The sequence below is a fragment of the Lynx rufus genome, unplaced genomic scaffold (genome assembly GCF_022079265.1).
Source record: "Lynx rufus isolate CCGP_SWC_20201006 ecotype Redwood Valley unplaced genomic scaffold, mLynRuf1.p SCAF_2, whole genome shotgun sequence".
Lineage (NCBI taxonomy): Eukaryota > Metazoa > Chordata > Mammalia > Carnivora > Felidae > Lynx > Lynx rufus.
The window spans coordinates 18843832-18914530 of record NW_025814834.1 but is presented as its reverse complement, the minus strand read 5'-3'; the positions used below and the strand labels follow the sequence as shown (position 1 = coordinate 18914530).

At 46.4% G+C, this 70699-nt stretch overlaps 2 protein-coding genes across 3 annotated transcripts; one reads left to right on the top strand and one right to left on the bottom strand.

Annotated features, from left to right (window-relative positions):
• The first annotated feature begins 13568 nt into the window (after window positions 1-13568).
• On the top strand, window positions 13569-47189 carry LOC124516601 (sterol 26-hydroxylase, mitochondrial). The gene is made up of 9 exons (XM_047086028.1): window positions 13569-13832; window positions 41312-41502; window positions 44551-44750; window positions 44877-45074; window positions 45241-45413; window positions 46215-46381; window positions 46540-46621; window positions 46702-46914; window positions 47070-47189. The coding sequence occupies exons 1-9, from the start codon at window positions 13569-13571 to the stop codon at window positions 47187-47189; spliced, it is 1608 nt and encodes a 535-aa protein (XP_046941984.1).
• Window positions 47190-53211: 6022 nt separating this feature from the next.
• Window positions 53212-60310, bottom strand: PRKAG3 (protein kinase AMP-activated non-catalytic subunit gamma 3). Of its 2 annotated transcripts, XM_047084843.1 has the most exons (13): window positions 60290-60310; window positions 59873-59912; window positions 59247-59402; window positions 58493-58896; window positions 57415-57496; window positions 56866-56924; window positions 56701-56746; window positions 56432-56486; window positions 56121-56247; window positions 55822-55987; window positions 54020-54057; window positions 53700-53846; window positions 53212-53328 (listed from the first exon to the last, which is right to left on the bottom strand). In XM_047084843.1, the coding sequence occupies exons 1-13, from the start codon at window positions 60308-60310 to the stop codon at window positions 53212-53214; spliced, it is 1458 nt and encodes a 485-aa protein (XP_046940799.1). The 2 variants fall into 2 exon arrangements, with proteins under 2 accessions (XP_046940799.1, XP_046940798.1); XM_047084842.1 differs by lacking the exon at window positions 60290-60310 and having other exon boundaries at window positions 59873-60119.
• Window positions 60311-70699: the final 10389 nt, after the last annotated feature.

Below are 70699 nucleotides of genomic sequence, written 5' to 3'. Positions count from 1 at the left end.
AAGGGACTGGAGGTTGGATCAATCACCAACAGCTAATGATCTAATCAACATGCCTCTGTAATGAAGCCTCCAATAAAAAACCCAAAGGGTAGGGTTTGGAAAGCTTCCAGTCTGGGGAGCCAGAACGCTTCCACATGTCACGGTGCTGGGCCCAAACTCCATGGGGACAGAAGTGCTTTTGTTCTGGGTATTGCCCTATGTTTCTCTTCATCTGGCTGTTGATTTATCTTCTTTTAAATTATTATTTTTTCTTTTTTTATTACGGTATATTATTGTAATTGTTTTTTTTCTTTTTTCTTTCTTTTTAAAAAATTTTTTTAAATGTTTCTATTTATTTTTGAGACAAAGAGAGACAGAGCATGAGCAGGGGATGGGCAAAGAGAGGGGGAGACACAGAATCCGAAGCGGGCTCCAGGCTCTGAGCTGTCAGCACAGAGCCCGACGCAGGGCTTGAACCCACAAACTGTGAGATCATGACCTGAGCCGAAGTCGGACGCTCAACCGACAGCCACCCAGGCGCCTCTCTTTTAAGTTATTTTTAATAAACTAATAATTCAGTGAGTAATTGGGTTTCCTGAGTTTTGTGAACTGCTCTAGCAAATTAAAGCCCAAAACCTAGGACCGTCTGCATTATAGCTAATCGGTCAGAAGTACAGATAACAACCTGCACTTGTTGTGACTGGCATCTGAAGACCAGTCATGGGAACCTCCAATCTGTAGCTGGGTGGTCAGAAGCACAGGTAACAACCTGGGCTTGCAATTGGCATCTGTAGGGGTGGGGGGCACTCTTGTGGGACTGGGCACATAACCTGTGGAATCTGATGTGGATGTGAACAGTGTCAGAACTGAGTTGAATTGTAGGACAGCCAGCTGGTGTCCAAGCATCACTTGGTGGTGTGGCCTCTCCACCCCAACAGACACGTTGGAATTGCATGAGCAGAACCCTTCACTTAAAGTTACACTTTAATTCTACTATATATTGCAAGACTCCTGAAAGCAACACTTGGCTTTCTGGAGGCTTTCCTTCTTAGATTTTCAGTCTCTCACTTTGCAGCCCTAGGCTTTGACAAATGTCCTGAGAGAGTAATGCTGTGTGCTGGAAATCCCCCATGAGTTCTGCCAACATTTTTTTTTCTAGTTTCTCTCCCCCGTGAGTGGTTCTTCTTGAAATGAAAGCCTGGACTTTCAACGTCCTGCCTGTTTCCAGAATTTCCAAATGCTCCCAGTATAAAAATACCTGTAGTGATCAGCTACACATTCTTCTTCCTCAATGTCTTCATCCCTCTCGACCTGCTACTCAAAATGTGGTCTATGGGCCAGGAGCTTGTTAGAAATGGAGAATTCAAGCCCTATCCCAGGCCTCCTGAATCAATACTTTCTCTCCATTTGTTAAAAGAAGTAAACGAAGCTTTGGTTAGAGATTAAACAGGACACTCTGGTATATTATAATAATGATAATTAATTGAGTGATGAACTTGACTTATATTATCTTCCATTCTTACAACAGCCCTGTAAATTAGGTATGTTTTATTCTTTTTATTAAAGAATTTTAGAAAATTTTATTTATTTATTTATTTATTTATTTATTTGTTTGTTTGTTTGTTTATTTTGAGAGAGAGAGAGAGTGCGAGCAGGGGAAGGGCAGAGAGAGAGAGTGAGAGAGAGAGAGAATCCCAAGCAGGCTCTGCATCATCAGCGAGGAGCATGATGCCAGGGCTGAACTCGCGAACTGTGGGATCATGACCTGAGCTGGACTCAAGAGTTGGACACCTAACCGACCGAACCACCCCGGCACCCCAGGTAGGTTTTATTCTTATTTAATTGTGGAGAACTGAGGCTTACTCAAGGGGTTATATATAATTTGCTCAAAGTCTCATAGCTAGTAAGTAACATAATTGTAAAGAAATTATAAAGAAATTAATTTCTGGAGTTGTATTATATTATATTTATTATATTATAATTATGTTTATAATTATCAAGAAATTGATTTAAAAAGTTAAGACAACATACAGAAAAAGTATAAAGAATGAAAGTCACATGTAATTCACCACCGTTATTAATTTTGGTATGCATCTTTCCAATTGTGTGTGTTTGTGAGAGAGAGAGAGAGACAGACAGACAGACAGATGAATTGTTGAAATGGTTTTGTGACTTGTTGTTTCTTAACGAAACATCGTGAGCATTTTAATACCACCTTGCTCTTTTCACTATATCTGGCTGCCTCTTCTTTCAATAAGTTCTTTTGTGTCAGGATAGGGAGCCGGATTCATGTGTCGGAAAACAGCAGCACTCCTGGTCACTCCCTTTTCATCGAGGGGCCCTCTCCCATCAAGGAAGCAGTGGCTGGCGTGTTTTATCTCATTCTTTTTAGGGAAAGACCCACACAGCAGAGAAGAAAATAGTCATTTATTTGTTTGCGAAATTTCGAGGTCAGACATATGATGAAATATTTACGAAAAACGTATTTGCTTACTGACCGCCAGCCAGAATTTCCTGCTCTGAAGAGCCTAAGATGTGCCTTAGGTGGCAGATGGGGAGACAATGACGAGGAGGTTTAGCAAAAGGAAGTCAGTCGAGAGCATTGCAGAGAGCAAGATGGAGTCACTCATGTCAAACAGTGGCCTGTGTCAAGCAATGACGCAAGCAGCTAAGAGCGTCACAGCAAAGACCAGCACCGGGGGGATGCCACTCAGAACTGACAACCAGCAGGAACAGAGGAGGTCTGCAAAGGCCGAGACAGATGAAATCCCTTTAGGAAGGGAGGATGTTTGAAGCAAACTATCAGAATCTGGACACTGACCCCTCTGGGTGTGACCACTTCAAAAAGGCAGCTGCTGGGGCGCCTGGGTGGCGCAGTCGGTTAAGCGTCCGACTTCAGCCAGGTCACGATCTCGCGGTCTGCGAGTTCGAGCCCCGCGTCGGGCTCTGGGCTGATGGCTCGGAGCCTGGAGCCTGTTTCCGATTCTGTGTCTCCCTCTCTCTCTGCCCCTCCCCCGTTCATGCTCTGTCTCTCTCTGTCCCAAAAATAAATAAACGTTGGAAAAAAAAAAAAAAAAGGCAGCTGCCACTGAAGGCTTTGGCCGGTGGATCCCCAAACAGAACAGAGACCCTTCACTGCTTGAACAGCATAAGCACTTACTAGTGCCAGGAGCTGACCAGGAGCGGATTGAGGCCTTATCCCAGCCGAGGATCAGACTGCCTTCACTTTTGGTTCGCTAACTTCCTACCCCTGTTCGATCTTGTTTGTTGTGTGACTTGTAGGAGGTGCCCTGCTCTGTGTGACTTCTAGGAAGCCACGTTAAACATGTGAAATGTCATTGTGTTTGGAATCCCGAAGCTGCTTTATAGTGACACTAACCCTGCTTTATGACTGAGTGAAATGGGCCTGTGGAAAGACACAACTTCACAGTGTGCTCACGACAAGCATTCACAATCACCGTGGCTCCCAGCTTTGGAATTCTGGACTCTGATTTTTACTAGCTGTGTGACTTGGGCAAATTATTATTTTTTTTAATTTTTTTAATGTTTATTTGTTTTTGAGACAGAGAGAGACAGAGCATGAACGGGGGAGGGGCAGAGAGAGAGGGAGACACAGAATCGGAAGCAGGCTCCAGGCTCCGAGCCATCAGTCCAGAGCCTGACGCGGGGCTCGAACTCACGAACCGTGAGATCGTGACCTGAGCCGAAGTCGGACGCTCAGCCAACTGAGCCACCCAGGCGCCCCTTGGGCAAATTATTTTTAATCTCACCCCTCTGCTTTCTCAAATACTAGGAGAATAATATAAACCTCAGTGTTGATGCAGGAATCAAGTGAATTAATATTAGGAAAGTCTCAGAAGAGTGCTTGGCACAGAATAAGCCCTCAAATGTTAATTCTCCCTCCTTCTCCCTTTCTCTTCTTCCTCTCTTCTTCCTCCTTCTTCTAGGCTAATGTGTGTCTCTGTGTCCTGTACTTCTCCTCTGCCAATGATTTTGAGAATCAGAGATCAGAAAAGACTTGTACCAGCTTCCAGAAGGGAAGTCCCAGAGATTCCCTCATGCCCAATATGAGGACATCTGAGATATGTAGGCAGATGGGCCTGAGATGACCTCAAAGTTCATGCCCTGAGTTCAGGAAGAGTCAGATGCTTCCAGGAGCCCATGAAGGATGCAGAGGCAGGAGAGAGTTGTGTGTGTGCGGTGATGGGTGGGGGGCGGGGGGAGGGTGAGACCCTTTGGTCACGAATAGGGTTGGAGTGTGCAGTCAGGCAGAAATGAGGGCATTTCAGTATGAGCCAATAGCAACTGAAGACCAGGTTGGAATCTTCACATGTGTTGGGCACAATGTAATTCCCTAAAATTAGACCCAACCACAGTATTGCACCTGCAATTCTGACACAAACTAGCGGGAGTTAGTGTTGCCTTTACAGGTTAAGGGAACAGTCCCCAACAAGACTGCCCTCACTTCAGATGCCACCTGCAAGTTGGGGGGTCCCCAAACCCCCTATGCTTTTGACCAACTGGCTGCAGTTTCAGGGATTCCCACACCCTTATGAGGCTTGATAATTCACAAGGATGACTTACAGAACTTGGGAAAGTTCTATCCTTAAAATTACAGTTTTATTAAAAAGCATCTGAAAGAGGACCAGACAAAAGAAGAGACCAATAGGAGGATCTTGAGCAACGGAGCTTCCATGTCCTCTCTTCTTGGAATCAGGAGGTGTCACCGTTCTAGAATATTCCTGCATTTGACAACCAGGAAACTCAACTGGGCTTTGGCATCTGGGGTTTTTATTGGCATTTTGTTACATAGGCAGGATCTAACATATGGGCAAGCTCTCTGGCATGACTACCCCCCATCCTGAAACTATCTAGGGATCTGCTGCCACACTCCTATCCCTCATGTAATTCCAACAGCTTGGAGGCTCCAGCTCGGGACCCGGGGACAAAGACCAGACAAATTCTGTATTACACAGCAGCAAGCATCCCTAAATTTGCGCAAGATAACTTTCTGATACAAAATGGAATTCCAAATAAGCGCATGTCAGCCTCAGAAGGTCAGCATATATCCTTGGGGCAATTTCTAGAGACCTCAGGAGGCAGCGCCAGTTGGGATAATGGTGAGCTGCTCCCCCCACAAAGGCTCGAGTCACAAGGACTGGAGGACACTGTTTGCTCCAGGCAGATAATTATGTGGGGCCAGGCAAGGGGTCCTACCTTCCTATGGGCCATCACCCAGCCTCTGGTTATCAGGATAATAGTGAGCTCCTCTCCACCTCCCATTTCTGCAGTAGAAATGTTCATACAACTTCGTCCTTCCTCTCTCCCCTCACATCTAGTGGAAAGAGCATTGAACTCAGTGCCCAATTCCTGGGTTCAAAGTCCAGTTCTGCCACTGACCTTTCTTTACCTCTCTGAACTTTAGTTTTCCTTTTTTTTTATTTTTTAAATGTTTACTTATTTATTTTGAGAGAGAGAGGAAGAGTGTGAGCAGGGGAGGGGCAGAGAAAGAGGGAGACACAGGATCAGAAGCAGGCTCCAGGTTCTGAGCTGTCAGCACAGAGCCAGACATGGGGCTCGAATTCACAAACCATGAGATCATGACCTAAGCTGAAGCCTGACTTTCAATGGACTGAGCCACCCAGGTGCCCCTGAACTTTAGTTTTTCTTCCCTGGAGAAGGAGAATAATGACCTTTAACTATTCAAGGAGACTGTGGTATTCAAATAAACAGCTGTGAGTAGGCAGGTTTTTTTTCTTTTTTAAGTTTATTTATTTATTTTGAGAGAGAGAAAGAGAGAGAGAGAGAGAATCCCAAGTAGGCCTCTCAGTGTCAGCACAGAGCCCAATGTGAGGCTTGAACTCTCAAATGGTGAGATCCTGACCTGGGTCAAAACCAAGAGTCAGACACTTAACTAACTGAGCCACCCAGGTGTCCCATGTCAGTAGTCTTTTTAAAAAGAGGCAGTATATGGGAATGCAAGATGGTTCAGCCACTCTGGAAAACACTAGGGAGGTTCCTCAGAAAACTAAAAATAGAACTACCCTACGACCCAGCAATTGCACTACTAGGCATTTATCCAAGGGATACAGGTTTGTTTCAAAAGGACACATGCACCCCCATGTTTATAGCAGCACTGTCGACAATAGCCAAAGTATGGAAAGAGCTGAAATATCCATCGATGGATGAATGGATAAAGAAGATGTGGTATATATATACAATGGAGTATTACTCGGCAATCAAAAAGAATGCAATCTTGCCATTTGCAATGACGTGGATGGAACTGGAGGGTATTATGCTAAGTGAAATTAGTCAGTCAGATAAAGACAAAAATCATATGACTTCACTCATATGACTTCACTCATAATATAAAAACAGGGAGGGGGACAAAACATAAGAGACTCATAAATATGGAGAACAAACTGAGGGTTACTGGAAGGGTTGTGGGAGGGGGGATGGGCTAAATAGATAAGGGGCTTTAAGGAATCTATTCCTGAAATCAGTGTTGCACCATATGCTAACTAATTTGGATGTAAATTTAAAAAAATAAAAAAATTAAAAAAATAAAATAAAAAGAAGCAGTCTAGGAGTGCCTGGGTCGCTGAGTCGGTTAAGCGTCTGACTTCAGCTCAGGTCATGGTCTCACAGTTGGCAAGTTCAAGTCCAGCGTTAGGCTGACAGCTCAGAGTCTGGAGCCTGCTTCAGATTCTGTGTCTCCCTCTCTCTCTGCCTGTCCCCCGCTCATTCTACCTCTCTCCCTTTCTCTCTCTCTCTCTCAAAAATAAATACTTTTAAAAAAGAGGCAGTATATCAGTTGTCTCAGGCTGCTATTATAAAGTACCACAGACAGGGTGGCTTGACCAGCAGACATTTATTTTCTCACAGTTCTGGAGGCCAGAAGTCTGAGATCAAGGTGTCTGCGGGGTTGGTGTTTTCCTAAGATCTCTCTCTTTTTGGCTCGTAGACATCCTCCTCAGGTGTCTTCACTTGGTTTCCTCTGTGTGTGTGTCTGTGTCCAAATCTCCCCATAAGGTCCTGTGAGTTTAGGGGCCATTCAACCTCATCTCACCTCAATCACCTCTTCAAAGGCCCTATCTCCAAATATAGTCACGTTCTGAGGTGCTGGGGGTTAAGACTTCAGCACGTGGATTTGGGGGGTCGACGATTCAGTCCATCACAAGCAGTATTTCAAATGGGACTGCATTAGCTCAGGAACAGGCAGAGAGAAGAGTGGGGCATAAAGCAGGGGGTGAAAACCAGCACACACACAGATTTTGTTTGCACTGATTAATTTGTTTATTAAAGCTGTAGGAGGTTTTCATATAAAAATTCAGATTTTGGGGGTTGCTCTTCTAAAATCTAAGAGTTCCAGGGGCGCTTGGGTGGCTCAGTTGGTTAAGCGTCTGACTAGGCTCAGGTCATGAGCTCACAGTTCATGAGTTCCAGCCCCGTGTCGAGCTCTGTGCTGAGAGCTGGGAGCCCGGAGCCTGCTTCAGATTCTGTGTCTTCCTCTCTCTGTGCCCCTCCCCTGCTCACACTCTGTCTCTCTGTCTCTCTCTCTCTCAAAAATAAACATTAAAAAAAATAAAAAATAAAATAAAATCTAAGAGTTCTAGCCACACCAGGCCTGTATTCCCACATGGAAACACTTGGCTGAAGCTGGGTGGTAGCTGCCCTGGGGCTGAATCCTGTAGTTGCCCCAATTCCCAGCACACCCCCCACCCCCTCATTGCCTATTCTGATCCCCAGCCTGGTCTGTTTCACCTAAAGTTGTTATGGCTTTTGGCCTCTGGGATGAAGAACAGAGAAATAGAAATAGATTCAAATGCATACTAGAAATGAAGAAAAAATGTATGTGGTATTTCAAACCTATGGGGATACATTGTGTGGAAGAATTGACCATGCCATCCCATCCCCAATCGGAGGACAATTTTTTAATGTTTATTTATTTTGAGAGAGAGAGAGAGAGAGAGAGAGAGAGAGAGAGATACAGAGCATGAGTGGGGGAGGGACAGAGAGAGAGGGAACCACAGAATCCGAAGAGAGTTCCAGGCTCTGAGCTGTCAGCACAGAGCCTGATGTGGGGCTTGAACCCACAGACCATGAGATCATGACCTGAGCTGAAGCTGGATGGATGCTCAACCGACTGAGACACCCAGGCGCCCCATTTGGAGGACAATTGTTGACTTGAGTTTAAGGCAAGTGCTTTTCGCCAGGTGTCAGAGAGTGCAGTCATTAAGTGCTAGTGTAGAGCTTGTGTGATGCCAGTAGTTCTACCAGACCCCAAGAAAGGCAGGAGAGAAACCAGTTGCTTTGTTCTTCAGCAAAATAATTGATGCTCACTCATTCTATTTAATTTAAAAGGAAATATTTTTGCTTCAATATGGTTTAGGCTGCACAAATTACAAAAGTAATTTGTCTAGAGTGAGATGCTTACTTTTACAGGTCAGCTGGTAGAGGAACCATGTCAGCAATCCTGGCGCCATGTTCGCTGGTGGGAATATTGTGAATAAAATAGGAACTGGAGGTTCTTCCTTCATCATCGGCCAAGAGCTGGGTGCCCACCCACCCTGTGCCTCTGGGACCATTGGTTGAAACTCAGGGTTGGATGAAACTACCAAACTAAGGCTCAGAACCTTTTCTGAAGAAAAGAATCCAGGCTCCTTGGGGAAGAGGTGGGGTTTTCCCAAGGAAGGGAAAGTAGAGTTTCTCCACTTCAAGACTTGAAGAAGAGAATGCAAGAGGGACAATGAACAAACCCAGAGCTGCAGAACCCAGTTATAAAGCTGTGGAAGAAGCATCTGAAGCACAGGGTCATGAAGGTCTAGGGCACCAGCTGCCTAGCTTCGGGCAACTTGAAGGAGAACGTCGGGTTCTCCTATGTAGGGATTCCCCTCTGAAAATGTGCTGTATGGTGTTGGGAACACTAAAGAGGCAGAGTGGCATGATATGAATGGGTATGTCCCTTCCCATATCCTCCTGGCCTCCAGTGAGGATGGAGGGTAACCTTGGGTAAACTGTAGCTCTGAGCTGCAGGTGGTAATTGTAATATCAGAGGATGATCCAGAGACAGCTCCTGAAAGCTACATGGCACCAAAGGAATGTTCTGGAGTCAAATGGAAGATCAAATCTGCTAAGTCTTATAATTTAAAGGATGCTGCTCCCCCCAGATAGGAGATGGGGGCACCCCCAGCAAATTCCTGAGCCATTATTTAATAAATGATGTTGGAATAATTAGATGTTATTTAATTTAATAACAGTGGGATAATTAGATATGTTAACACCCCAGGTCAAACCGGAAACAAAAATTAATTTCAGATGGATTGACTTGCTAATTGTGAAAAAAAAAAAACCAGCATGTAAAAAACAAAGCTATTAAATATAAGGTAAAGTATATGAAAGTTTTTCCCCCTAATAATCTTGGGATAGTCCCAAGCAAGATTTGACACCAAAAAGTCATTAAAGGAAAAATTGCCAGACTGGACCACACAGAAATGAACAAAAGATATCTTAAATACAGCCAAGTTATAGGGAACAGATGACCAGGAGAAAATACTTGTAGTATATATAACAGAGAAAGGTTAGTCTCCCGAAATAGGAAAAGACCAACAAACTAATAAGAAAGAAAAAACAACAACAACAACAGGAAAAAGATGAAAGGATATAATTAAGGGCTTCATAGAAGAAATAGAACGGGTCCATAAGAATATGCATTTTTATGTCAATACTGCCCAAAGCAATCTATATATTCAATGCAATACCTATCAAAATAACACCAGCATTCTTCACAGAGCTAGAACAAACAATCCTAAAATTTGTATGGAACCATAAAAGACCCCAAATATCTGACGCAACCTTGAAAAAGAAAACCAAAGCTGGAGGCATCACAATCCCGGACTTCAAGCTGTATTACAAAGCTGTAATCATCAAGACAGTATGGTACTGGCACAAGAACAGACACTCAGATCAATGGAACAGAATAGAAAACCCAGAAATGGACCCATGAACATATGGCCAACTAATCTTTGACAAAGCAGGAAAGAATATCCAATGGAATAAAGACAGTCTCTTCAGCAAGTGGTGCTGGGAAAACTGGACAGCGACATGCAGAAAAATGAACCTGGACCACTCTCTTACACCATACACAAAAATAAACTCAAAATGGATGAAAGACTTAAACGTAAGAGAGGAAGCCATCAAAATCCTCAAGTAGAAAGTGGGCAAAAACCTCTTTTACCTCGGCCGCAGCAACTTCTTACTTAACATGTCTCCAGAGGCAAGGGACACAAAAGCAAAAATGAACTATTGGGACTTCATCAAAATAAAAAGCTTCTGGGGTGCTTGGGTGGCTCAGTCGGTTGAGCGTCTGACTTCGGCTCAGGTCATGATCTCACAGCTCGTGAGTTCGAGCCCCATCTCGGGCTCTGTGCTGACAGCTTGGAGCCTGGAGCCTGATTTGGATTCTGTGTCTCCCTCTCTCTCTGCCCCTAACCCACTCGCATCCTGTCTCTGTCTCAAAAATAAATAAACATTAAAAAAAATAAAAATAAATAAAAATATTCTGCACAGTGAAGGAAACAATCAGCAAAACTAAAAGGCAACCGATGGAATGGGAGAAGATATTTGCAAACGACATACCAGACAAAGGGTTAGTATCCAAAATCTATAAAGAACTTAGGAAACTCAACACCCAAAAAACAAATAATCCAGTGAAGAAATGGACAAAAGACATGAATAGACACTTTTCCAAAGAAGACATCAAGATGGTCAGCTGACACATGAAAAAATGCTCAACATCACTCATCATCAGGGAAATACAAATCAAAACCACAATGAGATACCACCTCACACTTGTCAGAATGGCTAACATGAACAATTCAGGCAACAACAGATGTTGGCGAGGATGCGGAGAAAGAGGATCTCTTTTGTGTTGTTGGTGGGAATACAAACTGGTGCAGCCACTCTGGAAACCAGTATGGAGGGTCCTCAAAAAATCAAAAATAGAACTACCCTATGACCCAGCAATTGCATTATTAGGTATTTATCCAAGGGATACAGGTGTGCTGTTTCAAAGGGGCACATGCACCCCAGTGTTTATAGCAGCCCTATCAACAGTATCCAAAGTATGGAAAGAGCCCGAATGCCCATCAACAAATGAATGGATAAAGATGTGGTATATATATATATACAATGGATAATTACTTGGCAGTCAAAAAGAGTGAAATCTTATCATTTGCAACTATGTGGATGGAACTAGAAGGTATTATGCTAAGAGAAATTAGTCAGAGAAAGACAAATATCTTATGACTTCACTCATATGAGTACTTTAAGATACAAAACAGATGAACATAAGGAAAGGGAAGCAAAAATAATATAAAAACAGGGAGGGGGACAAAACATAAGAGACTCTTAAATATGGAGAACAAACAGAGGGTTGCTGGAGGGGTTGTGGGAGGGAGAGATGGGTTAAATGGGTAAAGGGCATTAAGGAATCTACTCCTAAAATCATTGTTGCACTATATGCTAACTTGGATGAAATTTAAAAATAAATAAATAAATTATAAAAAATGAAATGAAATGAAATAAAATGAAATAAAGTAAAAAAAAAATTAAGGGGTGCCTGGTGGCTCAGTCCATTAAGATACCCCACCACCGATTCTTGATTTTGGCTCAGGTCATGATCTCACAGTTCATGGGATCAAGCCCCAAGTCAGGCTCTGTGCTGACATCTCTTCTACTTGTTCTCTTGCTCTCTCTCAAAATAAAACACTAGAATGAATAAATAAATAAATAAATAGAAAAATAAATAAATAAATAAATAAATAAATAAATAACATTTTTAAAAGTTTATTTATTTATTGAGGAGTGGAGGGACAGAAAGAGAGACACAGAGAGAGAATCCCAAGCAGGCTCTGCCCTCACCGTGGAGCCCTGCGTGGGGCTCAATCTCACATACCTTGAGATCACGACCTAAGCCAAAATCAAGAATCAGTGGTGAGGTGCCTGAGTCGGGCTCTGTGCTGACAGATCAGAGCCTGGAGCCTGCTTTGGATTCTGTGTCTCCCTTTCTCTGCCCTCCCCAGCTCGCGTTATGTCTCTCTCTCTCTCTCTCCCCGTCAAAAATAAATAAACATTAAAAAGAATTCAATGGGCATATTGAACGGTAGGTTAGACACAGCTGAATAGAGAATTAATGAGCTAGAAGAGAAAAAAGGATTTTAAAAATGTAGAAAAGTGGGTAAAAGACAAGAAGGATCAGTCAGAAGGTCTAACATATGTATAATCTGAAGTCCTAGGAGAGAAATGGAAAAACAGATTAGGGTAGAAGAAATGTTTGACCAGATAATGTCAGAAAAACTCCCAAACTGATGAAAGATTTTCAGTCGCAGATTGAAGAAACTTTATGTCCCCTAAAGGGATAAATAAAAATAAATCCACATGTAGCCACCTTAGCTGACCCTCTAATTGTTGCCCCTTTGAACCTAATGTGCCCTTTCTCCTTCTGGCTCTTTATAAAAAAGAAAAAAAAAAAAAAGACAATTCTTCCAGTGTTCTTAGAACAAGTCTTACCATCCTGCTGGTTCTCTCACTAATGGGTTGCATAATCTTTGATCTGTGTTTATTTTATATTTATACAAGCCATGTTTTTAACGTTTTGAAATAGAAGTAACTTTTCAATATACTTTGAATATATGTGAAAAAAAGGATTCATGAAACAATAATCTTTCTTATTGGCAGTATTTTCTATACTGCTTTATTCTTTTTTATCTTATTAAAAAAATAATTCTGGTTGCAGTCACTAAATCTGGGCTCAACCTGCACTTTGAAAAACGCTGCCTTGTCAGATTCAGGAGTGTGTGTGCGCGCGTTGGGGGTTGGGGGGTGGGTAGAATTGCATTAACAACCCCTTAATATTTAAATTTGTTTGCCAGTTTGGCTTTCACCCTCCAGGAATCAGATGACCTTGGATTTGGGACGGGTTTTCTTTTCTTTCTTTCTTTTCTTCTCTTTTCTCTTAGTGGCTGGGCGCTCGGACAACCAGCGGGCGCATAGGAAAAGCCAGTGGCCGGTTTAATCTCAGCAGCCTGTTCCAGCTCCCGGGGAAGGGAGGACAGCTGGGGCGATGGCGCCCTGGGGTGGCCAACCCGCAGGTCAGACGACGGCCAGTCTCACTCACTGGGTGGGGCTTCCGAGAACTTTGTTCCACTGCGAACCAAAGTACCGTCCAGAGAACTTCAAGTTCTCGCTGAGAGTCCGCGAGAGAGCAAGGTGGGGAGTCGTGGCATTGGCGGCCACGGTCGGGGCTCGGGCGGTCTCCGTATATCCCCCGGGACAGCCTCCGCGGCGGCGTGGGCCGGCCCCTCCCCCGGGCCTCAGGCTCACGGCTGGAGGAGGTGGCTTCTGTGAGTCGGTTAGGTCCTGTTGGAGAGACTCAGGACCGCGAGGGAAAGTGAGCGGTAAGGGGCCTGGCCAGCCTGCGCCCGGCCTACCCGGCGGCTGGCGCCTTGACCCCGCCCCCTTGGGATTGATCTCTGAGCGGGTTCCAGGCGCTCTTCACTCGCGGTCCAAAGACGCGGGCGGCGCGGGCTATGGATCGCGTGGCTGCGTTGAGGGGCGCGAGGCTGCGGTGGGCGCTGCTGGGGACGCGGGTGGCCCTCCCTGGCCTTTGCCCGCACGGGGCCAGAGCCAAGGCCGCGATCCCCGCCGCCGTCTCGGCCACCGCCGAGACTCCTGGAAACGGGCCTGGCGACCGGAGGCTGCGGACCCTGGAGGAGATTCCGGGGCCGGGGCAGCTGCGCAGTTTCTTCCAGCTGTTAGTGCAAGGCTACGTTCTGCACTTACACAAGCTCCAGGTAACCGAGCGGGGCGGGGGCGGGGCGGGGGAGAGGGTGGGGGCTCGCGACTGGGGGGTGGGGGTGAGCACAAGGATAAAGAAGCTGGAGATGGGGACACGTTGGACCAAAAGTGAAGGACACGAGAATTTAGCTCAGGACCGACTGGAGCTATGGTCATAGACTGGAAATCTGTAGGGATTATGTGCGAAGGGTAGACAGAACCCTGTGAACCGAAATGAATAGGTCCCGGAGTGGTATGAATCAGGAGGGCACCAGGGAAGAGGGGACTTGGGAGACCAGGTTTGGAATGAACAGGGGTAGGGGTGCCTGGGTGGCTCAGAGAGTTAAGCACCTGACTTCAGCTCAGGTCATGACCTCTGGGTTCGTGGGTGTGAATCTCTTGCTGGGCTCTGTACTGACAGCTGGGAGCCTGGAGACTGCTTTGGATTCAGGGTCTCCCTCTCTCTCTGCCCCTCCCCTGCTTGCACTCTGCCTCTCTCTCTCTCTTAAAAATAAACATTAAATTTTTTTTTTTAAATAAAATGAACAGGGGTTGAAAGAGGAGAGAACTGTCTTGGTAACATTACTTGGTAATGTAAGGGTACAAGCTGCCAGATGTGGCACAACGACTGTTTACTTGTGTGGTGATGTTGGCGACCACAGACTTCTTCCAAAGGAAATGGATTCTGGAGGATTATGGTCGTCAAGCAATTCGCAGGATAGATTTTCCCACAGAGAGAAAAATGTCACTTCTCGAGTGAAAGCAAAATCATAGACATTAAGGAAAAGGAACATTTGTTTAAATTAAGGAATCCAGTAAGAAGAGTTTATTCAGTGAAATGCACATGGAGGCAGATAACCCACTCTGGATGGACAGAGATGGGAAAACCCGATGTTGGCTAAGGTGGAAGAGTTTTAGGAAATGAACTGAACAGATTCACCTCAGATCTGTCTTCCTAATGACTATGAAAAAATATAAACACGTCCACTCTGCTCCAGGCATGTTTCCAAGTGCTGGGATTCATTGAGAGGTGACCAGTGCCCTCAGTGCTGAGCTGGAAGCTTATACCCTAGGGTTTATATGCTCCTTTGGGGGAAGAGGGAGAGAGGGAAGTGAACAGATCAATAAACAGCTAATTTGAGGCAGAGAACTTGAGTGCCCTGAGAGGAGAAGCCTGCCCAGGGTTGGGGATTGGGTGGCACCTTTGATTCATTTATTTGCTCTCCAGGCACATGTGTGGTCATCAGTGATTGGCAGGAAGAGTGGGCAGGCCTTTGGCCGGGCTGGTGAACAGGCTGGTTACCATGTCCCTGTGCTGGGCAGTAGTCAGAAACTCAGAAGAGCTCTGGGCACTGGGGATAGGACAGGTCTTTGAGGAGGGCCATGAAGGTCAGACAAAGGGCCCTGGTTCCTCCGAGGGGCCATGGTGGGCTCTTGAGCAGGCACGGGGTGAAGATGGCCTCTAGGGGGCACTGTCGAGGTTATGGTGTGTGCAGTAGGATGGATTAAACAGGATTGGTAGAGAGGGCCTCTGAGGACAAAGGATCGGGTGTGGCAGTATCTGAGGCACCCTCCAGACAAAGCTGGACAGGGAGTTGAGGATGAGGGTGAAAATGGCTATGAGGGCTTGAAGTGCTTGAAGTGCTTAGCTCTTGTTTCTTAGATTTGGTGGGCAGGTCACAAGACACATAGAGCTGGTTTAAAACATCATTCCTTCTGGGCTCAGCTTTAAGATACCAAGTAAGCTGAGAAACCAGAGTTCTGTAAACTTTTCCTGCTTGATTTAACCTCTAGAAATAGGAGAGGCCCAGTGAATGCCCCAAGGGTGGCGACTAAGGATTCCTCCTCATTTCATAGGGAGAGTTTACTGGAAGGTTTTGCTGAGGATTATCTCTAGAGCAGTAACTACCAAAGAAATTCTAGACCACCCTAGGAGGTGGAGGAGGAAGAGAAGAAAGCCAGGAATGTGTAGCCTTTTATTATTATTATTATTTTTTTTAGTGTTTATTTATTTTTGAGAGAGAGAGCGCGGGAGAGACACAGAATCCGAAGGGAGGATTCTCCCAGGGCTCTAACTCACAAACTGGGAGATCATGACCTGAGCCGGAAGTAGGATGCTTAACTGACTAAGCCATCCAGGCGCCCCAGGAATGTGTAGCCTTTTAAAGGAGCAGCCAGGGCTAGGATTTTGGAGAGTCCCCTGGCTCCTGCCCTGTATCCCAGAGATCTGGAGTCACATGAACCTTCCCAGGGCACTGGTGGAAATTATACTAGCCCTTCCCACTACATGTGACTGGTGTGAGTTAATAAAGAGTGAAAGCCTGCGCATCTATAAAACCCTGTTAATACCCCTATTGAGAAGGAGGATACATTTCAGTGACCCACTTTGTATCATTTCAGATTTGTTTGGTTGCCTCTCACAGTGGCTTAAACGATAAAGTAGCTTTATTGGTTCATATAACCAAAAAGTCTAATAGTTGAATGCCCTACAGCTATATAGCCTGGTCTAGAGATTGATGAGATCATCAAAGCTATAGTTTTGCTTTTCTGCAGTTCTCTTGGCTCTGCTGCCTTGCAAAAGTTAGTTGACTGGCCTGGGTTAATTGCCTGTCTCTGAACCCATCATAGTGGCCATTGACATACTCTAATTAGCTTAGACACATGTAGGCTCACCTCTAAAGCTGGGGTTGGGGTCCCTCCCACCTCAACCAGGTGAGTGCTGCACAAAGCAGAGCAGTTGAAGTTGATATAAAGGCAGCTGACCATAATATCCCCTCGGCACCCTCGACTGTCGGGTCGAAACTGCATATCACACACAAAAATAATAAAGTCAGCTCAGGAGAGCATTGTAGGACTTAAGGGAGTGGAGTAGGGACTGGGACATGTGAAAATCGTGCTAGTCCATAAATGCAGTTCCCTTCTCTTTCTTAAAGAAAATAATATCAAGAGTGCTAGAAAAATGAAATGTGAACGTATGTTAAATTTATATGTAAACTTATGTTAAGTTGATGTCTTTCAAAGATGGGGACCCAGAGACTGGTGAGATCAGTCATCTGTTCTGTAGCTCTTATTGCAGACTGCCTTCATGTGCCCCACTTTGCCTTGTGCCCATAATTGTCATTTCATGTGTCATGTTTCTCTCTCTCTCTCTCTCTCTCTCTCTCTATTTATTTATTTTTGAGATAGAGAGAGTGAGCGGAGTAGGGGCAGAGAGGAAAGGAGAGAGAGAATCGCAAGCAGGCTCCACACTATCAGCCCAGAACCTGACATGAGGTTCAAACTCATGAAGTGTGGGATCATGCCCTGAGCTGAAATCAAGAGTCAGATGCTTAACTGACTGAGCAACTCAAGTGCCCCTCTCTTTTTTTATAGTTACAATTTTTTTCTTTTCTTTTTTTAAAAAGTGTATTTATTTTAATTAATTAATTTAGAGAGCATGAGCGGCGGAGGGGCAGAGAGAGAGGGAGAGAGAGAATCCCAAGCAGACTCCACACTGTCAACTCGGAGTCCAGTGAGGGGCTCTAATCCATGAACTGTGAGATCATGACCTGAGCTGAGATCAGGAGTCAGACGCTTAACCGACTGAGCCACCCAGGTACCCCTCCTGTGGTAACTCTTAAGATCTCTCTTAGAGACTCTTAAATACAGAGGACAAACTGAGGGTTGCTGAAGGAGGGGGTGGGGGGTGGATTAAATGGGGGATGGGAATTAAGGTGAGTACTTTTCAGGATGAGCACTGGGTGTCATATGTAAGAGACGAATGACTGGATTCTACTCCTGAAGCCAAAACGACACTGTATGTTAACTAAATTGAAAATAAATTAATAATAAAAAAAAAAAGAAAGTGAAAAGACAGTCCATAGAATGGGAGGAAATATTTGCAAATCATGTATCTGATAAAGAACTTGGGTCCAGAATATATAAGAACTTATACAGTTCAATAATCAAATAACTAACTCAATTTTTTAAATGAAAGCAGTATTGGAATAGGCATTTCTCCAAAGAAGGTATATAAATGGCTTAAAAGCACATGGAAAAATGATCTATATCATTAGCCACTAGAGGGATGCAAATAATAACCGGAAGAGGGGTGCCTGGGTGGCTCAGTCGAGCATCCAACTTCAGCTCAGGTCATGATCTTGCTACTACCAGTGCAGAACCCACTTCGGATCCTCTCTCTCTCCCATTCTCTCTGCCCCTCCCCCACCCTCAAAAATAAATTTTAAAACATAAAAAAGGGATCTACTCTCTTAGGAACTTTTATTTTTTTTTTAAATTTTTTTTTCCAACGTTTATTTATTTTTGGGACAGAGAGAGACAGAGCATGAACGGGGGAGGGGCAGAGAGAGAGGGAGACACAGAATCGGAAACAGGCTCCAGGCTCTGAGCCATCAGCCCAGAGCCTGACGCGGGGCTCGAACTCACGGACCGCGAGATCGTGACCTGGCTGAAGTCGGACGCCCAACCGACTGCGCCACCCAGGCGCCCCTCTTAGGAACTTTTTTTTTTTTTTTTTAATTTTTTTTTTTTAATTTTTTTTTTCAACGTTTATTTATTTTTTGGGGGACAGAGAGAGACAGAGCATGAACGGGGTAGGGGCAGAGAGAGAGGGAGACACAGAATCGGAAACAGGCTCCAGGCTCCGAGCCATCAGCCCAGAGCCCGACGCGGGGCTCGAACTCACGGACCGCGAGATCGTGACCTGGCTGAAGTTGGACGCTTAACCGACTGCGCCACCCAGGCGCCCCAGGAACTTTTAAATATACAATAGTGTACTAATAATTATAGCCACCATGCTGAACATGACATCCCCGGGACTCACTTATTTTCTGTCTGCACTTTTTTGCCTTTTGACCCCCTTCACCCATTTTCCCTACTCCCACCCGCCTCCTCTGGCAACCACCGATCTGTTCTCTATATCTATGAGTTCGGTTTGGGTTTGTCTTGTTTTTAGATTTCACATGGAAGAGAAGGATCAGTCAAAATTTGTCTCTCTCTGATTTATTTCACTTAACATAATGCCCTCAGGGTCAATCCATGTTGTCCTAAGTGGCAAGATTTCCTTCTTTTGTGTGGCTGAATAATGTTCCACTGTATATATACCACAATTTCTTTTTTCTTAATTAAAAAATTTTTTAATGTTTATTTTTGAGAGAGAGACAGACAGACAGCCTGAGAGAGAGAGGGGCAGAGAGAGAGGGAGACACAAAATCCAAAGCAGGCTCCAGGCTCTGAGCTGTCAGTACAGAGCCCGATGTGGGGCTCGAACCCACGAACCCATGACCTGAGCCGCAGTCCGACACTTAACCCACTGAGCCACCCAGGCGCCCCTATAGTACAATTTATCAATTCATTCATCAGTGGACAGGTCTTGGCTATTGTAAATAATGCTGCAGCGCACTTGGGGGTGCTTATATCTTTTTGAGTTAGTGTTTTTGTTTTCTTTAAATAAATACCCACAGTAGAATTGCTGGATCATAGGGTAGTTTTGTTTTTGTTTGTTTGTTTGTTCTTTTGTTTTTTAAAAAATATTTTTATTTATTTTTGAGAGAGAGAGAGAGAGAGAGAGAGAGAGAGCAAGCAGGGGAGGGGCAGGGAGAGGAAGACACAGAATCGGAAGCAGGCTCCAGGCTCTGAGCTGTCAGCACAGAGCCCAACGTGGGGCTCGAACTCGTGAACCATGAGATCATGACCTGGGCCAAAGTCAGATGTTCAATCGACTGAGCCACCCAGCTGCCCCAAGAGTAGTTTTATTTGTAATTTTTTGAGGAACCTCCACACTGTTTCCCACAGTGGCTGCACCAGTTTGCATTCCCACTGAGAGTGCACAAAGGTTCCCTTTTCTCCACATCCTCACCAACACTTGTTGTTTCTTATTCTTTTGATGTCCATCTTAACAGGTATGAGGTGATATCTCATTGTGGTTTTGATTTGCATTTCCCTGATGATTTTTGATGTTGGGCATCTTTTCACGTACCTGTTGGCCACTTGTATGTTTTCTGTGGAAAAATATCTATATGGATTTTCTGCCCATTTTTTAGTCAGATTTTCATGGATATTTTCTATTGCCTTTTTAGTTTCTATTTATTTCCACCCTGATCTTTGTTATTTTCTCCTTTCTATTAACTTTGGGGTTAGTTTGTTATTCCTTTCCTAGTTTCTTGAGGTGTAAAGTTAGGTTGCTTATCTGAGATCTTTCTTGTTTCATAATGTAGGCATTTATCACTCCGAACTTCTCTCTTAGAATTACTTTTGCTGCACTCCATAAATTATGGCTTTTACCACTCTTCCCCCCCCCCCCACCCCGCCCTTTCCCTGAAGCCTGCAATCCCGCTCTCCACTGATATCAGCATCAAAGGCCAGATGACCTGGGACCTTCTGAACGTGGCAGGCTTTGTTCTGCCCAATGCAGAAGACATATCGTTTCCAGCTCTGGCAGCTCCGGCACCAGGTCAGCCTCCCTGCTTGGCTGTGGCTTGGCTGGCAGCATGAACAGCCCCATGGCGACTGTGGGAAGGGATGGGGTCTGGGCGCCCCCTCCTGCTTGGTGTGTTTTCAGCTCAGTCTTATGCATGTACCGCTGCTGCGTCAGTGTCCCTAAAGCATGTTTGGTTCCCCTGCTCAGGAATCTCCACAGGACCTGGGGAATCAGCATTGAACTCCTCACAGGGATGTTCAAGGCCCCAGCCTCCTTTTCCCAGGCACCCCTTCTCCCTTTCCGTTTTGATATGCTGTATTTTCCATTTTCATTTGTCTTTAGATATTTTTTTGATTTTCTCTTCTGATCTCTTCTTTGACCCCACGATTATTCAGTAGCATGTTGTTTAATCTCCACATATTTATGAATTTTCCAGGTGTTTCTTTTTTTGTAATTGATTTCTAGTTTCATACCACTGTGGTGAGAAAAGATCCTCCATACGATTTTACTCTTCTTAAATTTGTTAAGACTTGTTTTGTGGCCTATCATGTGATCTAGCCTGGAGAATGTTTCATGTTCACTTGAGAAGAATGTGTATCCTGCTGCATTTGGATGGAATGTTCTGTATATATCTCTTAAGTCCATCCGGTCTATTGTGTCACTTAAGGCCAATATTTCCTTATTGATTTTCTGTCTCGGTGGTCTGTCCACTGATGAAAGTGGGGTATCAGTTTCCACTACTGTTACTGTATTGCTCCCTGTTTCTCCCTTTAGATCTGTTAATATTTGCTTGATATGTTTATGTGGCACATGTTTCATGCCATCACCTGTTTATATGGCTTAGAGGCTGGGCTGGTAAGTTCTGAGGGCTGGGCCTGTGTCTTTCCCACCTCTGTGCCCTCCAGTGCCAGATACAGTCCTTGGTACAGGGAAGGTTCTTAGTAATGTTTGATAAAAAAATAAATAAATAAATGTCATGTACCAGCCAAAGAGCTGTTAGTGGTACCAAGCAGTGGTTCCATCAGGTGGTAAACTTTGTGAGACTCTCCTTAGCTCTTTGGTCTGGGTTTGACATAAGATCGAGTGAAAAGACAGTAAGGGCGGTGGGCCGACTAAGCCTCACCGTTCAGGTCTCAACTTTTCGAGTTCAGAAACTATATTTTATCAGCAAATTGAACATGGGCAGACTATTAGGGACTGACCAACATTGGCCAAACCCACAGAAACAAATTGTGGACTGGAGTGCCCCCGGTTTATTTACTGAAGAAGTCAGCCCTCTCGGGAATCATAATACTCCATCACATAGAAACCCCCTATTCTAATGATCTGTTGCTGCATCCCAAAATAGCATCCCAAGCTATCCCAAAATATAATGGCTTAAAACAACATTTTGGTACACTCATGATTTTGTGGGTCAGGAATTTGGGCAGTGCACATCAGAAGTGACTTATCTCAGCTTCCCAAGGGAGCAGGGCTTCGGTTTGAATGGCTGGATATGGCTGGGATGGCTCGAGTGGGGCCATGTTTCTGTTCAGAAACTAAATTTGTTTCCATGGCTTCCTCAGTGTTTCCCTATGTCACATCTCCTGGGACTGGAATTTCCAAGATGGCTTCTTCAGTTGCATGTTTGGTGCCTGGCCTGGTTTGACCAGATCAGCTAAGCATCTCTCTCTCTTTCCATGTGGCTAGTTTGGGCTTCCTTACACCATGGTGGTCTCTGGATGATCAGACTTCTTATGGGGTCCTGGCTTTCCCCAAAGTGAATGTTCCAAGGGAAAGAAAGTGGAAGTTGCCAGTTTCTTAAGGCCTGGGCCTGAAACCTGGCGCAGCGTCATTTCTACTGTATTCTACCCATCAGAGCAGGTACAGAGCCCACCTAGATTCTAGAGGAGAAGATGTAGACCTCACCTCTTAATGGGAAGGATGTCAAAGAATCTGTGGCCGTCTTTAATCCACTGCCCGCTCTTCCTAGGATCCAGGTACCTAGGGAGAAAAAGTAGTACCTACATTAGTGGACTGCTTAGTATGCAGAGACCCCAGAACTAAAGGAGTGGAATTGTACGGAAGGAAATTTCATCTAGGCCTTGGAGAAACCTGGTTGAATGTGCTTCTCTGGTGCCTGTCCATTAGATTAAGTATCTCTCTCTTGAAAGATAAATGCTGCCAAATTCTCGCTGTTTGACTTCCCTCTTCTGGGTTTTGTAACGACCCCTCCCATTCTGTTAACACATTCTTTCTTCAGTTTGGCTAATACCATTGATTAGATGGATTTTCTGTCCCAGTACTCATGTTACCATCCAGCCCTTCGGAGATTGTCCTCTAGTTACCTTTTTTTGGCTTTCAGTCTCATCTGGAAGACATTATGGTAGTCCTTGAGACTATGGCAAAATTGGATGTACTGCCTTTAAGCCTCAGGGTTGGGAACTGAAACCGGGTATTAAGGTCAAAAGTGTGAATCATACCACCTTAGCAACTGCACTGTTAGAATTTTTATCTTACAGATAAAATTCTGTGGTCAAAGAGACTACCGAATATTCAAAGTAGCAGGATTTCTGATTGGGAAAGATTAGAATGACTTACACTTACATGTCCCGTTAAGGGTCTAATTGATTATAGTGTCTTCATCTGGTGGAATTTATGCAACCACCAAAAAGAACAGGGGCAGCTCTATGGGTATTAATGTAATTGCTTGCTAAGAGATGGGAAGAAAGTGAGACCCAAAATGGTATTATATGCCATCATCTGTGGATGAAGGGGGAATGTGAGATATACATGCATATATGTGTTTAGCAGGTGCATGAAATATCTCTGGGAGGACACACAAGGAATCGGCAATAATGATTGCCTCTGTGTGATGGTTTCTTGGAGTCTGAAGATGAGAGTTAGGAGGAAGTCTTATCTTTTATGGCAGGACTGCTCTGGACCTCCACCAGGTTTTCTCTGGCATCACCCTGCCCAGGCACAGTTTGCCAACTTTTGGGTCCTTTTGTTTACTTTTTCACTGTTTTGAATTTTAACAGTGTGCATGTGTGTATTACCTATTAATTTTTTTTTAAAAAAACACGAGAGCCAAAGAATGGAAAGCAGGAGATAAATGCAAGGCTGACCAAGTGCTTCCTGGTCTCGCATGATATTTTGAGGTCTTCCGATGGCCTTTTCTCTTGTACCCTTGTTTGGCTCTGGGTCCTTACTTTCGATTTCCACCTGTCTGCCTACATCTTCTTTCTAGTTCTGCGTCACCTGCTGATCATGCAGTCCTTGTTCTTTGAACGCCCTCATTGTTTCACCTGAGACTCGTCCAGTTTGTGGTCAGAGTGCCCTCAACATACTGCGGTTTTCCTCTGGGTGTGTGAGGGGTGTAAGTGGGGGGTGGGCAGTGTTTCTATTTCCCTGACGGCCTCTCTGAGGGTGTCCCAGGCAATGCTTTTTCATGGATCACCCTGTATCCTCAGCCCGTTGTTTCTCTACGAGTGCAAAATCAGAGGGAAATTCTTACTGTCCTATGGTCTGGTACATGTCTTAGTAACTTGTGACAGTTCTGTCTTCTTGCATAAAACCAGACATTTTTATGATGATTGAAGTAAGGGCTACACGCATGCACAACATTTTTTTTGCGGCTTTGTTTGTAAAATCAAAAATTCAGAAACCTGTTAAATACCCATAAGCAGGATAAATAAATTGTGATATAGTCATACAATGGAACAATATACAACAGTTATAATAAATGCACAAGCTCTTAATGTATCAATAAAGAACTCAAAAACAAGGTGGAAGGACACCTGGGTGGCTCAGTCGGTTAAGCGTCCGATTCTTAATCTCAGCTCAGGTCTTGGTCTCAGGATCGTGAGTTCGAGCCCCGCCTTGGGCTCCGCACTGGGCATGAAGCCTACTTAAAAAATAAACAAAAAACCAAAAGTCCCAAAACAGCAAGGTTGAATATAGAATGATAGGTACAGTGGAATACTATTTCTGGGGGCGCCTGGGTGGCGCAGTCGGTTAAGCGTCCGACATCAGCCAGGTCACGATCTCGCGGTCCGTGAGTTCGAGCCCCGCGTCGGGCTCTGGGCTGATGGCTCAGAGCCTGGAGCCTGTTTCCGATTCTGTGTCTCCCTCTCTCTCTGCCCCTCCCCCGTTCATGCTCTGTCTCTCTCTGTCCCAAAAATAAATTAAAAACGTTGAAAAAAAATTAAAAAAAAAAAGAATACTATTTCTGTAAATTAAAAACCACACAAAAATACTATAAGCTATCACTGGACACCTATATATACAATAAAATTATATAAATGTTGACAGAAAGGATACATTTCCGATTCAGGATAGTGGTTGTCCTGGGGAGGGAGGGCAAAGGGAAGGACAAGAAGGGAACTTGGAAATATTTTCCTTTTGGAAAAAGATTTGAAGCAAATATGACAAATATTAACAGTTCTCTTCATTTGAGTGCGTGGGTGCATGTGCATTTATAATGTTATTTTCTTTAACTCTCCACATTAAAATATTCATAATAACAAATAAAGTAATCCTGCTCATCCTAAGTCCAAATAGTGCCCCTGGGCTGGTCTGGTCTTGGAGGAGATCGTTCAAGGCAAGGTTGAGAGCTAGGAGAACCTGGGAATGCTGTTAATTATTTAGCACCTTCTGTCTCCCGGAAATGTGAATTCCACTTGTGTGAGGGGGTTGGGCTAAATTCTCCATGACACTTTGACAGCACTGAGACATGACGGTCCCAGCGGGGTTCCTCTTCACCTTTGACCCTGAGTGGGCCTTCTTTCTGCCAGTGTAGGCAAAGGAGTGGCCCGTGCCTAGAGTTACCTCTCTCCCTCTGTTTATCCAACTGATGGCCTGCCAACTTTTAGGGGCAGGTTTAGGGACACTGGCAAAACAGTACGTGAGGTTTGTGAGTTTACTTTTGTCCTTGGCGCTATTTACTTGCTGTTTGAGTGTTTGTTGTGTTTTTTGTTTGTTTGTTTTGTTTTTTGTTTTTAGTTTTTGCCGTGCTGAGAGCCTCCCTAAGGAGTCTACCAGTCACTAAACTAAACAGGCCACTAAGTAGGAAAATAGAACCTTGCAATGCGGTATCACTTTTTTCCAGGGGAGATTTTAGTGTTTTGTTTTTTTTCTTGTAACAGCTTTTTTGAGATATAATCGCATGCCATAGAATCCACCCTGATGAACAACTAAACGGCTTTTAGTATATTCGCAGACTTGTGTAACCATTACCACATCAATTTTCAAATGTTTCCGTTGCCCTGGAAGGAAACCTCGTGCTCTTTAGCACCGCTGGGGCCTCATTCCCTCATCAGCCCCTGGCAACCATTAATCTATCCTCTGCCTCTGTGGATTTGCCTGTTCTGGATACTTCGTATAAATGGGCTCATTGAATACGTGCTCTACTGTGAAAAGCTTCCTCCAGTTAGCATGACGTCTTCACGGTTCATCCATGTTGTAGCACGTGAGCATCAGTACTTTGTTCCTTTTTATGGCTGACTAATATTCCACGGTGGGGATATGCCACAATGTGTTCCTCCACTCCTCGGTTGAGGGAGGTTTGTGTAGTTTCTGCTTTTCGGCTCAGTGTTGCTTTCGAGTTTTCAAGGTGCCCACAGCTGTCAAAGGTAAGCATAACGGACATGAGTTAGAGTGGTGAAAACAGGTTTTATTCAGTAGTGGCTGTCAGGAGGGGAAGGAGATAAACTCCATTCTGGTGTGGGCAGGGGTGACTATGTCTTTTAAAAGAGGGAGAGAGCGGGGAGCAGGATGGCAGGCCCTTGAGCAGAGTCAGGGAAATGAAAAATTACAAAAGGCAGGAAGGGGGGCAGCTGGTCCATGTGAAACTCATGGTTAGTTAACTGGTGCTTCTCAGCAGGACTCCTGTGCTTCCTCAGAGACTGGACAGGGGCCTTATCTTTAGGTGTCAGCCAGAACAAACAGGAAGTTCTTTAGAGTGCAAGCAGGGGAGGGACAGAGAGAGAGGGAGACACAGAATCCGAGCAGGCTTCAAGCTCTGGGCTGTCAGTACAGAGCCCGATGCAGGGCTGGAACTCACAAACTGTGAGATCGTGACCTGAGCCAAAAGCAGACGCTTCACCGACTGAGCCACTCAGGCACCCCTCAGGGCGGCACTTTAAGGGGCCTTTATCCTCGGAATGAAGGTCATCCTATGGAGGCTACTCTGAGCTGTTAAAAACTATGTCCATGAGTTCAAGTCTTTCTAGGCCCCAGCCGAGGCCCAGTTAAGAAGAGGGCTGGGAAGAGCCTGAGCAGAATCTGGTAAGGAGAGAATCTCTATCACAACCTTTTAAACATCTGAAAGCTATGGCACTTTGCAACAACAAAAAACGAGTCTGTTTACCACATATTGAATAGAATTTCAGTTTTCCGTCCCCCACCCCTGAGCCTGTCTGCACACCCCAGGTTACCAGCCTTTGCCTTGAGGTGGGTTAGTACGTTTTAGGCATTATATCTGTGTATTGGTAATTGCCATTATGGCCTGCCTTGGGTTATTCACCTTAACATGTGTGTAGCCACAGGGCACCTCTTTGAGATCAACTACTAATAGAATTCTCTTATTTGACTGATGAGGAAATGTCAAGCAAGAAAAGGCAAAGCCAAGGCCGGACTGATTTAATCAGCAAAGATACAACAAGCCACTGTTAGATTTAGACATTTTATTGCTAAATAGTGAAAGGAAGAGTAAGGCAAAGGTGCCGGCTCCCCATGAACCTTGTCCCGCACATTCAAAAAGACGACACTGAAACTTTTCCCACCAGATGAGTGCAGCGTGAGTTATGGGGTATCCCGTTGCTGAGGCGTTCCTTCTAGACTGCAGCCAAAGGGTTTTATGTTCTGCAGCTCTTGTCTGAGTGGGGGTGGGCAGAAACCCCACACTTCATCGGAACCTGGGAGGTGATGAGAAACTGTTTCATGACAACCTCCCTAGTGAGAGAAGGAGGTGAGTGGGTGCGGGCCTTATTGCAACTCCTCACAGACGTTCTTCCATGTCCCAGGAAGATGGCAAAGTGTTCTGCCAAAACTCATAAGCTATGGCTCAAGTCTCTGTGTGCATAGATAGGTACTGGGCTGCTCCACCGTTCAACCCTGACCCTTCACATATCCCAGAATTTGCAGGGATGTAAATACCCCATCAGATAAATATTCCAGTTCTACTGACGGGAGCGCCTACCAAATCTGTCTTTGGCAGTATTGGATGAGAGTCACCACAACCGTGACTCCCTGTAGGTTGATTAGGCCTGTTTGGAGTATATACTGCAGCCAGGCGCCCCATCCAAGGGCAACCGGAGTTGCAACCACGCACACCCCACCTCAGCCAACCCCGCGGAAGTGCCGGGCATTACGGTTGCCTATTACCACCCGTGCTGAAGGGTTTGGAGCAGCCTATGACAAATGAACAAGAGGCCAACAGTAACAGGATGAAGCTAAAGAGACCAGATCACTGTCCAGAAGGTTAATCTTGTCCTGTTATCTTTATTGGAGGCTGACCATTTCTGAAATCACTGGCCCTTGGGAGGTTTCTAAGAGTTTTTAGATTGAGATTCTATTTGGCCAGCGGTCAAGTTGAGGGCGGTGGTGGTCTGAGTTAACTTGGCCACATGTCAGTTAGATGCCACCTTGTCTGTAGATAGGGGCTGAGAGAGAGAGAGAGAGAGAGAGAGAGAGAGAGAGAGAGAGAGATTAATAGTCCCTCCCTGCACCTCCAACTTCCCGGGGATGACCCCTTATCTCCCACAAGCCAGAGGTATTCCTCTCCCCACACCCATGTGTACAATGTGACAACCTCTTAGCAGTCCCTTCACTTTTTTGTCCCAATCCTCCTGTGTGTCCTAACCCTCACATGAGCCCTGCTCTCTCCTGAGGTGCCTCAGTGATTTCTTCCTTGTATACCTCCTACCATTCTAGAACATCTCCCATCCCCACATCGGGGCCATCTTGGGAGCTGAAACCTCATATTCATGGCCATTACCGTCCATATCTATTACTGCCCAAGAGCGGCAAGCAGAAGTGATGGCGAAAGAAGCACCAGGTTAGGATAGCTTACTCCATGACTCTTCTCGCTACTTGCAAAGTAGCTGTTAGTTTTCCAAGGGGGTAGGTGTGGGAAGAAAAATGGGGGAATGAGAAGAGTTAATTATGCAGCTCGGGTCTCTTACAGCCTATCTCGGGCCCCTTCCTGGCTCTCCAATCTCACAATGAAGAATTCTGTTGAAATGGCAGATACCCTCCTGGTGAATTGTCACATAAATATTCCAAACTGACTTTCTTAGGTGTGTCATCCACTGGGAGCTGAGGCTGGGTTATCCAGTTATCTTTTTCAGTTTCTCCTTTAAGAGTCCACTCCATGTTTCAGTGGCACTGGCTTCCTGGGGATGATACGAGGCATGGAAGGTTCAGTGAATGTTCCACGCAGCTGCCACTGCTGGGTCCTTTTTACTTCAAGTGGGAGCCATTGTTTGAATGGATGCCCTTGGGAAACCAAATGTATAGCACTGTCCATCGAAGGGTCTTTGAATAGTGTGCCCCTCGTGCTGTGCAGATGGAGACGGTAGTGTCATACTTTGAAGAGGTGTCTGCTACAATCAATGTCCGATGGTACCCTCAAGAGGATGGTAGGGGACCTGTACAGTCTGTTTGGTAGGGCAGGCCAGGTCCAATACCCCTCACTATGAACCCCCAAATTTCTTTTACCACTGGAATGTCTAGCTGGCGGTATGGGCATATTTGCCACCTTCTTTGGCTTCACATACTGCGGTCACTATGCCTTGTTTGGGGGCTCCCGTGGATGGAGTACCATGCCCTGTGCAGCAGACTGTCTGGATGGCTACAGTCCTTACATTTGTATCACAGGTCTCCTCAGCTTGCTGATTTCACCCACGTTGATCCAAGGAAACCTTTGCCACGGGCATCCCTCCGGGTCATGAACAGAGGGTATGGGTCTTGTGTGATCTGCTGCCATGATGATCATTGCCAAAGAGGCTGAGACTTGTTCATCCAGGCATTCCACTGCCAGGCATCAGCCCACATGCTCATGAGTCAGCGAAAATGTAACAGGGTGTATTTGGGGAGGTCTTTTCCAGAGCAAGTAGCACAGCTCACAACAGCGAGCGTTCTCCTTTCCGTGCATAGTTTTAGACAATTTTCTTTGGGCGGTATATGGCAGCATCACCCCAGGACACCCCATGGCCCCCAACTGAGCTGATCTATCCATGAACCAGGCCCAGGCATTGTCAGTAACTTCAGTGAAGGTAAGCCCCCAAGAAATCTGAGGTGTTGGCATAGACCCTGCATCTGAGTCAACACATCTAGAGGGCGACTAACCACTTAATGGCTGGTGTGCTATTTTCTGGATGTACTGCAGCCACATAATCAGGGATGCTTGTCAGGCAGCACCCACCTGATGTTCTCGTTTCCCACGGGACATCAGGTAGAACAGCACTTTGCCGTGTCCGTCTCAGTGTGCATTAGCGCTCAATATCAAGCCAGTAATTGTCTCTCAGTTGGGATATTCTGGGTGGTGAGGTCAGGCAAGTGCCATGTCCAAAACCCTAAGGAACCATTGTCTAGTGGCCACATAATTTTACCACTGGTCTCAGTCTGTGTAATGTCAGTCACTGACACGTGTAGCTCACATGTCTCATGAGGGCTGACTGGCCGCAGTGGAAGAGCAGTTTGTACTGTTGGATTGTCTATCTATCTACCGATCTATCGATCTATCTATCTTAGTAATCTCTACGCCCAAAGTTGCACCTCTTCCAACTGAACCAGCCAGACACCCCTGGATTGTTTCCTTAAGCATGTTTGTCCGTACTAGTTCTTTGATCAAGACAGTGATCTTCCTTTCCACCCCTTCCCTTTCCTTGGAATCCCATACTACTTTACTGACACCGCATGACTGAACCCAGAGAACAAGGTGGACTCCTGGTGGTCCACTCAACCCACTACCACTGCTCTAATCATGGCGTTTCCCCACTGAAAACATCCCTTACAGTTTAGAGGAATATTACATGTATTTAACACATTTATTCCCACAATACATTCAGTATATCTTTGACGAACTGATGACCAGGGAGTATTTTATCTGTAGCCACAGCCACCTGTCTAATGGAAACAGTTTTCCTTTCCTTAGTAATACAGATGGGTAAGGAACAACCACGGAATGTTTTTAAACATTTTATGGGACGCTCTCCCTTTTTTTTCGAAAAACCAACACAACTTGGGGCACCTGATGGTTCAGTCGGTTAAGCATCCAACTTTGGCTCCGGTCATGATCTCAAATTCTGTGTCTCCCTCTCTCTCTGCCCCTCCCCTGCTTGTGCACACTCTCTCTCAAAAATAAATAAACATTTAAAAATAATAAAATAAAATAAAGTAATAAAATAAAATATAAAGTAAAATAAAATAAAATAAAAACCAACACAACTCATCAGGGCTCTCGGGGACCATGGTCAAGGACTCCTATCCCCTTGTCACTAAATACATCAACCAGGCTTGTTACTGCCTACCAGGATCCTATTGCACACTTTGCTAGTTGGCCTGTAGGGTCTCACGGTCTTTTTCCTAAAAGGATGCCATGACCTTATCAGCTTTGGTGAAGAGAGTTAAAAAACCCCATGTAGTCAATCTGTCAGGAGCAGTGGGGTGACACCCTTGATAGTATGGTTCCTTCTATAGGTGCAACTTTCATATCAGGAATATACTGCTTTTTAGGTGGTAAAAGACAGCAGTTTTTTCTTTGACTGCCAGGGGGATTACACCCTGTCACTCTACCAACGTTGTTTCCAAAACTACTTGGCAAGCTGACTCTGAATCTTACTCATCACTCCTACTGGGACCTTCAACTTGCCAACCAACAAGACATGGTTATACAATGAAAAGTTTGGACCTCAGAGGAATTTTCCTAACAGTCTAGGAACGCTGTCAGTGAAACATTTTGAAACCCATCATACATTTTGTATGTAGGAGGAGTTGGCTCATGAGTCTCTCACTCAGAATCACAAAATCACTTTCCCTTTTGTTTTGTCTTTGCTGTCCCACACTTTACAGAAACACAGACCAAAGGGTTTAACACAGGCACTTCAGGAGGTGGGTAGTGGCTGGAAGGTCAGGGATTCCAGGGGGCGGGGGACAAGGGGCGGCATGGGGGTGGGGGGCACCTCCACTGGAAAGACAGTTTTGCATTTACTTTCAATTTTCAGTGGCCATTTACTGACAGAGTGGATATAGGACTGTGGGAAGACCGCTGCTACTCGGCCCTGCCTGCCTTACCTCTCCTACCCTGCTTGGTCCATGCCATCCGCTGGTGGGAGGACCCTTCTCTGCCCCCCAACACACACTTAGGTCAGAGCACGTGCTACTAGATCATGGGTTCTACTTTATCTCTGAACCTGACCATGTGGTCCCAGTTCTCTAAAAGGCCATTATAACTTTACCAGCACCATATTGGGAACCAAAAGTATCGAGTTCACATGTTAGACAAGGCAAAGCCAAGACATAACAGATTTTTCTGGAAAAGATACAGCAGGCCACATTTAGATTTAGACAGTTTATTACTTACATAGAGAGGGACAGGGTGCCTGGGTGGCTCAGTTGGATAAACGTTGGACTTCAGCTCGGGTCATGATCTCATGGCTTGTGAGTTCAAGCCCCGTGTTGGGCTCTGTGCTGACAGCTCAGAGCCTGGAGCCCGCTTTGGATTCTGTGTCTCTGTCTCTCTCTGTCCTCCACCCTCACGCTCTGTCTCTCTCTCTCTAAAATAAACATTAAAAAAAAGAGAGAGAGACAGTGAAAAGAAGAATCAGCCAAAGGTGCCAGCTCGCCGAGATCCCTGTCCCACACATGCAAAAGGACAGCCCTGAAACTAAAGGGGCCGGATGATTGCAGTGTGAGTTGTGGGATATGTTGAGGTGCCCCTTCTAGACTTCAGCTAGATGGTTTTATTTTCTGCAGCTCTTTTCTGAAGGGGATAGGGCAGAAAGCACACACCTCATCTAAACCCAGAGGAGAATCTGTTGGTCTCCTGACAGCCTCCTAGGGGACACAGGGAGTCAAGTGCTGGGTAGCTTTGTGGTGGCTCCTTGTAGGATTTCTGTCCTCTCGTGTCCTGGGGTGGGTGGTGTCACAGGGCATTGAACTCTGAAGACTCAGGGAAGGCTGGGTTCAAGCCTCCGTGTATATGAGTACAGGCAGAGTCTCACAGTCGGGAGGGTGCCATGGTGGAGCTATCCCCCAACAAAGTGACAAAGCCCATTAGTGTTGGGGCTGGAACTAGAACAAAATCTCCTGCCAAGCAGTCCCTGACCCTTCAACTGATACTGCCAGCTGTGGATGAGATAAAAACACATGACAATGAACAGGCACTTTCTTCCTGCAAAAATTTCTCTTGTTTTTTGGAAAAATCACATAAATATGAGTTATGTGCTAATAGTTTTTGACTACGTACCACCTGTAAGAGAAAATGTCATTTCAGTGTGGCTGAAGTAATTTGCAGAATATTAAACATTATTCTGCATATATAAATATGTGTTTGTTGTAGAGAAATCAGAAAAGTATACAGACACAAAAAGAAGAAAATCCAAATCTCCCATAATTCCCAAACCCTGCACATGTCACAGTGCCTTGTACACATAGGTGCTTCATAAACATTTGTGAAACAAGTACATAAATACACACATAATCTTAGTGGTAAGTAAGCATTATCCCTGTTTGCTAATCCTTGGTGAATAGGTTTCTACATTTTCCTCCATGTGTCATCAGTATATGTATGTATGTATATATACGTATATATATGTGTGTATATATATATTTTTTAATGAAACTATACCATATACTCTTTTGTAGATGCCCTTTATTAAAAATAAATGTGCATACCTTTTGGGGTCCCTGGGTGGCTCAGTCAGTTAAGTGTCCGACTCTTGATTTTGGCTCAGGTCATGATCTCACAGTTCATGAGAACCAACTTCTCTCTCTCTCTCTCTCTCTCTCTCTCTCTCTCTCAAAAATAAAATAAATAAATAAACTTTAAAAAATAAACAAATGGGGGTGCCCGGGTGTCTCAGTCAGTTAAGCGTCTAACTTCTGCTCAGGTCATGATCTCGTGGTTCGTGAGTTCGAGCTCCGCGTCGGGCTCAGTGCTGACAGCTCAGAACCTGGAGCCTGCTTCAGATTCTGTGTCTCCCTCTCCCTCTGCCCCTCCCCTGCTTGAGCTCTGCCTCTCTGTCTCTCTCAAAAATAAATAAACATTAAACAAAAAACCACTCAAGTATTTGAAAACAAATTAATTAATAAATATGCATACCTTTCTATATCAACAAGTACACCTATAGCAGTTTTAAATGGCTGACTAGTGTTCTTTTGTATGGCTTCACCAGAATTTGCTGATTTATTGTTATATATTTAGATTTTTTTATGTGTAAAAGCTTTGATATATCTATCACTAAATATCATGCCCATCTTTAGAATAAACCCCTAAAATGGAATTATTGGGTAAAAGATTTTGTTCTGGGCTTTGACATGTATTGCCTGACAAATTGCCCTCTAAGAAAGTTGTAAACACAGTAGTTTTGCATAACAGAGGGCATTCTCAGAGACTGCCCCTGTGTTCTTCCCTGAACAGTTAAACAGACCAACAAATATCCCTCAAAGCTTGATCCCTAGTCCTGGGTTAGGAGTTAACAGTGGAAAGGAAAGGTTGGTCTGGTTCTCTTTCCTCCTTGATCTACAGTTGAGAAAAATTTTGGAACCAAAGAACTGACTCAAGTGGACATTCCTCAGCCTCCTTCCGTTCTTTCTTTTCTGAGGGGCTATTTTTTGTTCACATCAGGTTCTCGCTGAGGCTCTGGAGGTTTTAAATACCAGAAACTTCTAGGCTTTTTTTTTGTTGTTGGGGGGAGGGAATTCACATAATACAATTCATCATTTTAAAGTGTACCATTCAGTGGCATTTAGTGTATTTTGAATGTTATGAAATCACTAATTCTAATTTCAAAACTTTTTCAATACCCTAGAAAAACACCCTGTCACCAGTTAATCTCTCCTTTTTGCTCTGTCCTGCTGTCCCTCAGTAATTGTTAATCTGCTTTCTGTCTCTATGGATTTGCCTATCCAGATAAATCATATAAAAAGGACCATACAGTATATGACCTTTTGTGTCTGGCTTCTTTGACTTAGCACATGTTTTTAAGGTTCATCCAAGTTATAGCATGTATCATACTTTGTTCCTTTTTATGGATGAATAATATTCCATTTCATGTGTAGACCACAATTTGCTTATCTGTTCATCAATTGATGACATTTGGGTTGTTTGCACCTTTCAGTTATTATGAATAATGCTGCTATAAATATTGGTGTAAAAGTTTTTGTGTGGCATGTTTTCATTTCTCTTGGGCATACACTTAGTAGTGGAATTGCTGAATCATATGGTAATTCAGTGTTTAATTTTTTGGGGACCTGCCAAATGGTTTTCTGTGGCATCTGTACTATTTTTATAATTCCATCAGCAATGTACAAGGGTTTCAGTTTCTCCACATGCTTACCAACAACTTGTTATTTTCTGTTTTTTGGATTAAAGCCATCCTACTGGTTATGGAATGGTATCTTATTGTGGTGTTGATTTGCATTTCCTTTATGACCAATGATTTTGAACATCTTTTCATGTGCTTATTGGCCACTTGTATTCTCCTTTGGAGAAATGTTAAGTCCTTTGACCATTTTAAAACTGAGCTGCCTTCTTGTTGTTGAGTTCTTTAAGACCTCTTGTATATTCTGGATATTAAACTCTCATCAGATGTATGATTTGCAAATATTTTCTCCCATTCTATAGATTGTCTTTTCACATTCTTGGTAATATCCTATGATGTACAAGATTTTAAATTTTTTATGAAGTCTTATTTATCTATTTTTTCTTTTATTGTTCATGCTTTTAGTGTCAAATTTAAGAATCCATTGCCAAATCCAAGGTCATGAAGATTTGCCTCTATGTTTTGTTCTAAGAGTTTTATGGTTTTAGGTCTTGTATTTAGGTTGCTGATCCATTTTGAGTTAATTTTTGTATATGGAGTGAGGTAGGAGTCCAACATAATTCTTTTGCACTTGGTTATCTAGTCGTTCCAGCATCATTTGTTGATGAGACTGTTCTTTCCCCACATTGAATGGTCTTGGCACTCTTTACAAAAATCAATTCACCATAGATGGTGGACTCTCAATTCTTGTCCATTGGCCTATATATGTATGTATCCTTATGCTACTGCCACAGTGTTTTGATTATTGTAGTTTTGTAGTAAGTTTCAAAATTAGGAAGTATAACTCTTCCAACTTTGTTTTTCTTTTTCAATATTTTTGGCTATTCAGGGCCTTTTGCAGTTCCGTATGAATTTGAGGATTGATTTTTTCCATTTCTGCAGAAAAGGTCATTGGCATTTTGGTGAAGATTGGATTGCATCTGTAGACCACTTTGGGGATTACTGCCATCTTAACAATATTAAGTCTCCATATCCATGAACATGGGCTATCTTTCCATTTATTTAGTTCTTTGGTTTCCTTCAGCAATGTTTTGTAGTTTTCAATGTACAAGTGTTTCACTTCCTTGGCTAAATTTATTTTTGAGTATTCTATTCTTTTGGATGCTTGTATTAGTTTTCTCTGGCTGCTGTAACAAAATATGACAGACCGGCTGTCTTAAACAATATAAATTTATTGTCTTTAACTTCTGGAGGCTGGAAGTCTGAGATCAGGGTGCCAGTAGGTTGATTTCTGGTGACAGCTTTCTTCCTGGCTTGTAGACAGCCACCTTTTCCCTGTGTCCTCGCATGGCCTTTTCTTGGTGTGTACTTGCAGAGAGAGAGAGAGAGAATGCTCTCTGATGTCTCTTCTTATGAGGACACTAATCCTATTGGATCAGGGACTCACTCTTATTTAATCTTAATTACTCATTTAGTCTTACTTACTTCCTTAGAGGCCCCATCTCTAAATACAGCCACACTGGGGGACTAGGGCTTCGTATGAATTTTGGGGAAACACAAACATTCAGTCCAAAACAGATCCAATTCTAAATGGGATTATTTTCTTAATTTCCTTTTTGGATTATTTTTCCAGGCTTTTACAACTAATTCCCACTCCTTTGGAGCCACTGTTACTGGTTTCTTGTGAATCTCCTTCTCCGCCTCGCTTCTGTCTGTCACTGTTTGTCTCTCATATTCTTCGTGTTGTCTGCAACTTTTTTCTCCACCTGATTCATTGACATCTGTTAAATATTGTCTAAAATGTGTGTAGTGGTATGTCAAGGCAACATGGGAGGTAGTTAAGAAGTATGGGGGCGCCTGGGTGGCTCAGTCTGTTAAGCGGCTGACTTCAGCTCAGGTCACGATCTCACGGTCCGTGAGTTCGAGCCCCGTGCCAGGCTCTGTGCTGACAGCTCAGAGCCTGGAGCCTGTTTCAGATTCTGTGTCTCCCTCTCTCTCTAGCCCTCCCCCGTTTATGCTCTGTCTCTCTCTGCTTTTCAAAAATGAATAAATGTTAAAAAAAGAAGAAGACTGCAATTATAAGAAGTATGACATCATTCCTGACCTAGAAGATTTTCAATCTAGTTGAAGAGACAAGACTTAACTAGGGAGCAACTTATAAGCATATGTAATCAAATTCTCAACTGTGTGGCTCATACACTGAGATGTAAACTCTCTAAGGGTAGCTGTTCCTGCTGTGCACACAGCTGTATCCCCAGGCCCTAAATAAGTATAGGAGGAACAGGATATGAGCTCAATAAATAAATGTTGAGTGAATTCATCACTCTCCCCCTTTGGAGTCTCACTTGGTGGAAGCTACCCCTCCCATTCATCCTGGAAGATGATCCCTAGGGGACTCTGTTCTGCAAAGTGGCATTTGGACAGGATCTATCTGAGAACGTTGGGGCTCTCTAACTGGCTCAGGTTACGGCCTAATGGTAGGTTCACAGACATAGCACACTCTTTCAGCAAGTATTATGGTGTCTTTCTAAAATAAGTTCCTACATAAATAGATCCTTGTTCAGTTCCACCGAGTAAACTGAGAAGAGGAATATGAAGGAAGAGGAAAGAAAGCATGGCCTATGCAAAGGGGGAAATGCCTCAGAAACTTCCAAGCTGACAGCCAGGAAGAGGTGCCAGAGGCTTTGGATTCCAGAGAAGAAGCTGGTCCCCAAGTAAATTGTTGATCTAGTCTTTTAAAATATGACTTTTTTTTTTTTCTGATTCTAAGATCATGGTAGAAAATCTGAAAAAAAAAATCACAGTATAAAGAAGAAAGTAACCTATCTATAAACCATGACTCAGAGATTACCAGTATCTGCATTTTTAAAAAATGTTTATTTATTTATTTATTTATTTATTTATTTATTTATTTTAAGAGAGAGAGAGAAAGAGCACAGAGGAAGGACAAAGAAAGAGGGAGAGAGAGAAAATCCCAGACAGGCTCCACACTGTCACTGCAGAGCCCGATGTGGGGCTTGAACTCAAAAACTGGGGAGATCATGACCTGAGCCAAAACTAAGAGTTGGATGCTTAACCGACTGAGCCATCCAGGCGCCCCACCTCTATTTGCATTTTTATAAAACTGTAACATGTAATTGTATTTGAACTTAACACAAAGAGAAAAAACCCAAACTGTAGATAAGTATTTCTTCAAAATGAGGTATTGTTTCTTAAGAAGAGTCCTCTAAAATTAAAGCATTAAGACTCATATTAAAAGGTTGGGGTTACAAAACAAAACAACAACAACAACAACAACAAAAAGGTTGGGGTTATTGTGGAGGTTCTCGACCTGGGGTGATTTTGCCTCCCTGGGGACATTTTGGCAATGTCTGGAGATGTTTTTGGTTGTTACAGCTTTGAGGGCAGGGAGATGCTAGTGGGTGAAAGCCAAGGATACTGCTAAACATCCTAAAATGCACAGGACAGTCCACCACAACAAAGAATCATCCAGCCCCAAATGTCAATAGTGCCGTGAGGAACCCTGGTTTATTGCATAGTTACGTTGGTTTTAAATAGTATATATTTTTACTTATTATTTTTTATTAAAAAATTTTAATGTTTGTTTATTTGTTATTTATTTATTTATTTATTTATTTATTTTTTTATTTTTTTATTTTTTTTGAGAGAGAGAGAGAGAGAGAGCGAGAGAGAGCGCACAGGTGGAGCAGCAGAGAGAGAGGGAGACACAGAATCCGAAGCAGGTGCCAGGCTCTGAGCTGTCAGCACACAGGTCTCGAACCCACAAACTATGAAATCATGACCTGACCCAAAATCTAACGCTTAACTGACTGCGCCACCCAGGTGCCCCAATAGTATGTATTTTTAAAGGGCCTAAGTTTGTTTGTAGTTCGATGGAGCAAGTGGTTGAGAACCATCTAGGTGGTCTGAGTTTGAATTCAGACTTTTCTACTTCCCAGTAAAGTGACCTTGGGCAACCTCTTTGGGCCTAAGTTTCCTCTTTTATGAAATTGTGGTAATGTTACACCCCCTCATACAGCGGTAGTGAGGACTGAATTTCTAACATAAGTGTTTGGAATAGCGTCTGTTTTATGCTAAGCTCCGTGGAAATATTTACTATTATTATCATTATTATTATGTGATTAATATCTTTTTTTAAGTTTATTTTTGAGAGAGAGAGAGAAAGTGTGTGCACAAGTGGGGGAAGGGCAGAGAAAGAGGGAGAGTGAGAATCCCAAGCAGTCTCCGTGCTGTCAGTGCAGAGCCCCGTCACAGGGCTCGATCTCACGAACCATGAGATCATGACCTGAGCCAAGATCAAGAATTGGATGCTTAACCGACTGAGCCACCCAGGCACCCCTGTCATTAATATCTTAAATAAACCAACTGGAATCACAAATTAAAACTTACGTTTAAGATAATTCTCCTAAAGAATTCAGTAGAGAAAAACAGACATATAAGTACTTTTACAAAATGGAACCTTATAAATCTAAGGAGTATATACATGAATTGAGAGGTTTGATCAGCCTTTCCCGCTTTCTGGAATTACCTGATCAGTGGCAGATGACTCATTGTTTTGCAAGACACTTTCTTTTTTTCCCTTTAGATTAAAAATACTTGAATTCATAGGGTACCTGGGTGGCTCAGTTGGTTGAATGTCCAACTCTTGATTTTGGCTCAGGTCATGATACCAGAGTCATGTGTTTGAGCCCTGAGTCAGGCCCCACACTGTGGAGCCTGCTCAAGATTCTCTCTCTCCCTCTGCCTCTCTCCCCCACTCATGCTTTCTTTCTTTCTCTCTCTAAAATAAAAAAAAAAAATCAAAATTTTGAATTCATTCTCATAGTTCAAAGCTCAAAACGATATGACAGGATATACATTGTGCAATCTTGCCTCTCACTGCTGTCCCCTCCACCTGCCCCATCGGTAGTCACTTTAATTAGTTTCTGATGTGACCCAATATTTCTTTATAAAAGCAAGTGCCAATGCTGTATATTCTAATTTAGCCCCCCTTTCTTAGACAGAAGATATCATACTTTTCCATTTAACAATCTACTTTGGTTATGTATATTTCTTTTCCATTTAACAATCTACTTTGGTTATGTATATTTCTGTATTACAATCCAACTTTTCATATTACTACACAAGGAGCTGATTCATCCTTTTTTAAGGTGACATAGTATTCCATTATGTAGACTTCCCATACTTTGTTTATAAATGTATTTGTAATTTCTATAAATGTTAGCAAATTGTCCTCCATGTAGGTTTGTGTAATTTTAGACTCCCACCAGCAATGTACAAATATGCCTGTTTCTCTCCAGGAATCCCTGTAGTTTACACACAATCATCTGTTCAAAATCATACCACGCTGGTAGGCATTACTGGGAGGTGAAAGTGGAAACAAAACTAAATAGATGTCAGGGGGGTTGTCAAGGCTGTATTCCTAGGAACTGACAGAATCGGCTGTTAGTTCGGGGTGGATTCTGGGCAACTGGGTAATATATTGAGGGCAATTAGGTCGCATTGGTCCTAGGAGAATCTAGTTTTTAACACCAATAGTAAAACACAGTAAGAAACCACTATGTTTCAAATTCTTTAAGTTTGTGGGTGTTAGCCAGTAAATTTAGTGTCAGTGTGGATTCTTTTTAAGTTTTACCTCCAAAACTCGAAGTATACTTATTTTCCCCCTCATTTCCAGCACCTATAAAAACATTACACCAATGCCAGTTTCACAGATGCAATGGGTACCGATTGTCAAGTGCTTTAGAAATTCTAAGATAAAATAGTTGATCATTATTTTACTGAGCAGCTAATAACTTTTTTGTTAAAAATAAATTCATACCACATACCTTACTTCATATTTTAATCTTGACTTTCTTTCTCAGCTTCTTGTTTTTCCTGGAGTTTCTACTGTGTTTCTTTTTTCTCACTGAATACATGAGGTATTTATCTTTATCTCATTGAAAGCAAGCTGCAGTAGATTTAAATGCTTCTTTGAAGAAGCCATAGGTATTCTGTTATACCTCACTAAAGGGTTCAGTTTCTCTAAAACCTCGGACCCCATATGTTTATACCTCAAAACATACCCCCGTTTACCACATCCCATTTTTCTAAAATCTCGCTTCTAAAATCTCGCTTCTCCCAGTTCTGCCAGGTACTCATTGCTCTGAATATTCTTTTTTTTTTAATTTTTTTTTTCAACGTTTATTTATTTTGGGGACAGAGAGAGACAGAGCATGAACAGGGGAGGGGCAGAGAGAGAGGGAGACACAGAATCGGAAACAGGCTCCAGGCTCTGAGCCATCAGCCCAGAGCCCGACGCGGGGCTCGAACTCACGGACCGCGAGATCGTGACCTGGCTGAAGTCGGACGCTTAACCGACTGCGCCACCCAGGCGCCCCTGAATATTCTAACTCCTGTGTGCTCATTTTTTTTTCCCAGTGTTCTTTCAGAACCACAGGCCATCCTAGTGCCTACCTCCTTTAAAATTTGCTTTCGCCCATCCCACTTGCTCTGGTGTGATTATCAGATACTCCCCCATCCCATCTCCTCTCTAGTAAATGCCTACCTGGATGGGCCATGGTTATTCAGCTTTCATTGACCCCCACAGATGCTGAACAAGACCAAGTATGGTCCAATGTGGGTAACCCGCCTAGGGCCTCAGATGCACGTGAACCTGGCCAGTGCCCCACTCCTGGAGCAAGTGATGCGGCAAGAGAGCAAGTACCCCGTACGGAACGACATGGAACTATGGAAGGAGCACCGGGACCAACAGGGCCTGGCTTATGGGCCCTTCACCACGTGAGCTGGGGCCTAAAGGGACTGGTACAAGGCCTCAGAGGGCCAGGCCCAAGGGCAATGGCATTGGGAAGCCAGGGGATGATGGGCAGGGTAGGCTCTTCCTTCATCCTCTGAGCCTGATACTCAGTCTAGAAAGCTGGTTGGGATGGGCTGAAGCCCAGCGGCCATTCATTGTCTTTTCCACTAATGTATTTTATGACTTTGGACAAATGAATAATTTCTCCTTCCTTGGCCGTATGTTTCTCGTATGTAAAATGGGAAGTTTGGGGTAGAATGCCTCCAAGCTCTCTCTAGGACCTTTCCAGCCCCATTATTCTACATTATGGTTGAAGATATCACAACGTGAACCATAATCTATGTGTAGTTGAAAAAACATTGTCACCATATTAATTAGGAAGGCTGAATTTGACTTTAAAAATATTTCCTAAATTATGTATTATAGGTTTGTTGTTGCATATAACTTTCACAGGTGCTCTCCATACGTAGAAACAGATGTGGGTTTCAGCCTTGAAGTTACACCCAGAAAAGTTAAGATTATTTTGGCAGTGACAAATTCGAGGACGGGCTGAATATGTTATATACGCATATGACAATTGAAGTAAACAATCGAGAATCATTGGCGATGAACCATTCCCAGTGTCACAGGTTGTAACTGGGTATATTACAGGGTTTTTTTAAATCGTTTTTTATTTTAATTCCAGTACAGTTAACATACAGTGTTATATTAGTTTCAGGGGTACAAATAGTGCTTCTACAATTCTATACATTACTCAGTGCTCACCATGAGAAATGTAGTCTTTAATCCCCATCACCTCTTTCACCCTGTGACAGGTTTCTTTTTGCTATGGTATGTTAACAGAGCTCCAAAGTAATGAATGACCTTTATTTTCCCTAGTTGCTTGACATCTCATGCTTTCGACATTTCTTAAGAGACGAGAGTTGATCCTGGCAGTGGTTGTGGTAATGGCACCAAGGATAGTAGCTAACTATGTGTTTGTGACATGCCAGGTATCAGGCTAGTCTCTTTACGTTTATTATCTCACCTTATCCTCACAACAAGCCCATGAAGTAGATAGTATTATAATCCCCATTTTACAGATGAAGAAACTGAAGCCTAGAGAGGTTTTACATCGCTTGCCACTGGCGAACGAGATCTCTCTGATTCTGGAATTCAAGAAATTAATGCCTTGATACTTTTGGAAAGGAAGCGAACTGGTGAGAGGGTGCATTTCATCTGCCTTTGATGCCCATACGTCCATTCTCCCATCACGTGTTTTTTTTTCCACCCCTTTTTCCTGGTTCCTTCACGGGTAGACAGTTTTAGAACTTCAACAATTACTGAGCCCTTTGCTCGAAGTTCTGGGAAGAGAACAGAGAATGCCTATGTTTCAAGAGCTCTTTAACTTGATGTCTGACCCCGAGGGCAAGATTTGGGTCTTAGGTTTTCGCCAGGTCAGGCCACCACTGGAATTGGTGGCTCAGGATCTAGAATTGGAGCCGGATGTTATGTGCACCCCTTTGTCACCTGTTTTTAATTTTTTACTCTAAAGCCAGTTTCCTAGTTATATTGTACCATATACATGTATTTTAAAGCTATTTTACTAACCAATGATAAGTTCTTTTTTGTTTTAGCGTATATGTGTGCATAAGTACATAAATATATATATTTTTACATCTCATTCTATGAAACAGTGTCTTCCCAAGAAATATTTTAACAACCGCAAAAATGTTCTCATTTAAGTTCCGCAAATCTGGTCGCTACCATTGGGAGAATTTTTTACTCTCAGAGAAACCCTACAGCCTGAAGTTCCAATACATGAGTCTACTCTGGCTTTCATTTCTTTGTCAGCAACACTTTTAGTTGATCTTTTTGCAGGGTCTCCCAACATAATAAAGAAAACTCCTGGGGTTTCAGGTTCATTTAAATAAATAATTTTCTAAAATTAAAAAAATAAACCCCGATTCTTGACACAAGCCTTTTTAGTGTCTATCTTTTTAAAATACCATATTGGTTTTTAAAATTCAAAAGTAATACTTGCTGTAAAATTTCCAATGATGAAATATTGTCTGCCTACCACCCACTCCCATCCCATTCTTCCAAGTAATCCTGACAGTTTGGTGGGTCCTTCTTCTCTACTCTACGTGGAAACATGTGGATACACATACGGATATTTAGGATTTCCTTTCCTCCTTGTAAAATTGGACCATATTGTACTTATTACTCTGCAACTAGCTTTTAAAAACTTGGCCCATACCCAGCTTGCTTAGGAGAGGTAACAGGTTTGGGGGACATCTGTGGGTGGGGACAGTTCCTGAACATGAAGCCCCACTGTGGGAAGCATGGTCCCACCCTCGTGAGCATCCCTGTCTAACCAGGATGGGGACACAACCCCCTACTGGATGCCCGTAGCAGGAGGGGCTGGGGCACCCCGCCTGGTGGGTCTCCCTGTCCCTTAGACCCACTAAGTCAAGCAGAGCATGAAGGTCCAGAATCTGAGCATCCCAGAAACCCTCATTTGTTCCTCCTTTCTTCCTCATCCGCCACACAGAGGACTGGAACCATTGGAGTTCCTCCTCATTTCACATACAGAAGATTCTGGAGTTGTAGCATCCTAAGATAATCAGAGTCGATATTCCTTAAGCATTCGCCATGTGCCAGGCTCTGATCTAAGCACTGTAGTTGTCCAAACAACCCTACTAAGATAGGCACGCTTATTATTCCCTTTTTATGGAAGGGGAAACTGAGGCACAGAGGCGTTAAGTCACCTGCCTAAGGTCACTCATCCAGTAATCATCAGACCTGTGACTTGACCCCAGGGAGTCTGGTTCCAGATGCCCATCTTGACTACTCCCACGATGGTATAGTGAGATTCTGAAGTTTTGTGATTCCAAGATTCTGTCATTTGAAATTCGGTGATTCTGTAATTCTAAGTCTAGGAGTCTGAGATTTTCCTAGACCCTGTTGAGGTCTCGGGGCAGGGGGAAGACCCCATCTAATCTAACCTCCATCAGCTGCTTACAAGTGTGCGGTTCCTCCATCCTCCACAGGGAAGGACACCACTGGTACCAGCTACGCCAAGCTCTGAACCAGCGGATGCTGAAGCCCAGTGAGGCTGCGCTCTACACCGATGCTCTGAATGAGGTGATTGACGACTTCCTGGCCCACCTGAACCATCTTTTGGCAGAGAGTGCCTCAGGGGACCACGTGTCTGACATGGCTCACCATTTCTACTACTTTGCCTTGGAAGGTACCCTTGTGGGGACAGGGGCTGGGCGGGCAGGGGCCAGAGGCAGATCATGTTCCCTCTCCTCAAGCCCCTTGGATTCTGGGTGCCATGACACCACCTCTTGTGATGGCCTTTGTGCACTGCCAGCTATTTGCTACATCCTGTTTGAGAAACGTATCGGCTGCCTGGAGCGACCCATCCCCCAGGACACCGTGGCCTTCGTCAGATCTGTCGGGCTCATGTTCCAGAACTCACTCTATGTCACCTTCCTCCCCAAGTGGAGCCGTTCCTTGCTGCCTTTCTGGAAGCGATATCTGGATGGCTGGAACACCATCTTCTCTTTCGGTGAGGAGGCCAGGGAGGGAGGTTGTGGGGTGGGTTCCAGGGTCTGTGTGTCAGCAGTCTGTCCCAGGACTCCCTACCTCATGCTTCCAGCCGTCAGAGTGGCTCTTGGTCCTGGGAGATCATGGCTTTTGACCTTGTCCTCCTCTGTTCTCCATTGTCTCTGTAGGGAAGAAGCTGATTGATCAGAAACTCAAGGAGATAGAGACCCAGCTGCAGAAAAGTGGGCCAGATGAAGTGCAGATATCTGGCTACCTGCACTTCCTGCTCACCAGAGGACAGCTCAGTACTCATGAGGTCATGGGCAGCCTGCCCGAGCTGCTCCTGGCTGGCGTAGACACGGTGCGTGAGGGGGGCCAGCAAGGAGACCGGGGGCTCCCAGCTCCTGTCCTGAACCAATTCCCCATTACCCTCATCTGAGCCTGACCTTCGTTCCTCCAGGTACCTGCTTCTCTTTCTGTGTCACAGATGTAGAGCTAGAAGGAAAACAGGGAGGTCCTTCAACCCGGCAGAGGTGGGCAGGAAATGGTTCTTTTTCGTTTGTTTTTTATTTATTATTTTTATTTGAGAGAGAGAGAGCCTGCATGTGAGCAGTGGAAAGGGAGAGAGAGAGAGACAGAGAGAGAGAGAATCTTAAGCAGGCTCCACACACAGCACAGAGCCTGATGTGGGGCTTGATCCCACAGCTCGGGGATCATAACCTGAGCAGAAATCAAGAGTCGGACGCCCAACTTGACTGAGCGATCCAGGCGCTCTGGGAATGGTTCTTTTGTAAGAGGGATCCCATCGCCTCCTGGAGCCTCTCTTGGCCAGCTAGGAAGTCACATCTCACATCTATTTGAGATGCAATTTAAGCAGAGAGTTCGACCACAAGCGCCTTCTTGGTCAGACTCTGCATTCTTTTTGTCACGTGGGTTTGCCTCTGTTACGGTTTCCTTGTTGTTAGAACGTGATTCTCCATCGTATGGGTCCTCATCCTGCCGTGGAGTCACATGGAGGGTCCCCATGAGCCCCTGTGTCTGTTTCTGCCATGCTCGCGGCAAATTCATTTTTCCGCGCATGCTCACTCACACTCCCCCCACTACCTAACTAGCCTTTTTCCTAGAAATCCCTCCTCACTTTATCTCTCCCTCTGCCTCCCAGACATCCAACACAATGACGTGGGCCCTGTACCATCTTTCAAAGAACCCAGAGATCCAGGCTGCCTTGCATAAGGAAGTGGTGGGCGTGGTACCCCCCGGGCACGTGCCCAAGTACAAGGACTTAGCACACATGCCCCTGCTCAAAGCTGTGCTTAAGGAGACCCTGCGGTAGGTTGCGGTTCCCAGGAGCACAGGGTCTGTGTAGAGGAGGACTCAGAGACAGGAGTCGGAAGTGGGGGCTGCTGGGCTGGCGCTAGGGCCAGGGGTGAGATGGGAAGAAGGGCCTGGGGCACCAGAGGCGAACCTGTGCTTTCTTTTCCCTGCAGCCTTTACCCCGTGGTCCCCACGAACTCCCGGGTCATCACGGAAAAGGAAATCGAAGTCGGTGGCTTCCTCTTCCCCAAGAACGTGAGTGGGGCTGAAGAGCTGGGGCTCCCAGGGCTGCCCTGCGGTCCTAAGCTGATGGGCTGCCCCTTCTCGCTCCGCAGACCCAGTTTGTGTTCTGTCACTATGTGGTGTCCCGTGACCCTGACATCTTCCCTGAGCCAGAGAGCTTCTGGCCCTACCGCTGGCTGAAGAAGAGCCAGCCTGCTACCCCTGGGGTCCAGCATCCATTTGGCTCTGTGCCCTTTGGCTATGGGGTCCGGGCTTGCCTGGGTCGCAGGATTGCGGAACTGGAGATGCAGCTGCTGCTGTCAAGGGTGAGTGGGGGAGAGGCTGGAGGGCCGAGTGGGCCAGGGAGGGCTGATGGAGGCCGTGGGGAGGAGCAGAAGGGCAGCACAGGGAGGGAGCGTGTAGCGGAGGGCAGGGGACGGAGATCGCGGATCCTAAGGCCCATGTGTGTTTTACCTCCCAGCTGATCCAGCAGTATGAGGTGGTCCTGGCCCCCGAGACGGGGGAGGTGAGGAGCGTGGCCCGCATCGTCCTGGTTCCCAATAAGAAGGTGGGCCTGCGTTTCCTGCAGAGACAGTGCTGAGCTGGGCCCGGGCCTTCCTGGAGCAGCCCCCTTCTCTCTCTCTCTCTCTCTCTCTCTCTGGCACAGTAATTTCTGGCCACTGCTGTGTCTCAGACGAGAGGCTCCCAGATGCCAGCGGTCCAAGACAGTGTACTTTCTGTAGAACCCTGAGCTTTGGCCACTTTTATAATTTTGAACGTTTCCTTCTCAGATAAAAGGCCACTTCTCCCCCCCGCCCTCCCCCCCCCCCCGCCGGCAGTCACATGGCTATCTTTGGAAAAAATATAGAATAAAGGGATTTTATTGATAATTGGAGACCTTTGTCATTCTTTTTGATAACCCAGCATCTGACCCCCTTTCTGTGTGTGGGGAACACCGTGTCCCCACTTAAGGATCTTGTGGGAGGTGGAGCCATCTCCCTCCATGGAAAATGAGAACACCTGTGTTTTCCTGGACCTCACACAGAGGCCTTGGCTTCACGCGCTGTTGGCCAAGGCCCTGCCCGAGAAGGATCTGCAGAACAATCCTCCGGGCATCAAGAGGGGCACCATCTTTTGAACAGAAGTGCTTTGATAGGGGTAATGAGGTGCTACAAACATGGATGAAGGCGCGCTAGGCTGGATCTCCAGGAATGACTCCTGGGACGGCCCTGGGGCACTCAGCCTGGGATGCGTCACACTGGCCGCCCTCGGGAGGACGAGTGCTGGGAAGCTATCGCTACAACTGCGGGCCCTATGCTACTCCGCGTCTCCCAGGTCAGGGCTGGTGGGGGTGGGTGGGGGATGGGGAGGTGGGCAGTAGCCTCCCCGCCCCCACTCCTGGCCTCCATGACCGCCGCCTCGCTCCCACCTTCCGTGTGCCTCACATACAACCGAGAGGCTGGAGCTCGAGCTGCAAGAGAACACGGGGATGGTAGCTTTTAGTTTTCCAGCCCCTTCCGTGCAGGAAGCCAACCAGAGGGAAAGCAGGTTGGCACGGAGACTCGGGAGTACCGAGGGCTGGAGAAGGCAATGAGGCCCAGCCCCAGTTGTAAATTCCTGCTGGGTCATAGAAAACTAAAATCAAATTTCTTCTGTTTGTGAGGATAAAGAAAGTCATATCATTGCCCTTATTAAAATCCTTCAGAGGCTTCCCTCAGGCATGAAGCAAAGTCCAAAGTCCTTATCATGGCTTAGAAGACTCTGGCACCCTGCCCGCCACCCCCACTCCCTGCCCAGACACCCTTTCCACAGCTGAACCCCAACTCCTTGTATTTGCCTGAGCACGTTATGCTCTTTCTGGCCTCAATATTTGGTCCTTCGTGTTCCCTCTTCTTGGAACAGTGTCTTCACCAACTGCCACGTCATCCCAGAGAACTTGCCCTTCCTTAGGGCTCAGCTCAAGTGTCACTGCCTTTGAAAAGCCTCCCCTGACCTCTCTGGGGGGAGCACAAGCACTTCCTCTGTGCTCTCCCCACCTCCCCACCCACATGAGAGAACTGAGCGCTCAACCTGTTCACCTTGTTGGAGACCCCACGGTCTCCCCCACCAGCTGTGCACCCAACAGAGGGCACAAACCAAGTTCCTTTCAGTTTGGAGCCCAGTGAGCAACTCTGTGTCTAGCACCTAGGAGGCGATTAAAAAATGTTTGTTAAATGAGAAGAGGCTGGGATGGTAGGCAGGGGAAGGAAGAAGAGGGGAGGATACAGAGCTTTCTGTATGGAGCGATCTGGAGAGAACTGGGAGGAATTCCTGACTCTGAGGGCATAGCTGTCCGCTACCTGTGCAGGGATCTACCTGTGAGCGGTCCCTATAAATGCAGAGAATGGGGGCCGGGCTCGGGGCAGGGGGTGGGGTGCGAGATTTCTGTCACCAAGTCACTCAGCAGCTTCTGCCTTTTCCAGTGTCTGCTCCTTCAGACCACGGGGGGGCTGGGGTCTCGAGGACTCTGAGCTGCCCACATAAGTCACAGGGAAGTGTTGTCACAGTGAGGCTCCCCGATTATCCACCCTGACCTGACTGCGAGGAAAGAACAATAGGAATTAGGATAATTACGGATAAGTGGACATTAATTCAGCACAGGAGATACGCTCTTGACCGAAAACAATGTGCACATCTCGTTACTCCCTTTCCAGCTAATTTGAACTTGTTGGATCCAATTAGAATCCATATTTTTGGGTAAGACTTTAAGGAATCAGCTTGTCTTCTTCTTCTTCTTCTTCTTTTTTTAATGTTTATTTATTTATTTTTGAGAGAGAGAGACAGAGAGAGAATGAATCCCAAGCAGGCTCCATGCCGTAAGCACAGATCTCATGGATCGTGAGATCGTGACTTGAGCTGAAATCGAGTCAGGTGCTTAACTGGCTGAGCCATGCAGGTGCCCCTTGACATCAGCTTGTCTTCTTAAACATTTATGTAGCACTCCCAGGAGTAAAAATAGACCGAGTACCCAATATTTTCTGGCTGTCTACATGCTCGTGTTCTACAGATGTTTTAGCTCTTGATGTATCTTGGCTCATTAATATTAGTTCAGTTCTAGCTCATTATTTGTGATTCCAGATGTAAGGTGCACGTCCAATACAAATTCTGACAGTTGTCACCAGGGGATGGACATAACGTAACCCTGTGCTGAATTCTTCTGTATTTGCACATGTTTGTAAGGCTAGCGAGAATGCCAGCAAATCGTGTATCTTCTACCTCGTGCCCCTGGTTTCAGCCAGCTCTTCTTGTAGATCTTGGTCATAACAAATAATATAGATGCCATAGGGCGACAGACGATCTTCCTAATTATGGAAATGAGGCGCCTGTATTTCTCAGCAAGCTATCGTGCCCATCACGTGTTATGCATCGCAAGCCTCTAGTTTCTACAAAAAAATACAGTTGCCCTGGTCGCACCCCCCAAGTCAGGAAATTAGCATCTCTCTAGGAATGGAGCCTTGGAATTACCATCTTATAAAGCTCCCCTGGGGATCCTGTGGCACAGCCAGGGTTGATAACTGCTGAGGTGATGTGAGATGATGAGAGAGGTGGATGAGAGTCCGGCCTGGAGGTCACAGAACCTCGGAGGGGCCTCGGGGGTCAGGGCAGGAGTCGGGGGCATGGAGGCAATGATGCCTGCACCATTTGGCCAGCCCCGGGTTCCTAGGTATGAACAGAGGAGCCAGCAGAGTGGCTGGCCTTCATACTTTTATTCAGAGTTGGGGCGGGAGTAGTCCCCATGGCAACCCTTTGCCTCTTTTCTAGCAGCCATGATGCGGGAGGGCTGTCAGGAACTGAGGGTTGGGGAGAAGGGCCCAAGGGGTAACTGTTGGGTCCTCAGGATGGTGGGCCCAGGAGGTTGGAGACCTATCTACTCTTGGGGGGGGGGGGGCAGGAGGGGGAGAGAGTGATTTCCTCAGGCTGCCCTTTCCACCGAACGCCTGGGCTGACCTGACGGTCTGCTCACGCAGAGCAACCTGGGACACCACCTCAAAGGACTGACCCTGCTACACATTCCCTACAGTCGGCTGCAGCAGGAGGCAGCCTGCCCCAGGCTCCCCAAGGTTGTCACTTGAGACAGGCCCAGAGAAGCACCCCATCCTCCCACTTGAGCCCAAGGCCCAGGACCTTCCCAGGCAGGGCCAGAGCAGAACCAGCACTGACCCATGGGTTATGGCAAAGTCGGAAACAGAAGCTGAGTGTCTGTGAGAAAATGCCTTCATTTACTGCCTGACTCATCAAGCACAAATGTCTCCACTCTGTTGCTCTGTGAGGTAAATGTGGTGGCATCATATTTTAGAAATATTAACCTCTCCTCTCCCCACTGGATAGCAGACAGCGTCCACTGCCACAGGGGAGGGATGGCATAACCGAAGCCTGGCCTTGGCTTTGGAATTTCCAAAGCCTGACCCTCAAGGCAGGTGGCAAGAACTCAAGACACATGCAGTGGACTTGGAAGAATAGATGACGGGTTAGAGAAAAAGGCCCCACTCGTGAAGATTCCATAGGTTGGTGGGGGGTGGGGAGGCAAAGAGACTGTAGACATTTCTGGGGCCCCTGAGAAGGGAGCTGTGTCTGAAGGGAGGAGGTGAATATGATAAATACCCCAGAGAGGTTTGGAAATGATAAGGAGATGATAAGAAGAGCCCTGTGCCCTATGTTTCCAGGGTAGGGGCTAAACACACACACACACACACACACACACACACACACACAGCAAAACTCAGCGCAGAACAGATCACTTGCTGTCCGCCTGAGCAGATGTGCTTGGGACCACACAGCGTCCTGAAGCCCAGAGGGGTGCAGGTCCAGGAGCTAGAATGTCTTCATGCCCCAAGAGAAGGCAGGCCCAAGGAGGCTTTGTGGTAGGGACTGAGGGAGCACCTAGCAGGGGCCATGCCCGCCAGTGACCGACCAAGTGAGAGAGAGATGGGAATGGGAATATTTTAGCAGGTGCTGACAAGTGTGGTTGATGATAAGTGAGGAACAAAGTCTTCCACTACTCAAAGCCTCCCCTTCTCACCGAATTTAACCCCAGGAAAAGGTGGTGGGTGAACCCCAAACGGAGATTAATTTCTACCACCTGGTGAAATGGGGTCCATAATAGGAATTACGTTCAGTGTTTAAAAAAAAAAAAGTTGTCTCTAGCAGATTAGAGTTTGTGGACTGAGTTGCACTTACTCTGTCATTAACTAACATCTTCTTTATGGTTTTGTTATAAATAAAAAATGAAAAAAGAAACTAACACTCTATGCACAAAAGCAAGGCCAGTGGTAGCGTTTGTCAATTACAGATTCTCCCTCGCGTCTTTGAATTCAGAAAGCACAGGGCTCTTGCTGCAAGTTCAGGCCAAATGACTAGCATTTTCGGAGTGAAGCTTATACAATTTAAGTGCACGGGTTGGTTGTTCTTTTTCTTTTTGTTCTCTCAGTGTTCATCCTCAGTGATCCAAACACAGGCTGTCACTGGGGACTGAGAACACCGTTTGCTGGTGCTCGGGATGAGAATGGAGGGAGGACCCCACTCAACAGGCTCTCCACATGGCTGCTGTTTCAATGCTGGGAGGGAAGAAGGGCAGTGGCCAAGTTGTGGGGAGCCACCCTTAGTAGTGTGGAAGAATAGCAGGGCCTCCCAGGTAGTCCAGAAGCTGAGGAATCCAGAGCCCCTGAATACACCCAACTGGCTGAGGGCTCGCCGCTCCACTGGGGCCAGTGGGGGGGAAAGTGATATGGGTAGGCATGGAGCAGGCAGCCCTGGGGTAATCTCAGTGCCTCTGGTTCATAGATCTCCAGGCTCGACTCAGCTGTTCTTAATTTCATCATCCCATGGAGGACTAGGAATTCCTGAGGGCTTCTGGGAGCACAGGCAGGGCAAGGGCAATGACAGAGGGCTGGTGAAGCCTGTGAGGAAAAGAGAAGACAAGACAGTGACTACGTGGGCAGGAGAGGTTGCGTTTCCAGTAGGGGAACCTCGTCTTGCCATCCACTGCCAAGCAGGTGGAATCTGAGCCAGCCCCTAGCCAACACGGGACCAGGAAAGAGTCTGAGATCATGTCGGATTTACTGAGATGATTACTTAGAAGCCCCCTCCTTTCAGCCGTAGTTCTGACTGAGCATGGAAATTCCATTCAACAAAGGTTTATTAACTTGCTTCCTTCCAGTGGGATTCCCAACAGGTGGGAGCTGAGTTGCGAGAAGGCAGGTCAAACTCCCCAGAGCATCTGAAATCACATCACTGCCCTTGCCTTGACCCCAGCCCCTGTCCACCCCTCTTGTGACTACCCTCATGACCTCAGTGGAGAATGGGACAGAGTGGGGGCCCCACGGGGAGTCCTGATACTTGTAGTTTTCATGGGGCTGCTCAGCAGTGAGCTGGGCACCCCCATCCTCAGGGGGCCTCAGGCTGAGATCTGAGAGCCTAGGAAGACCAATGGGCTGGTGCTGAGGCCGATGGCCCAGGGCAGAGCCTACCTGAACCACAGCCAAACCAGCAAACTGGGGTGGGGAAAGATGGAGACCGTGTTCCCTGGCTCCCTTCGTTGGCTTCTGCGTGTGGAAGACGGCCTGGGAATGAGGACTCAGATATTCTCAGGCACCGAGGGCATCGATGCCAGCAGGGCTGAGCACCAGTGCCTGAAGGATGTCGGAGAGGGACACCACGCCCAGGAGATGCTGGGTCTCGTCCACTAGCACCAGCCGGTGTACCTGCGGGTCCGCAGAGGATCAGTGAAAGGTTCGAGCCATGCAGCTGTGGTAACCAACGAGATTGTCACCAAGACTCAGGGGCAACGACGTAAGTGGGGGAGCCGAAAAGTATCTCCTAGAAACCAGTTAGAAGTAGCTCTGACCACGCTGGGGTGATCAGCTGTCTGTGGCCCTTAGCAGGACCAGTTGCAGACCGGTGTGGACAGATCTCCAGTTGCAGGATCAGTTACAGACCAGTGTGGACACTGAGAGCTTGAAATGGCCATAAAATGGGAGGACAGGGCAGGTGTCCGGTGTCCAAGGACAGCTGGAGCTGCTCATGGGGACTGGGCCATACGTGCTGGGGGCATGTATGAAGGGGCACGAGGTACCTGCTCCCGGGCAATCCGGTCGATGACTTCCCCCAAGCTCTCATGCGGCTGGCAGGAAAGGACTCCTTCCAGACACAGTGTCCTCTGCTTCAGGGCTTCGCCCACACTCATGTCCAGGTGGTTGTAGGTTTGCTGGGCAGCCAGGTGCTGGGGCAGGGAGGCAAGTGCCATGTCAGTCAGCCCCTTAACCAGGCTCCACCTATCCACTTGCCCTCTACACACCTCTAAAGGTCCTTCCGGGCTACAGATACCCCTCCATCGGTTCTCACAGCCACAGCCTCCCGGTGGCACCCCAGTTCCTTATTCCCGCAGACACTTACAATCACATCGAAGCGGGAGTAGAGGCCCACGACTTGTCCTGCAGGGGTGGTGGGGGGCCAGGTGGTGAGAGAAAAGGAAGAGGTTCACGTCAGAACCAGCATGCTGTGCAAGGGCCGGAGGCAGGCTTTCAGAAAGAGTTACTGGACATCTCCCTGTCCTCCCCAGCTGCAGGCTTTTTTTTTTTTTTTTAGGTTATTTATTTATTTTGAGAGAGACAGAGAGGGAGTGCAAGCAGGGGAGGGGCAGAGAGAGAGGGGGACAGAGGATCTGATGCGAGCTCTGTGCTGACAGCAGAGAGCCTGACACGGGGCTCAAACCCACGAACCCGGGAGATCATGACCTGAGCCGAAGTCAGCTTAACCGGTGGAGCCACCCAGGCGCCCCCAGGCTACTGGCTTTAAAACAGGCACCAAGGGGCCACTACCTAAACCCACAGATCACACAGCACCACAGCCAGAGAGGAGACGCCTGAAATCATGCCTCCCGATGTGATGCAATTCGACTACACAGTGTCACCTCTGAAATATCCTGGCCTCAAATGGATAGCCTGAATCCGATCAAGCCTTTAGATCTAATTTCCAGTTTACAGGAAACTCAGGAATAGAGGAACAACACTGAGGCCGTCTGTAGAAAGCAAAGAGACAAATCTGGATGGGGCGACATTCTATAGGACGACTGACCCAGGATTGTCATTATAGTGCTATGAAAATTAAGTGAGGAAGGAACTGTTCTGGATTAAAGAAACTAAAGACAAAAGAAGCATTGCAAAGCACGGACCTTAACTGGATCCTGGTTTGTACAAACCACCTGTAAAAAAGATATTCTCGGGGAAGGCGAGGAAATGAGAATTAGATTCAGATATTCGATGATATTAGTAAGTTATTCTGGTTTTGTTAGGTGATATAGGAAATATACTGATTTTAAGAGATGCAGACTAAAGGGTTAAGGATAAAATAACATGATCTCTGTCATTTAAATCACTTTAGCAAAAAATAGGGAAAAAAAAAAACAAACCCTGGTTATGGCAACGTGTTAACAATAGTTAATCCAGGTGACGGATATGTGGCTTTCATTATACTGTGTGTCCTACCATTTTCATACATTTGCAATTCTTCATAATGAAAAATAAATCAAAACATTTCTTGGGGCACCTGGGTGGCTCAGTCAGTTAAGCGTCCGACTTTGGCTCAGAGCACGATCTCGCCGTTCGTGGGTTCGAGCCCCGCGTTGGGTTCTGTGCTGACAGCTCAGAGCCTGGAGCCTGCTTCAGGGTCTGTGTCTCCCTCTCTCTCTCTCTGCCCCTCCCCTGCTTGTGCTCTGTCTCTGTCTCTCAAAAAACGAATAAACATTCAAAACACAAAAACAAATAAAAAAAACATTTTTTGATATCTAGCTTCATTACAGCAATTTTGACTTTGAAACAGTTTACAGCCACAGTTCAACCAAAGAAACGATCATGTAGTCCCTCTAATCCCTCTCTTCAAGGCAAGAAGGTGAGGTCTGGCTGGATCCCATGGCCCATTTTAGGGTGAATTCCCATGAAAAACCTCATCTTCGGTTTCCTCTTACCATGCTTCTTAACTGCACATAATCTTTTCAAATCATCCCGTGAAGTCAGAGGATGGGTGTTATTAAGATTCCCATTTCACAAATGAGGAAACTGAGGCACAGAGAGGCTAAGTAAGGGTCCAAGATTTAAGCAGGCAGACTTCTAACTCCACCCTGGGTCCCGAGCAGACGCCCACAGACCCCTGCCTGCCACGGCCCCACCCCAGCCAGCCCCACTTCTGGGTGCAGGTACCAGCTTCGTTGACCACAGGCAGCGCAGACACGCGCCGGTCCACAAAGATGTCCAGGGCCGTCAGGATGGGCGCCGTGTCCAGCACCACGGCCAAGTCTCGGAATGTGCCGATGCCCAGATCTTGGATGGTGCGGGAGAGGAAGGAGGGCTGGGGCAGCAGGGAGCCCTGGGTGGGTTGGGGACAGGTGGCAGTCAAGGTGGAGCAGCCCCCAGAGTGCTCCCAGCGGCTCCCTCCCCGGTCTGCTGGGCCAATGACTTGTCAGCCCCTCGGGTCACCCTGAGGCTGTGCCCAGGCTCACAAAGATGTGCAGGAACTTGAGCAGTCGCTTGTGTGTGAGGATGTGGAGCACGGCGCCTGAGACCGGGTCCAGGACCGGCAGACGGTGGATCCGGTTCTTGATGAGGGTGTAGACGGCTTCGAACAGGCTGCAGAGGTGGGAGCAGTGGGTCTGGGGGAGACACAACCCCCACCCCAGCCCCTGCAGAAGGACAGCGTGTCCAGGCTGCCTTGTCTGCCACGGGATGAGCCCCTGAGGTCAGAACTGAGGGGCTGACCCGGAAGGGGACTGCTCAGGCAAGGAGGCTCAGGTGGGTGGCTGGGGACGCTTACCTGCTGCTGGGAGAAATGGAGACCAGAGGCTTGAAGCAGCCTTGAAGGTAGATCTCTGTAGGAAAAAGCCAGAGTCAGGCCTGAGGAGCTGGCCACCCTGCCTCACTGGGCAGCCCCTCTGTCTTCCTCCCTCAGGCCCTCTGGGCTCCCTCTCACCCTTCCCCTGCGCCCTCCAAGAAATCCCCACTGCCCATCCTCCACCTCGGGTCCTTGGCCCCATGCTCACCCACACACCCTCAGCCCCTTCCAGGTCCCTTCCGCCAGCTCACCTCTCCAGGTCTCAATCTTATGTTCTTCAATCTCATAGATCTGGACCTAGAGACGTTGACAGGACTCCGGAAGTCGGACACGGGACCCTCGGGCACCAGGCTCCCTGAGCCACCCTCCGCCCCAGCCCAGATGGGAGCCCCTGGGGTCCCCAGCCCACTCCTCACCAGCGGGGACCTGTAATAGCGATGCAGCACCAAGATGAAGTCTGTGATGGTCAGCATCCCTGCGGGGTTAGGAGGGAAGGGCAGGGGGTCAGCCTGGGGCCTCGTGGCGGGAGGCAGGTTGAGGGGTCAGACCCCCTTCCGGGCTCTGCCAGAGTCCTAGGTCTGAGACAGCTGTGGGAACCGTGGACAGAGGGAAGCGGGGCAGCCCCTCCCCCGCCTTTTGTGCTTCCCCTGTAATTTCTCTCCCCGCCCCCGCCGCACCCTTTTCTATTCTCCTAATTCCTTCCTCTCCCTTTCCTCTTTTCCTATCTAGCACCTACGACACGGGACCAAGGGTGAGTAGAGCTGGAGTGGTCAGCTGGTCAAACCTCCTCCACTCATGGGGGTCTCCCAGCTGGCCACCACGAGGCCGGGATCGGATGTTCCCCCACGCCAGCCCCCGGCTTGGCTCACGCCAAGGGTCTGCCCGAACCCGTGGCGTGTCGGAGCTCAGCCCCGGAATCCCCTCGAAGATCTCTCTCTTCCCTCTGCCTCCCAGCCCCTCCTCACCCACGAAGCTCTGCTTCTTGCTGTCCCACAGCGGTGCCGCCCGGATGCCGTTGGCCACTAGGGCAAAGAAGGCCTTCTTGATCTGAGGGCCAGAGAGAACACCGAGGGGTGAGTCTCACACTGCCCCTCAGTGGTACCCTGTCCCAACCAGGGTCCTCCCCCGGGGCCTTCTCCCGAGATCTCCTCTGCATGAGCTTGACTGCCCGTCCTAGGCCATGGCACACACTGGCACACTCTTTGCCAGGCACACTTGCTGCAGAGATGAGGCTGCTGGTGGCCGGAGGCACTGTGGTGACGCCTTCACCTGGCACATCAGGGTGTGACAAACTCACTCGGGGTTTCTACTCGGGTGCTACATGCGTACAGTCACACACAGTATAGTTTTCGCTAATCTACGTGCTGGAGGTACGCTTATTCGCGTAGCATCTACAGAATAGATTTCTCTAAATAAATTTGACGTTGACTCATTTGGCTTCACCCTAAGTAATACTATCGCCGTGCTTCTGGAAACACTGCTCCGCTCTAGGTGATGGTAAAAATGGAAGCAGGCGTTCTATAGCTTAGCCGAAGGGAAGAGCAGGGGCTAGAACCCATCCTATTTTTCTCTCACTGAGAGCTCCCCCTGCAAGGTCTTCCCCATACTTAGGGGTTCACAAATTGCTCCCACTTGACCCGGGTTATTCCAGGAGTCCTCCGAAACTTGGAGGGCAAAGCAGACATTTCCTGTCCCCATTTTATGTCATTTTTTACTTTTATTTTTTTTTTTTTTAGTAATCTCTACACCCAACACGGGGCTCAAACTTATGACCCCAAGATCAAGAGCTGTATGCTCTTCTGACTGAACCAGCCAGGGGCCCCCATTCCCATTTTAGAGATGAGAGCGGTGACTGATGCCAAAGCCTACACATACTCAGTGGCAGAGCTGGGATGACAACTGGGGAGTAGAGGTCCTCCCCAGCACTGGTCTCCATGGTGCTAAGAAGGAGCTCTGGAAAGGGACTCGCGGGGGGGCCCTGGAGCGGGTGAGTGGAGGCTGCAGCCCCATGAGAACGGAGGTGGGGCAGAGCCACGGCCTCACCTCCAGCGTGGTGTCGAAGATGACCAGCTTGGAACTGGTTGCCATGGCATCATAGCAGGTGTGCTCCTGCATGAAGTGCATGTAGATCTGGGCCCCCGGCTTCTGCAGTTCGTCGTCCCAGCCCAGCCTGGGTAACAGGGCCCGTGGGGATGGGCACAGGGCAGGCCTCTCTTCCACCAGGCCGAGCTCATACCCCCACGATGCCGTGGCCGGGAACCCTATGTCCAGCTCCAGCTCATCTGTGCTGGAGCCAGCGGCCGAGGCTTCGTGGTTAGGGGGGAAGATGTCCCACTCTGTTGGTGGGGCGTCCACTTTGGCCAAAGGAGCAGCCTGGCACAAGTGTGTGGCCTTGGGGAACGTGGCCTCCAGTCCGGCGTACTCAGCAGGTGGCTTGGCCTGGGGATCTGTTGGTGGGGAGAGGACAGTAAATCCGTCTTCTAGAGACCTTTCTCATCCGCTGGCTCTGTTCATCCTCACAGCAGCCTTGGGAAGCCCGGATGCTGTGGCCCCATTTTGCAGGTGAGAAAGCTGAGTCTCAGAGTCACACAAGACGGTGGCTCTGTCCTGAGTTGGCTGCGCCAGGCCCCTGGCTCTGCTGTGCAGGTGACTTTTCCCATGTGGAGGGACAGACTACAAGATGAGGGCTGGGGCCAACTCTGTGCTCTGGAAGGATCCAGAGCAGAGCCCCAGCCCCAGGCTCCGGGATGTCCCACCGCCCCCGCTCCCATCTCCCCAGAACTGGCCTTGGCCTCACCTTCCCCCAGACCCGGCAGCTCCCCTTCCGCCACAGCCTCCTGCCTTGTCCACCTCGAGGCCTTGGCCCCCTGTTTCTCATGGCTTCTTTCTGAGCCTGTGGTCATGGCCGGCGATGGCCATGAAGTGTTCTCTCCTTGTTCTAGACAGCTCATCTCTGGAAGGGGGAATGGGGCCTGTTTGGTTAATGGGGAGTAACACAACAAAATCAATTAAAATGTTATTAATAATAATATTTCACATTTGCAAGCTTCCCAAGGGTTCTCCTCCAATATATTTCTCACTCAAACCTCATAGCAATCTTATAAGGGAGATGTTATTATCATCCTTATTTTACTGAAGCGGGACCTGAGATCAGAGAGGTGGGGCAAGTCACCACAATTCACACAGCTATTTACTAAGTGCTATCAGAACTAGGTTCGGAGTCTTCCGACTCTAGATTCCCCCTACTTCCTCTGAAAGAGGAAAGAGGGGGTGAGGGAAAAAAGAAACAGAGGAACAAAGAAGGAAAAAGGAGAGACAGAGAGAAAAGCCAGGCTAGCAGAGTGGAGACTGGGGGCCCAGAGAGGTGGGAGACAAACGAAGTAGGAGGAGAGGCTACGCCCTTGAGAAGGCAGCCCCGCCTACCTTGACGCTCAGGTCCCCCAAGGCTGCTCCAGGATGGGTTCTGTGAGGAGAAGAATGTCTGAAGGGGTGGGGAAACGCCCTGCATCCCCGAACCCACGGGTAGCTTCCTTTCCCACCACGTGTGCGCGTGCAAGCACGCACACGCATGCACGCACAGGTGCACCCCCGCAAACACACCCATACACCAACACTTAGACACACTCGGAAAAACACATCCAACCATTCCCAGGCATGCAGGGCACCACATACGTCGCTGACACAAAGAACACACACACGCGCGCGCGCACGTGTTCACAGGCACCCACAGGCTCATGCGCACACGCACACACACTCATTCACACTCGTTCACAGGGTGTGGTGTGCTCGCAATCCCCTGGCCTCGGCTGCCCCAGCTCCCGTCCCCCGGGACCCCTGTACCCGGCGCAGTGCGTGCTCCATGCGGCCAACCCCGGACCAACCGAGAGCAAGTGCGCAACACAGGCTGGGCAGCACTATTCTGGGCCCGGCCCCTGGCGCCCTGCCCTCCCCGGATCGGTTTCTCTCTGATTGGGTGTCAGGCAGCGGGAGGGAGGGCTCCTCGGGCTCAGCTGCTCTCGCCCAGCCGCCTGGGGCAGGGTGGGGAGGGAAGGGGCGCACCTGGAATCTGGAGGCCTGGGCCCGGGCTCCCTCCTGGGTCTCCAAGGACAAGCTCGAAGGACTTTGCGATGGAGGGAGGTGGCTTGGAGCGCTGCGGGGGCGCCAGGTGGGAGGAAGTGGGCTCTCAGAGTCCTGGGTTTCTTCTCATCGTTGTCAGGCGCCAAAGGAGGGAAAATGGACGCAGGTAGAGCTTGACTGTCTTCCTCGTACACACTTCAGTCGTGGGAGGTGCTGAAGTTAGAAAGGGCAAGTTGGAGCCAGCAGGGAGGCTGGGGACAAGGGGTTTGTGGGCGGTCGCGGGAGAGCGGGCATTGTATGCCCAAATGTCCTCATTTGAGTCCCAGGAGCCTGTCCCTCTCTCTGCTGGGGGAGCTGGAGTGGGATGGGCGGGGCAGGTGGGAGCTAGAATCACCGTGAAGGTGTGCGGTGGGCTGGAGGGCCCAGAGTGAGAGACCTCTGTTTCTACCAGTGGTTTGGAGGTGGGTCCCAGTGTGTGGGAGCCCCTGTCCCAACATCCCTCTGTGCCCGCTGTCCCTACATCTCCCGGTGCCAACAGGATCCCAGCCCGGCTCTGGTGGCTGCCCACCCCCCTTCCTTGGCATTCCTGGGGCCTGAGTCAGCGTCCAAATCGGGAATGCTGACCCAGCTGCCCTAGCTCCCCTCTCTCTGCCCCTCCTTCCAGCCTCTTCCATCCCAGTCTCTGGCCCTGGAGTGGACACTCAGTAATGGGTTACTGGATTTTTTGCTGAACGTATTGAACACATTTCTCATCACCCCTCAAAGCCCCTGCACTGCCTACAGGGAGGGTGGAAGAGAACAGATCGGGGAAGGGACTCTGCCTTTCCATGTGTCTTGCATAGTACCAGGGGTGAGCACAGCTCTTCTTCGGTGGGATGTTCTTGTCTTGTCCCAGCTGATGGAACGTCTAAGGTACAGCTAGTGGGACACTTCACCTGGTGGAAAGGTCAAGTGGACCATCTTTGGAGATATGTGATGTGTCTACCTCCCCCACCCTTAAGCTCTGGGCCACCTTCACAAGCAGGCCAGATACAGAACAGGTGCAGCTCACACCATTGCCTTCTCCTGCCATACTCCATTCTCCTCTCTACCTCAGGCCTGTTCCACCTGCAGGGCCAGTAGGAGCGCCTCTTCTTCAAGAAAGTCTTTCCTGGGGGGCTTGGGGGGCTCGGTTGGTTAAGTATCTGACTCTTGATTTCTGCTCAGGTCATGATCTCATGGTTTGTTAGTTCAAGCTCTGCATAAGGCTCCCCGCTGACAGTGAGGAGCCTACTTGGGATTCTCCCTCTCCCCTCCCCCTTTCTGCCCCCACCTCAAAATAAATAAATAAGCTTAAAAATGGTTAAAAAAAAGAAAAGTCTTCCCTGATGGCATCATTGTCCCTTGCACTGGTGTCCTTATAGCTCAGGATCTGTGTGCATATCTCAGTGTGCACGGAGCGGACATTTACGTAACTATTCACGTGTGAATATCCTTTATCTCCAAGTAAACAGTGGGCACTTTGATGACCAAAATATGTTGGCTGCGTGTCATGGAAGGCGTGTTTTATGGTCAGACGGACCTGATTAAAATTCACACTCTGCTGTTAGTTTGCCACATGACCTTAAAAAGCACTGCTTGTTTTCTCCGAGGCTGATTCTACCGATGTAAAATAAGGATGAAAACATTCTGGGGCAAACTGCCAGTCGCCTCCCAATATCTATTTTTCTCTTCTTATTTTAGTAGTAGAATCACTTGAACTTCAGCTGAAGCGGCTGCATATAATAAATACTCAGATTTCCAATCTTCTAATCGAAGCCAGATAAGGCCTTGTGACTAAATTTGACCAAAGACATGTGAGTGGAGGGGATGTGGGCAACTTCCAGGTCAGGCCTTCAACAAAAGAGGGGTGGGTTCTCCTTTTCCTTTTCCTCTTCTGCTGGCTGGAATGCTCCTGCGATGGCAGGAGCTAGAGCAGCTATCTTGCACCCAAAATGGAAGATGTTTGTTAAGGGTTTCAAAGTCACCCTACCAGCTGTAGACCGTCTTACAGACTATGATATGAGACAGAAATACATTTTCCTATTTAAGTCATTCTTAAATCGTGTCTTTGGTAAAGCAACCAAACATGCATCCTAAGGAATGCAGAATTTGGCGTCTGTAAGTGGCACTGCTCTAACAGTCTAAAACAAGTGGTGTTGGTTTAAAGACTGGGGAGCAGATAGCAAAGAAAAGTATTGTTTGCTGGTAAGGTGGTGACCATTGTTATGTGACAGCAAACCCTGTGGTGTGGCAGTCATCTGTAATGCTTTGGAAGGTCAATCACATGCTAACAGAGCCTACAAGTCACAGAAACTGGATGGAAACAGACTGCTGGTGAGTATTGGCTGTTGTTGGCTGTTGTCAGTGAAGACCTACAGGAGGGATGAGCTCAGGCTAGTTGTAAGAGGTGGTTCGGAGGAGGCAGACTTAACAAAGGTTGTGCCGGGAGTTCCAAACCTCTCTCAAGCACTCTGTTCAGCAAACAGTGGGAGCTGGCCTCGTAGGCAGAACAAGGGAGGCTCTCTTTACAGCCAGACATCTTTTTTTCAGATGACCTCAAGAGAGCCACCAGCAGTTTGAGAGAGAATAGAAAGTATACCACAGAAATTGTGTCTCTATGAGAACACTGGCTGTGGTTACTCAAATATGGAACCAGTCAGAAGGCTTTTAAGATTTCGAGGGTGTTGCCTTGGCGGAGAAACGACAAGCCTGGTCACCAAAAGCTGGTTTGACCCCCCCCCCCCCAGTGACCCCCAGCCCCCCTCAGACCTGCACCAGCAGGAAGAGGTCTGTGGAAGCTGTAAGGTCTGCAGAGACATGTTTTCCAGTGCAGCCGTGGAGGGTGCTGTGTAAGGGAGAACTTCCCAGGATGCAGCACCGGAGGCCACACAGGACAAGAGAAAGGGGAGGTCTTCTCAGAGAGCAGAACGAGTGGCAGCCAGTTGCATTGCCCAAGAACTTACTCCTCTGTGGGGGGAGCCGCTTTGCAATTCCAGCCCAACTAGATTTGGTAATTGATAACATCCGGGGACTCCTGTTCTGAGGGGATGTTTTAATTGGGTTTATCCTGTTCCTCCTCCGCTGTTGTCTGTAGGGAGTGGGAGGAGCAGATTACTTGCCTTTTAGTTTACAAGTCACGGGACCATGGGATCCCATCCACGCCTCATTTTTCAGAGCTGGTGTGGTGCCCGGATGCCTCCCTTCGAAGGCTGCTGAATGTGTTCTCTGCTCAGGGTGGCCAGATGGTGGGCTCTGGCAGAGCAATATCTATTCTCTCCTTCTTTTTCCTCTATGAGTGATCCCCACAATTTTAGCTAAGTGTAACGTTATATTTCCCAGCTTCCTTTGCAGATAGTATGGCCACGTTACAAAGCTTGGCTATGGGATCTGAGCATCAGCATTGTATGCAAACTTTCGAATGACCTTAGAAGGAAGGGGCAGATTGTCTCCTTCTATTGACTGGAATTCTGATAAGGTCAGAGCTGGAGCAGCTATTTGAACCCCATGGTGGAAGATGCAGGTTGGAAATGGTAGAACCTCTCCCATCCCCGTACGACCTTCCTCTGGACTGTTATGTTATAAAGAGAAATTAACTTCCGTCTTGCTTAAACCACTGACATGTCAAACCTTTGCTACAGCAACCAAGCCTCTCCCTAGCTAATGCATTACACTGCAGGATCAGGGTAGGGTTAGAAATTCCAATATATATAATGATCCTTCACAATTACGCAGCAAACCACGTTGGGCGCAGTATCTCTTGTAATCGCTCGCAACCCTGTGTGGTAAATATTATTATGTATTTTTACTTAAGTGGTAAATATTTAACATCTATCAATGTTGTTATATACTCCTTATTAAAATTCTACAGATGAGAGGGGCTCCTGGGTGGCTCAGCCGGTTGAGCATCCAAATTTGGCTCAGGTTGTGATCTCATGGTTCGTGGGTTCGAGCCCCTGTGTCAGGCTCTCTGCTGTCGGCACGGAGCCCGCTTCGGATCCTCTGTCTCCCTCTGTCTCTCTCTCTCTTCCTCCCCTGCTCATGCTCTGTCTCTGTCTCTCTCTCTCTCAAAAATAAATAAACATTAAAAGAAAGAAAGTTTTTACAAAAAAAATTTACAGATGGGGAAAATTGAGACATAAGGAGGTTAACTTGATCAAAACCTCAAAGCAGGTGAGATGGAGCTGAGAGTCAAAGTCAAAACCAGCGTTTCTGGGCTCTGGCCCCACACTCTTAAGCACCAAGTTTACTGTAAATAAAGCACAGGCCTGTCATGTAATTGATGCTCAGTAAGTGGTTACTATAATTATTGCCTCTCCACCTGCTTTCAGTCCCCCTAGACCTCCGGCTACAAGGCTCTGAAGGCAGGCAGGCACGGGGCGCTCTGACCATCACCATAGGATGGTGTCATCAAGGATGGCACGGAAGAGGGCTTCAGCTGGGGCAGACCCAGCACTGCTCAACACTACAACCGTAGCGATCTTCCAGTTGAAAAAAAAAAAAAAAAAAAAGAGCTCCCTGCCCTGCCTTGCCCTGCCCCTGCCCTTTGCGTCTCAGAGCTCCCACACCTGCTCCTGTGGCCAGGCGAGCCCTACCCATTATCATTGGCAGGACGAATCAGCAGAAGATACTGGCTTTGGCTGGGAAATAAATACTCCTTGGATGTTTGCTTTTAGTCTCTGGTCATGGTATCATATTTCTTGAAACCCTATTTCTTGGTTCGCTCTCAAAACTGGGTGTAATAAGGACTTGCACCCTGACCCTAGGGTGAATTTGGCTGCCATATCTGGATAGCTGATTTGCCTGGGACATGGGGTCGGGATCCTGTTTAAGCGTTATTTTTATATCAGAGGGAGAAAAACAGCTTGAGGAGGCCAAGGGGAGTAGCCTGATGAATTACAAACGGGGTCTGCTGTGCCAGAGTGGTTGGGAGGCTGTGAGAGCACCCTTCATGTCTGTCATCCAAGTGTTCTGGCTCTCGTCCTATCTGTATGTGGCTGAAATCTATGTCAATGTTCCAGAGACCTAGTGAGAACCAGCACCTAGTTAATGCAGTTTATTCTGCCTCAAAGGCCTCATTGCTGAGCTTTTTTTCTGTGAGCTGTTGGAGACTGAAGTGGACAGATGGTGCTTTTGTCCACTCAGTATCCACTTACCCCTCTTTTGGCAACCCCCCAAGTTCTCCTTCAGGGAACCACAATTTCTCCGATCTCAAAACACATGGTTTGCAGAGGGGCTTAACTGTGAGCTCCAGGAGGTATACCTCTGATTCAAACTTGGCCAATCAGCACATCACATTCCCCTAGCCACAGCGAAAGAAGCATTGACCGAACTAGTTCCGATACAGGTGAATCTTGGGACTTTTGTTAGAGTGAATAGGAGCACTTTCCCACTGGATTTGGAGCTGTGAGGATGTGAATGTGAAGATTTTGCTACCATGCAGACTATAACTGCCTGAGAATGAAGGGAAACTGAAGGGCGAAAGAACCGTGACTGATGAGAAAGACCAAGTCCTCCTGATAATTACTGAACCCCTGGATCAAGCTATACCTGAAGACCTACCACTGGGTTTTTCAGTTACGTTAACCAGTAGAATCTTTTTTTTAAGGCAGTTTAAATTGAGCCTTCTGTTACCTGTAGCTGAAAGATTTCTGATACCAGAGTTAACAAAGAAACAATATCTCTATACTTTCAAAGGCTTCTGGGGATGATCTTCAGTCACTGAACTTTCCCAAGAAAAACTGCACATTTGAAAAAGCTATTAGAGCAAATCAATAGGGTAAAAAAGTACTTAGAGAAAATACAGTGAAGGAAGAATTGGAATGGGACAGGTTAATGATTAGTGAAAGAAGGTTTCCTACAGAAGGTGAGTTTGGATACAGAAATAATAATGATAACAACATCAACTATTTACTGAGCCCTAACTATGTGTTTGACACCAGGCTAAGCAGTTTACACATGTGGCAGAACAATATGTTGAAATAGTAGCCCAATCAAGGGGTGCTTTCTTCTACTCTGCAGCCCTTTTCTCCCTCAAACATGGAGTTTCCTTATTTATTGCTTCAGGGAATAAATGATACAGTGCAAAGAAAAGCATCCTCTGGCTTTTAAGTTTCAAAAATGAAGTCTTCTGGGAGGAAAGGAAATACCGTTGGCTTAAACAAAAGATTTGGGAATTTTGGCAGGCTAACTTACTCAGAAAATATATCCCACTAAAAGCAACTAAAATTGCTGGATAAAATATAAAGGGCATCTTCCTAAAAGCCCTGAAAAGACAAGATAGTAAAGAACTTCCTAGGCTCAACTGAAAGGAAAATGGGCACACAACAGAGTTAGTGAAAAGAGACGTGGCTCTGCTCTAGGGCATCTGACAATTCTAGCAAGAGCCATCCATGTAATGGGGGCCCAGGACGCACACAAGCTGGGAGTATGAAAAATTGGGATCTATAAAAAAAACTGGGATCTCAAAGGACCACACCCTCAGAGTAAGTGTAATCCAGAAGCAAACTAGCTCTTACAGAAATATACAGACAAGGGTTTCCTCATCTGAGTGGTTCAGAGAGTGTCAAACCTTGAACTTGGTTTAAGGTGGTACTAAATAAGTCATGACTCCAGCTGCCTGGAGGAAGCAAACACAAATGCCTTCTGGACAAAGCTTCTTCAAAGCAACAAATGATTCCAACAATATCCAGCACATAGTTGAAAATAACGAGACACGGTAAGAATTGTGAGTAAGAGCCAGCAGAAAAGACAGAGCAGGAATAAACCCATAAAAATTTCAGAAACTGGAATTATCAGACACATCATATTTTGACAACATGCTTATTACGTTTAATGAAATACGAGACCGTTTGAAAAAGTACGGAGCAAATAGGAAACTAAGAAAAACAGCATAATGGATTCTTTTGTTTTTGTTTTTGTGGGGTTTTTTTCATTCAGAAAATGCTTATTTATTTTGAGAGAGAGAGAGAGGGAGGGAGGGTCAGAGAGAGAAGGAGAGAGAGAATCCCAAGTAGGCTCAACACCATCAGCACAGAGCCCCATGTGGGGCTCAAACTCACGAACTGTGAGATTATGACCTGAGCTGAAATCAAGAGCCAGGCACCCAACCCACTGAGCCACCCAGGCACCCCTCATTTTTTTTAAGATTTGATTTTTAAGTAATCTCTGCACCCAACATGGGGCTCGAACTCACAACCCTGAAATCAAAAGTCGCACGCTCTATCAGCTGAGCCAGCCAGGTGCTCCCAGACTTTTTGAAAAAGCAAACAGAACTTCTGGAAATGAAAAAGACATAAGTGAAAGTAAAAAATAAATGAACTTAACAACAGATTAAGTGCAGCTGAAGAGAAAACTGAATGTAAGATCAAAAGATGTTGCCTAGAGTATAATAATACAGAAAGTAAAAAAAACTAAAATGCATATGAAAGAGAGTAAGAAACATAGAGGTTAAAGCAGAAAAGCGCATTTAAATGGAGTCTCAGGAGAGTGGAGAGAGAATGGGGTACAAGTGCTATTTGAAGAGATTGCTTGATGTGTTCTGGAACTGATATATAATAACAATCCCCAGATTCAAGAAGCCTATGCATCCCCAGGAGGATACATGAAAGAAACTCACACATAGAAACATCATAGTGAAAATCGCAGAAAACCAAAGGCAAAAAAAAAAAAAAAAAAGATTACAGTTGAGCCTTGAACACATGGGGTGAGGGCTTTGACTTCCTGTGCAGTTGAAAATCCGAGTGTAACTTTTGACTGCTCCAAAAGTTAACTAATACCCTCCTGTTGACTGGAAGCCTTACCAATAACACAAACAGCCAATTAACACATATTTTGTATGTTATTTTTATTATATAGTTTTTTTAAATGTTTATTTATTTTTGAGAGAGACAGAGTGTGAGAGAGGAAGGGGCAGAGAGAGAGGGAGACACAGAATCCAAAGCAGTCTCCAGGCTCTGACTTGTCAGTGCAGAGCCTGACGCCGGGCTTGAACTCATGAACTGTAAGATCATGACCTGAGCTGAAGTTGGATGCTCAACCGACTGAGCCACCTGGGCGCCCCTTAATATATACTGTATCCTTACAATAATACCCAAAATTTCTTAATTTTTTCAATATTTCTATGCTATGTGGTTTGTGAGTTTTTTCAAATTGCCATTAATCTCCAAAAAATTTTCCAATATATCTATTGAAAAAAATTCACAAATAATCAAACCCACACAGTTCAAACCTATGTTGTTCAAGGGTCAAATATACTTTCTTTTTTTTTTTAACTTGTTTTATTTTTTATTTTTTAAAAATTTACATCCAAATTAGTTAGCATATAGTGCAACAATGATTTCAGGAGTAGATTCCTTAGTGCCCCTTATCCATTTAGCCCATTCCCCTCCCACAACCCCTCCAGTAATCCTGTTTGTTCTCCATATTTAAGAGTCTCTTATGTTTTGTCCCCCTCCCTGTTTTTATATTATTTTTGTTTCCCTTCCCTATGTTCATCTGTTTTGTCTCTTAACGTCCTCATATGAGTGAAGTCATATGATATTTGTCTTTCTCTGACTAATTTCACTTAGCATAATACCCTCCAGTTCCACCCACGTAGTTGCAAATGGCAAGATTTCATTCTTTTTGATTGCTGAGTAATATTCCATTGTATATATATATACCACATCTTCTTTATCCATTCATCCATTGATGGACATTTGGGCTCTTTCCATACTTTGGCTGTTGTTGATAGTGCTGCTATAAACATTGGGGTGCATGTGTCCCCTCAAAACAGCACACCTGTATCCCTTGGATAAATGCCTAGTAGTGCAATTGCTGGGTCGTAGGGTAGTTCTATTTTTAGTTTTTTGAGGAAACTCCATACTGTTTTCCAGAGTGGCTGTACCAGCTTGCATTCCCACAAATATACTTTCAAAGAAATAACAGTCTAATTCTCAATAGAAAGTGGAAACCCAGACGACGGTAGAATATCTTCAGTGTGCTGAAAGAAACTTCCAACTTACAATGTTACACAAAAAGAAAATTTACAAAGAAAATGAAAAATGTCTTGTATGACGGACAAAAACAGGGGGCTCATCACCTCAGTAAAGGAAATTTTTAGGGAACATGCGTCAGAAAGAAAATGATCCTACAGAGTAGATCTGAGACTTCAGAAGGTATAAACATCAAGGAAAGTGGTAAAAATGTAGATAAATGTAAATTAATCATAACTGCAAAAAAAAAAAAAGAGAGAGAGAGAAAGGGATAAGGATTATAATGTCCTGTGGGGTTAGAATTAAAAGTGGTGAAAAATGGAGTACCTGAAACATTTGAAAATCCTTGTATTATCTGGGAAGAGGAAATGTTTGGGGTTTTGATTAGCTTTAGATTTTGATATATTAATCATGAATGCTTTAATGTCTATAAAAACAATACAAATATGATTAATAAGTAAAAGAAGAAGAAACTGAAAGATTGGGAGAGAGAGAGAGAGAGAGAGAAAAGAAACAAAAAACAGAGAGAGAGAGGGAGAGAAAAGAAACAACAGAACAGGCAGGACAAACAGAAAGCACAAAACATTTAGGAGAATAAATATAAATAAGAGTGAGACTTTCCTGGCCCCAAGAGGAGACAGAGATGTCTTGATTTGTCAGGAAGACAAGAATCATATGGGAAACAAGGGTGAGCAGAGGTGGGCTCTTAAGGAAGGAGAGCTCTGCCCTCTACACCCTCACCCCCATTTGGTTTTTTGGGATCTGAGAGCAGATGTGGTCTGTGCCTCCTGACAGAATCCAGAGTAGAAAGGGATACATGGTGTATGTGGGGACACAAGACCTTACAGTGCTCCCCCAGACCCAGCACAGTAAAGGGGCAGCAAAATGATCCTAGCACCCAAGAGCAATGCAGGAGGGGACCAAGCTTTTGAAAATTATATAACATTTCCTATGACCCAGCATAGCATCCACGCAGCAAGAATGTTTATTGTGTGCCCAAGAGTGGGACAGAAGTTGAGAGAGGAGAGAGAGAGAGAGAGAGAGAGAGATTGCTGTTGGGAATGAGGGACAGCACAACAGTGACCTGTACACCCCACCAACTAAGGACCAGATGGCTTTGATGGGTGCCTCAGTGGATGCTGGGTGGAAAGATGATGTCGGGGGACCAAGTACCTATTCT

Excerpts from the sequence above, each read along its gene's own strand:
- LOC124516601 (XM_047086028.1), top strand. The coding sequence starts at position 13,569 with ATGGATCGCGTGGCTGCGTTGAGGGGCGCGAGGCTGCGGTGGGCGCTG. Across the intron at positions 13,833-41,311 it reads TGCACTTACACAAGCTCCAG|ATGCTGAACAAGACCAAGTA; the intron begins GTAACCGAGCGG and ends TGACCCCCACAG. Across the intron at positions 46,622-46,701 it reads GCTTCCTCTTCCCCAAGAAC|ACCCAGTTTGTGTTCTGTCA; the intron begins GTGAGTGGGGCT and ends CTCGCTCCGCAG.
- PRKAG3 (XM_047084842.1), bottom strand. The coding sequence starts at position 60,119 with ATGTGGTGCCCTGCATGCCTGGGAATGGTTGGATGTGTTTTTCCGAGT. Across the intron at positions 56,487-56,700 it reads TAAGATTGAGACCTGGAGAG|AGATCTACCTTCAAGGCTGC; the intron begins GTGAGCTGGCGG and ends TTTTTCCTACAG. Across the intron at positions 53,329-53,699 it reads ACCGGATTGCCCGGGAGCAG|GTACACCGGCTGGTGCTAGT; the intron begins GTACCTCGTGCC and ends GCGGACCCGCAG.